The sequence below is a fragment of the Miscanthus floridulus genome, chromosome 2 (assembly GCF_019320115.1).
Source record: "Miscanthus floridulus cultivar M001 chromosome 2, ASM1932011v1, whole genome shotgun sequence".
Classification (NCBI taxonomy): domain Eukaryota; kingdom Viridiplantae; phylum Streptophyta; class Magnoliopsida; order Poales; family Poaceae; genus Miscanthus; species Miscanthus floridulus.
Genome location: NC_089581.1, coordinates 164,935,247 through 165,007,335, shown reverse-complemented (window position 1 = coordinate 165,007,335; position 72,089 = coordinate 164,935,247). Strand labels below are relative to the sequence as shown.

The 72,089-nt window shown below is 45.1% G+C and overlaps 3 protein-coding genes and 2 pseudogenes across 3 annotated transcripts; all 5 read right to left on the bottom strand.

Moving 5' to 3' along the window:
• Nucleotides 1–7,850: 7,850 nt before the first annotated feature.
• Nucleotides 7,851–9,255, bottom strand: LOC136540462 (probable serine acetyltransferase 4). The gene has a single exon (XM_066532470.1). It carries the CDS (start codon nucleotides 9,065–9,067, stop codon nucleotides 8,123–8,125), a length of 945 nt encoding a protein of 314 aa, XP_066388567.1. The 5' UTR covers nucleotides 9,068–9,255; the 3' UTR covers nucleotides 7,851–8,122.
• Nucleotides 9,256–34,366: 25,111 nt separating this feature from the next.
• LOC136535579 (small ribosomal subunit protein uS10c-like) lies at nucleotides 34,367–38,738 on the bottom strand. Its single transcript, XM_066527874.1, has 3 exons — nucleotides 38,470–38,738; nucleotides 38,197–38,253; nucleotides 34,367–34,852 (listed from the first exon to the last, which is right to left on the bottom strand). Exons 1-3 carry the CDS (start codon nucleotides 38,653–38,655, stop codon nucleotides 34,541–34,543), a joined length of 555 nt encoding a protein of 184 aa, XP_066383971.1. The 5' UTR covers nucleotides 38,656–38,738; the 3' UTR covers nucleotides 34,367–34,540.
• On the bottom strand, nucleotides 34,859–38,167 carry LOC136535576 (uncharacterized; annotated as a pseudogene).
• A 331-nt stretch (nucleotides 38,739–39,069) lies between the features above and the next one.
• LOC136535575 (plant-specific TFIIB-related protein 1-like) lies at nucleotides 39,070–41,811 on the bottom strand. The gene is made up of 3 exons (XM_066527872.1): nucleotides 41,027–41,811; nucleotides 40,185–40,343; nucleotides 39,070–40,099 (listed from the first exon to the last, which is right to left on the bottom strand). The coding sequence occupies exons 1-3, from the start codon at nucleotides 41,651–41,653 to the stop codon at nucleotides 39,287–39,289; spliced, it is 1,599 nt and encodes a 532-aa protein (XP_066383969.1). The 5' UTR covers nucleotides 41,654–41,811; the 3' UTR covers nucleotides 39,070–39,286.
• Nucleotides 41,812–41,941: 130 nt separating this feature from the next.
• On the bottom strand, nucleotides 41,942–45,968 carry LOC136535578 (uncharacterized; annotated as a pseudogene).
• Between the last annotated feature and the right edge of the window lie 26,121 nt (nucleotides 45,969–72,089).

Sequence of the window (72,089 nt, the reverse complement as noted above, 5' to 3'; positions counted from 1 at the left end):
GCTCCCCAACCGGTTCTGCAGTTGCACGCCATATGCATGCAAGAACAACAACAGCTACGACACAAACAGATGCAGCGACCCATATAGGGTCTGTTTCTGTTTTTTTAGAAAACAACTCTATGAGCAATTTTATAAGTGAAGCTGAGCTGTTTTGAAAAAATTATTTGACAAAACAGCGTGCATGGATGGGAGAGAGCCGGGATAAGCTACTTTTTTTAGCTTCATCTCAACTCATGTCTTCGTGAGAGATGGAGTGTGAAACTGTTTTAGAAATAAGTGTTTGACAAATAAAACAGCTCACAAATAGCTCATGAAGCTGTGCCAAAGACTCATATTACACACGCTGACAGCACTGATTGACACATGACAGGGAGTACAGTATATATGTACTGTTGGGGCAATAGGAGGTATCAGACTATCAGTACGACAGTAGGAGTATCTCACTCCACCTAACCACTATAGTAATCAGTTGAGTCTTCCGTGCGCGCTAATCCTGTTCGGCTGGTATTAAAGCCGGCTAAAACTAATTTGTTGCGAGAGAAAAATACTATAGATTCTAGTTGACAAACCGACCGATAAATTGAAGCGAACCAGCCCTCAACGGCACGCACGCTGGCAAGCGCGGCAGCATACAGATACGGCAACAGAGATTCCCAGCACAAACGCAAAGACCAAGGGTGATTAATTAGGAGCGCAGACCGCGCAGGACGCAGGGGGATGCATATGCATATATCAGCATAATCCAAGGCAGACCTCACGTGGGAGGTCCCGTAAACGCGGCGCCGCTGCCGGCCGGTGAGAAGCGAAGCGATGAATTTAGTATGGATCGCCCGTCCGGCCGCATGGATGGAGTCGTTTGCATGGCCGGCCAGCAGGGCCAGCCGCTGCTGCCTGGCTGCCGTGCCATGTCAATATGTCATGGACCAGACGGAGTCAAAGAGAGCGGGCCTCGCCGCTAGGCTGCAGGCCTGGCAGCTTTCCAGAGGAATGCATGGCATGCATGCATGGCCTCCTCAGCAGCTCGCGCGCCGGCCAGAGGCAGTTCAGGACGACGCAGAGAGATAGAATTGCACGGTTCTTCCTCGTCACGAGAACACCAACAGGGGGACCGACCCGGGGCTTGTGACCATGCGCTTCCAGCCGAGCGCACACAGCCGCCCCGCATTGATCGTCGTTGTAAGCTTGCGTTTGCTTCCCTAATTAAGGCCCTTGGCACGGCCTGTTTGATGACATGCATGCTTCGTCTGCGATCTGCATATGCATGCATGCGCGCCCGCGGGCGGCAGCCCGCAGCCGGCAGTACGTTTCTTGGATCCCGGATCACGGTGATCTACAGCAGTGATGAGCTAGTGTCTGATCGAGTGACGATACTCCGATGCAGTACACACACCTGTTGCAGACTTTTGAAAAAAAGCGCTGGCACCATTCAATGCGCTAGGATTTTCCTCTTGTCTCAAAGTGCAGTCGAAGAAGCTACACCAGAGGGTTTGCATGCATTATTTTTTTTTAGATTTTTCTTGCGAATTATTTCAACAATTTAAATCTCAGTTTGCAATGCAAGCACCAATGGCCAAACGAATACTGCAAGCAGAGAAATTAAGTGAAAACTACATATGCAATAAGTTCAAAGCGTCGCGTCAATCAAAAAAGGAAAAGGAAAAAAAGAGGGCGCGTAACGTGGAGCTACGCGTACGATGGACCCAAGCCGAAAATGAGCAGGCAACGTAGCTATGAGTACGCTTTACGACCAATCAGCAACCCTTCCCGGCTCACGCAGCTGGTGAGTGCGGGTGGTCGCAAGACAACAAGGCGGCTCGCAACAAGGGGAACCGGCGGGGGTGGCCGAAGACGACGCCGCCAGCACGTCCAGGCAACTGATTATTGATTGGTACTCGACGTGAACTGAAACTGATGGTGGTTCGCGTGGGCGCACGCCGGGATCACTGGATCAGCGTGGTCCCTTGCGTGCTGCATATATATATTTCTCAGGGGACGACGGATCGGAGGACGATCTGTGTCTGAAATAGTTTACGCCGTGCAACTTGCAACGGACGCTCCGGCAATGGAGAACTTTTGGCCAAAGCTTGTTAGGGGATGAAACGACAGGCCAGAGCGACAAGCAGCAGCGGCTAACAGCTCTACTGTTGGCGGTGCGTGCTTAGGTAAGAGCGAGACCGGCCGAGAGGTAAGGGAACGGGGGAAGGAAGAGTCGTCGTCGTCGTCGTCGTCGTCGTGGTTGGGCCGTAGCTCTTGAACCCGAGCCCCTTGGCTCACGCCCCGATGCGGTACCTGTGTGTCCTGGCTCGTGGGCTTTTTGCTTGGTTGCGTGTGTGGCGGGAGGCCGGGATCGATCGAACCGATGGAAGGGCGCGCGGGGTTTGGTGGCGCCCGGCTTGGGAGCGCATGCTTGGCCTCACGCGGCGCGGCGGGCGTGGCACGGGGACATTGCTTGTGCTTTCATTATTCTGGAAGGGAAGCGAACTGGAGTTCTTGCGTGGACGCTCGAGGTTTGATGACGAAACCTCGACGCGACCACGAGCCACGAGTTCGGCGGAGGGATCGGACCTCGTGGACGTGCCCAGGTCTCGGGCGAGTCCGCAGCCCACTAGGCCCAAGGGAAGAGAACGGTCCAGCTCTCCAGCCACCATAGCGTGGTCCATCACTACTACACAAAACTTTTACGAGGCGGCCATTTTAGATTAACCGAGGCAGTTTTTCTAACCACCTCCGACGAAAGGCTATGGTTACTCGTGCCTTAACGGAGACGGTTGGCCAACCGCCCCAGTTAATCAATTAACCGAGACGATCGGAATAATATAACCGCCTCAGTTAATGAATTAAAAAAAGGCCAGAGCCGGTGAGCCCGTTTCGGAGCCCATCGGCGGGCTCTCCTGCTCCGCGCGGCCCAACGCCGCCGCATCCCCGCGCGCTGCCGACGCGAGCCGGATCCGACGTCCCTATGCCGAGTCGCAGCCGGATCTGGCGTTCCCCGCCCATGCCGCCACTGGATCTGGTCGGCGGAGGAGGGAGGTGGCTTCCCCGCACCGCCGCCGAGAGGGAGGAGGGAGGTGGCCCCCCGCGCCACGTGCCACTAGATCCGCGTCGCCGCCGAGAGGGAGGTGGCTCCCCCGTGCCGCGTGACACCAGATCGGCGCCGCCGCCGGGAGGGAGGAGGGAGGTGGCTCCCCCACGCCACGCGCCACCAGATCCGCGCCGCTGCCGGGAGGGAGGAGGGAGGTGGCTCCCCCATGCGGCCCGCCACCAGATCTGGCCGGGGAGGAGGGACGCCGCATGACGGGTCCAGGAACGCTGCCGCACGTCGGGAGCCAGGGCCAGGACGCCGCACGCCAAAGCTGGGAGTGCCGTCGCACGCCTGGGCAGGGCCCGCGAGCCACACGCTGCCCGCCTGGGTCAGCCGATACGCCGGTTGTCCACAGCTCAGAGAGAGAGGTGAGGTTGAGAGAGAGAGGGATAGGAGGAGGTGAGTGAGAGAGAGAGAGAGGAGCCGCCGTCGGATGAGAGAGTGGGAGGAGCCGCCGTCAGATGCGGTGCCGTGAGAGAGAGAGGGAGAGAGAGTTTGGATGGGTGCGAATGAAACCCTAAGTGCGGTATATATACGTTGAGAGCGATATCGGACTAAGATGGGCTGTGGGCTCTTAGCTGGGCAAGTATTTATCGAGGCGGGCCTTATAGTGTGCCTGCATCTGTAAATGGATTTACGGAGACAGATGCCTTATAGAAACCGCCTCGATTAATATCTATTAACCGAGACAGGCATTGTAACATAACCGTCATTAACCGAGGCGGTTATCCTAACACAATATTAACCAAGGCGGTTACATTACAATACCCGCCTCGGTTAATACATTAACCGAGGCAGTTATCCTAACACAACCGCCTCGGTTAATAAATATTAACCGACGTGGTTATGTTATAATGCCTGTCTCAGTTAAGCATTAATCGAGGCAGTCGCTGGTCCGGCTACCCCGCCTCTAATAACCGAGGTGGACAACCGTGTTGCCTGCCTCCGAGACCATTTTGAAAACGTTGCGCAAAAGATTTTGTGTAGTAGTACATTTTACCTCCCTAAACTATCCTTAAAGTTTAGTTTTTCTCCCTGAACTCCAAACCGGGTAAACCACCACCCACAACTATTAAAACCGCTTATTTTACCTCCCTAACCCGGTTATAGGTGGTTTTCAAAGTCAGTTTTGTCTTTTTTTTTATTTATTTCGGCTGAATTCTTGAAAAATCATAGTAAATCACAGAAAAATCATAAAATGAAGAATTCAATTTTCTTGGACTCCACATGAGTAGATCTACACAGTGAATATATAATATGGTATACCTTGATACAAAGTTTTTGCTGTAGCTTTAGATCTATGTTTTTCTGTAACTAATTCAAAGCTGCAGTTTATATGGTCCAATTATGGTAAAATTTTTTTGGTGAGCTAATTATTATATAATTAAACTGTAGTAAAAGTTTTTTGCTCATTGGATCATGTATAACCTATAGATTTATTTAATTTTATGCTTGTCAAATAGTTTTAAAATAGTTAAAAGTGTGTAAAAATAGATACAAGCATGAAATTTTTACTACAGTTAAAGCATATAATAATTAGACCATCATAAAAATTTCACCATAATTGGACCACAGAAACAGCAGCTATGAATTAAGGAAAAATTGGCTGTGGGACACTGGAGAAACACGTAATTGGCCAGTGAACACCGTCAACGTCAAAATTTGCTGGCAGACATTACAAATTCGTGGTTCTTTGCCGGAAGACACCGCACCAATTATTTTATTCATTTTTTAGTTTAGAGGAGAGAGAAGGTGGGGGAAATGTCTAAACTGCCCTTGTCTTCTTCAACCTCTTGTTGTTGGTCCATTTGGTCGTTCACTGGCCGGTCGACGAGATCTAGACGTCGGCCTTCTCCGATCAAGCAGGCCAGCAGGGGGCTAGTTGCCGACGGCGATCTGGGCAGTGCTCAGTGCCAGCAGGGGCTGCCGAGTGGGCTACGGCCAGAGCGGGCGCGGCGGCTCGGCTCCTAGCTAGAAAGCACGACTACGGCGACGGCAAACCTCCCATGGAAGCGCGTGGCAACGACCTTCCCAGCAGGCGCCACTCGCCCCCGGTGAGGTCGCGACTCCATCCCAGCAAGGCCACGCGCCCGTCCTAGCAAGGCCGTGAGCCGCCGCCGAGGCCGCGCCACTCGTTCCCAGCAAGGCCGCGCGCCCGTCCTAACAAGGCCGCGAGCCCTCGGTGAGGCCGCGCCCGCCCCCGGTCATGGCCATCGTCCGCCATGGCCGCGCCCCCGGCAAGGTCACGCTCGCCCCCATCGAGGCCGCACTCGCCCCCGACCAGGCTACGCTCACCCCTTGCTCGGGATGTGGGCGGGCTCGGGATCCAGAGGACGGCGGGACACGGCCTCCCCCACCACCTCGATGGCGCACGGGGGGCGCGTCGACGTGGGAGCGTGGCCTCCATCACCATGGTGGAGGCGCGGCCTCGCCCACCACCGCGGTGGCGCAGGAGCGCAGAAGCTGGGTCTCTCATAGGTCGCCACGTCCTTGAGCTCGCGTAGCGTGGCGAGGAGCTACGACCGCGACGCCGTTGACCCGGTGGTGGCTTCGACGGCGGTGTGGACCCACGAGACCAGCGCGGCGACGGCGACGCAGTCGGCGCTTGGGTGTGTGGACGCGGTTGACGCCGTCGGCGACGTTGAGCGCGCACCGGGACCGGATGAGGCGGCGCAACGGGAGGCTCACTCGAGCAAACCTGCTCGCGACGCCGCACAGGAAAAAAAGAAAGTTAGAGAGGAAGAAGAAAGAGACAAGGGTAAGAATAACATTTCCCTAGCTTCCTCGCTCCTCAGTAGGTGGAAATGAATAAAATATAAGGCGCGGTGTCCAGCAGCATAATTATCAGTAACGAGAGTGTCTTCCAGCAAATGCCTCAATTTTGGGTGTCCGCCAGCCAACGACCTCCACTTTCAGTGTCCGGTTGACAATTGCCCCATGAATTAATTACAAAAAATATAGATCTAAAGCTACAGCAAAAACTTTATACTAAAGCATACCATGTTTTTGTTTACTGTGTAGATCTACTCATGTGGAGTCTAATAAAATTAGATTTTTTATTTTATGGTTTTTCTGTGATTTACTATGATTTTTTAAAATATTTAGTCAAAATAAATAAAAAAAAGAAAAAAGACAAATTCGTCTTTGAAAACCACTCATAACAGGGCCAGAGACGTAAAATGGACGGTTTTAAAAGTTGAGGAAGGTGGTTTACCCAGTTTTTGAGTTTAGGGAGGATAACTAAACTTTGAAGAGGTAAAATAGACTTTTTCTGCGTAAATACAGCTTCTTCTGTTGCGGCGTGGGTCGGGTCCATAGAGCAGACGGGCCGTGCCAAAAGGATGAATTGGTCAACTTCAGGCCCGTGCTGAAGCTATTCGGGCTACGTGGGTCTTGGGGGAGGCAACAGAAAGGGCCGATACAACCACGAGCTTTTGTTTGGGCTAGCCTGTCATGTCATCAAGCGTTCACCACAGAGTGGTCCGAGCCGGGGCAGCCCAACTTGCACTCATCGAATCTGACCATCCTCGCCATTCCTCTTCCCACGACTCTTTCCCCATTCTCCGCAGTAGGCGCGCCCCTTGGTCCTCTGATCTGCCAGCCATCTTGGTTTTGCCATCTCCCTACTAAAGAACGACCTTCATGGACTATCTATGTATATAGGTTCATGCCTCATGGCGGCGATCACTTGGCTAGTGCCGTGTGCATGCCGAGATTCCTTTCTGGCGGCCGTCCAATGTATGCTACCCGTTCCGGCGACCTCGTCAGCGAGGGGAAGCCATTCGATTCCTCTAGAATTCAGAGAATCAGCATTCAATCCAAGGCGGTGCACCCAAGCAACCAAAAACCTACCGTACTACTCTACCGTCATCAGAGCTGACTTCGCAGAAATCTTCGTACAATATCATAACTCAATTCCCCCTTCTCTGGTTTCGATGTTCGGCTGATATTAAAGTTGGCTGAAGCTGTTTTGTTGTGCGAGAAAAATATTGCATATTCTGGCTGACAAGTCAAACGAACAGGCCCGCCACCGGCTGCGACATCGATCCCTCTCGCGTAGCCATCAGCCACGTCCACTTGGGGGGCAGGCTGACCTCTTTCACTAAGATTCTCAGCTAGTAGTACTTATCTCTCTGCTTAGCACCTCACGTCAATTATTCGTTTCTCCGATTCAAATGCGGAAATGCTACTGCTGATTTTGTTTGGGCCAAGACAAGCAGTCCAAGTCTCGATGGAACAGCAGATTTATTGCTGGCCAGTCAATTTTCAGATATGGTTACGGTAGTTTATGCTCTGCTTTGTTTGAAGCCGCCCTTCCAAGACTCGACTATCAATTGATCATGTTCGCTTCTTTTATAATTCGTACTTTTTAGTTTGTTTTTTCAGCCGAAACAGTGTTTTTTCCCTCACAACAAATCAGCCGGAACAGTGTTTCGGCTTGTTTTTTCAGCGAAGCGAACGGGGCCAATGTGCATACAGAATCCGACAACCTACAGAACATATCCATTCTCTACTTGGTCAGAGAGTTTGTACTTGAACAGTACTGTTAAACTATAAAGTCCCCTGCAGGACAGAGGCTTATTTCCTCACATTTTCTAAAAAGTAGGCGTCTTTGGTTCAGACGATAACGTGATCCTTTGATCTTGCTTCAAGATTCGTACATCTGATCCGTTAGATCTTCATCTCATGGCTCACAGCTGTTGCATGAACAAATGCTATCTTTTTGGCACCTGAAAGATAGCAAATCCTCTGCACGGAACTTTATGGTTCAGATGCATATAGTATTGTTATTCCGTCCCCGAAAACAAAGGAAAAAAGAACAGAAAAAATATGGACTTGCTCTAGGGCTCAATGCCTAATTGAGCTCCCTCTCCCTCTTATGCAATGGCATATGACAATGCAGCTCTCTCTGTAGTCCGTAGTGTAGGCAATAGCAGCACTATTGCAGAAATAGCGGTGGCCATCGACCACAAATATCATTTGGAGGGAAACTCTCCTTCGCCTGCGCTAAATATTTGCATCCAGACCCTCTGACAGTTTTCAAATCACGTAGTCCGACCACGCTTGCTCCATGGTCACCCCGGGCTGCTCTTCCGGCCGCCGCCGCTGCGGCGCCGCCTTCTTCCCGACCGCCTTCGCGGGGTTCCCGACGGCCGTGGTTCCCTCCGGCACGTCCCGCAGCACGACCGCCCCAGCTCCGATCTTCGCCCCGGCTCCAATCCGCACATTGCCGAGCACGCTGGCGCCGGCGCCGATCAGCACCCCGTCCCCGACCTTGGGGTGACGGTCGCCGGACTCCTTCCCCGTGCCGCCGAGTGTGACGCCGTGCAGGATGGAGACGTCGTTCCCGACGACGGCCGTCTCGCCGATGACGATCCCCGTGGCGTGGTCGAACAGGATGCCCGAGCCAATGCGCGCGCCCGGGTGGATGTCGACGCCGAACACCTCGGACGCGCGGCTCTGGAGGAGGAGCGCCGCGGCGGACCGGCCCTCGGACCAGAGCCCGTGCGCGGCGCGGTGCGCCTGCAGGGCGAGGAAGCCCTTGTAGTAGAGGAAGCAGTGCACCATCCGTTCGCAGGCCGCGTCGCGGTCGCGCGCCGCACGGAGGTCGGCGCGCGCAGCGCGGCCGGCGTCCGGGTGCGCGGCCAGCGCGGCCGCCAGGAGGTCCCGCAGCGCGTCCTGCGGCAGCACGCCGGGGACGCAGAGCTTGGCCGACAGGTGAGCCGCGAGGGCGGCCTCCAGCGACGGGCGCGACAGCACGAGGTCGCCATAGAACTTGCGGAGCAGAGGCTCGGCGTCCGCGTCGGCCTGCGCCTCCGCGCGCAGCTCGTCCCAGACGTCGTCGCCGCCGCCGCCGCCGCTCGCGGACGCCGGCGCGGTGGTGACCACCGCGCGGTCCGTGGCGCCGTCCGGCAAGAAGCGGTAGATGGCGCCGGAGAGGCGGCCGGCGTGCGTGGGGTGCCACTTGTCGACACAGGCAGCCATGCGTGCGGCGCCGGCGCGCGAGCAGAGGAGGCCAGCGGATGTCTTGGGCTCTTTGGTGAACGGTGACGGAGCGACTAGCGAGAGCGAGGAGATTGTGGTGTGGCCGCGAGTGTTTGCGCTCCTATATATACGTGTCTGCCTGCGGCGCAGGAGGTACCAGGCAGGCAACCGAGAAGGCGAAGTTTCAACGAAGAAGCCTGCGTCTGGTTACAGCCTTGCAGGTGCGTGATTCGTGAAGCGTGACCAAAATGTATCTGGGGACGAAACCCATCTGCTCATATATTTAATTTGCACCTCTGTTTCTTTCGTGGCAGCTACTAGTAGCTGCTTGCTGACTGTACAGTGTGCGTCAGCCCCATGCTTTGGCGCCTGCGCCACCACATAGCGTGCCGCGACTCGGGTAGGCGCGCGCGGCGCACACAAACCTCCCATCCAATCGCGTGGCCACGGTTCTTGTGTTGTACTGTATCATGATCAACAAGCTGTGCCGTTACCGATATAGCCGGAACATATGGCTGGCGAATATCAGCCGATTACATTCGTCTGGGTCAAGGCAACACAACATAGCCTCGTCTGCTCTGTCACGACAAGAAAAGGTTTCCCGGCCGAAAGCAACCAAAAAGGGCAATGCCCGGGGCGTTAGCCAAGCTAAAAGAATGCGGTTTTAGAATGTTACTGTAGATTGCGTGGCAGGCAGCCGAACATATAATAAAAGCTAATTGCATCTAGAAAAAAAAAACCAACCTTTCCTTTATTGTGGACAATTGAGATGTCCAAAATTGCATAGGAAATCTTGCACTACGGGATGGCCAAACATCATCATGTTGTGTGGTTTTAGTATCGATCTGTCCGGACCCCATAATTGCTAGGCTACAACAGATCCTCCCATATATGGTTGCTTCGGACATAACAAGCTACGCCACTGAAACTTTAAAAGCATCGCTTATACCAAACGGGCGCACGCGACGGGGGCCGGGCCCGGCCGCGTCTCGTCTCGTCGACGGAAAGGGCTGCGGCGCCTCGTCAGGTGATCAGGGCGGCGCCGTGGCCGTCCCCCGCCCGCCCGTCACATATTCGATCCGTTTCCGTTCCGATTGTCCCCGCGTGGCCGTGGGCAAGTGGTCGCCCGTTTGTGCCGTTCGCACTTTTCCTCTGTTGCGTTTTTATCTGAGACCACTTCAATGAAATCTAGCAAGAGATGCGATTCGCCTAGCTAGCTAGTAGTCCCCTATACAGAACCAGCCACGTTTTTGCTACTTCTGTCATAGTTATTGCTCATATTGGTACTCTTTTTCTTGTGGTCCGAACTGAACTCCGCGGTGGAAATTCGTTCGTTGTTTACCAAAGGATCATTTTCTTTTCACTGATGGGAAGCAAATGTGAAAGCGAAGATTATCCACGTACAGTACCAGGATTCAGGTGCATGCACAGAGCGCAGTCGCCTTGACCATGAGTGGCGGTTAAGCAGCAGGAGACCTAGGGAGTTGCACGTTTTCGGGTCAGACTAATCATTCGGGATCCGCTGCGCACGGCGCAGGCGGCAGACGGACGCCGCAGAGGATCCGGTCCCGGTGACGTTCGGGGTGACGAGACGAGACGCTGAGAAAGTCGTCGCGCTTCTTCACCGCGGGCCTGCGGCGCCACATGCATGGGTAATGGGACCAACGCTGCATGGATCTTGGACTTTTTGACCGAGGTCGTCGTGCACAAGCACAACCCGCTATCCTACTTGGTAGCCAAGGAAAGAATCATCATCGAGAGGTTTAAGGCCTATTGGCCCACGATTGTGATCATCCATCCAGTGATGATGCAAGGGCGTACGTATACATGCGTGGGTGAGTTAATGATCCGGACATGGATGGCGGTGACAATAAACTTGACGTGCGCATCGAACCGAACCGTACAAATTACTCACGCGCAATATGCATCAGGTTCCTTTACTTCTATAGTTATTATTATGTCTGCATCATGTTAATTTTATCTGGTTATTATGTCTAAACAACGCGGCATATGTCACTCTATTGGTCATGTTAATTTCAGGATCCTCTGTATTCATGATATGCGGAGGCAGAGATTATTTTTCAAATACTCTCTCCATTCTAAATAGCAAGTCGTTCTGTCATTTATAGATGCATAACTTTTGTTATGCACCTAGATATATATTATGTTTAGATATATAATACTCCATTCATCCTAAATTATAAGTCATTCTATTTTTTTTCAAGAGTCAAAGCTTATCAAAATTGAGTAAATTTATATAATAAAATAATAACATTTATGATACCAATAGATTGCTCGTTAATTTTATTTTCATAGTATACCTATTTGATGATATAGATCTTTGTAATTCTATCTATAATTTTGGTCAAACTTGAGATGCTTTGACTTTCTAAAAAAGTTAGAATGACTCATAATATGAAACGGAGGGAGTAAAAACTATGCATCTAGAAAAAAAACCAACTCTTCCATTATGTTGACAATTGAGACCTCCAAAATTGCATAGGAAATCTTGCACTACGGGATGGCTAAACATCATCATGCTGTATGGTTTTAGCATCTGTCCAGACCCCATAATTGCTAGGTTACAACCGATCCTCCCATATATGGTTGCTTCATACGTAACAAATCACACTATTGAAACTTTAAAAGCAACGGTTATACTTGCTCGCGTGAATGCAAAATTGATTGAAAAGTTGCTCTCTTTCGTATAAGGAAATGGAGAAATCTACTTTAAAGGCAACAATTATACTTGCTCGCGTGAGCACAAAATTGATCAAAAAGTTGCTCTCTTTTCGTAAGAGGAAATGGAGAAACGAACGGTTCAATGCAAGTAACAAGTCACACCACTGAAACTCTAAAAGGAACAGTTACACTAGTTCGCGTGAACGCAAAATTGCTCAAAAAGTCGCTCTCTTCTCATAAAAGGAAATGGAGAAATCCGCGTTGAAGGTGCATTGAAATTTGCCGTGCACACCATCCACGGTAAAGCAATGAACAACGAAACTTGCATTGGCTATAGTTCACAACACAAAGGTGAACATTATGCACACACCGACTCTTAGGATCAAATACACATACTACCCCACAATGAGCACATCCGAAATACTAAGCCGTAGATCTTAAGATTCACGAGTCACCATATGCATCCTGTTGTCAACAGACATAGTCATCTACTATTGGAAGAATAACATTGTTCAATCATCAGATATTAAAATAAGTCTAGAAAAATAGAAGCAGCTAGATCGATGACTAACCCTGTCAGGTTGCACCATAAAAACCTAAATAGATAAGTTACGCTCAGTTCACATATCAAATCTCTTTGACCCTCCCTCTCTCTCTATATATAATTTGGCTCTACTCCTGATTGCGTCATGGCTCACATAAGTGTTTTTAGTGGTTTGTTTATAACCTGTGACAGGGTGCCTACTCTGCGCGTGTCATATTGTAGTTGGAATTTGAAAAAAGAAAGTATTTTACCATCGCCACATATAGAAAGCTATTTTGTTTTTTCTTTAATTTTTTCTTTAACACGAGATGGTCTAAGCCGTCGCACTAAAATAATAGAACTATGGTATTGCTTTAAAACTGCATTAGGATGGCCCACACAAAAATGGTACTATAGTGAGATTGGTGAGTTGATAGTAACGTTTGGGTTATTCTGCACTAGAAGACTAGCATATGCAATTTCAATGGCTTAGACTGTCTCCAACTACACTGACTCTATTCAAGAGACACATTTGTCTCACTGAAAGAAAATGGTCATGCACCTAAAAGCTGCCTTCTCTAACAGCAACGCCAAATCTGTCGGAGCTAGGAGCAGCATGCGGCCGGACACGGTTCTAGCCATGCGAGCAGAAGACGCAAAAGTAACGTGAACCATGCATTTTTTGGTTGTGCCCGGACTTCTATCCAAAATAGGTAATGCTTTTGCCTACTCTTTTAGACCCGTTTGTTGTCACAAAAGTAACGTGAATCATGTATTTTTGGATTTGGGTGCTGTAATGGCTAGGCTGTTGGAGACCCTTGTAAAGGTACCTTTAGCATCTGACTACTTTGGTGAGCAAGCAGCCGAGATTATATGGGCCATCCTCAAGCAGAGCTTATGGATTTACTCGCTGACCAACGCTCGTCTCGACTCTCGAGTCTCCGCAATGTGTTGGGTCGTTTTCGGAACGGTAAAAAGAAAGAATGCCTATTTGCCTATTTGGCACTATGAACGTGGACTCTCGAGTGTGGGGACTGGGGCTGCTGTCGTGTGTCGACTAAGGTGGCTGTGGCTGCTTGCTGTAGGCTGCTAAAGACCAACTTTATTCATATCTATCTTTTTCTTCAGGAAAACGATGAGCACTTGATCCGCAAAAAAGCAGCATCACCAGTCAACTAAAATGGACTTAAAAGAAAATTTTGGATAATTGATTGTTGTTTGCTGCCAAGAGAGCTTAGTTTCTTTTTACTATGCGAATACAAGGTTGATATGTGCCCTTGTATGTCGAGTTTGTGATGAATATTGTTAAAAGATGATCGATTTTGGTTGAGTTTGGAGACTAATTATGGCGTGAGTATGCGTGTGCAACATGTCTCTACTATGTTGATGTGCAGGTGTGGAGCTCAGGGATGATTGACGGACATGGAAAAGGTCAAGTATTGACGTACCGTGCCGATGAACTGGAAGCGGTGAAGGACGGATGTGAGGCATGGACCGAGGGACCAAGACTGATTGTGGTGTAAAACACTTGGGGACATCAAACAAGCAAGATTACATGCGGAGGAGTTGACCGTGTTAACCAAGTCAAGCGGAGGCACTGGAGGACTTGGTGATTGAATGGTCGAGGATGACATTGTCACGTGTTGAGATCGTGGAGGAGGCGCTTCTCTAGGTGGTTTGGTAGTTTGGCCTCAAAACCACTGGCTGGATGGTTTTCGTGTTTGGGCCTCCAAACCCGGTTGGAGTTCCAGCGGGAACGAGAGGAGGCAAGTGGCGTTATCGCGAAGCTTTCAACGAGGCAAAGCAAAGTCGTGAAGAGCCTGTGGCCATCGAATTGACATATCTCAAGTTGGACCATTATGTCCCTAGGGTTAAGTGGTTCAGCTAAAATATCTAAGAGCGTGTTGGAATCTGTAAAATCTCTATAAATAAGATAGAGGCTCCCCCAACCAACCATCTCTCTAGTTTTACATAGGTTTTCTATTCTCTAGTTACTGCTTTTACTATCGTTGAGATCCATAGTTCAAGAGATTGATACTTCGTCTATGTTTAATACTGTCCTCTGTAAAGAATCAGATCTGGTTGATCTAGAGAAATAAAGAAATCATTCCTCGGAGACCCAAGTCTTGATTCATAAATGATTTGAGTTCTTAGTTTTTTCCTTCCTAGTCTATGAGGTTTTGGGGTTGTTTTGGTTGGATGAATTTGTGTAAGGACCGGTTGAATGTTCTGGACTCTCAGTTGCCATAGGCTTGGAGTGACTTCAGCAGTTTGTCAATCTTATCCATGTCAAGAGGTTTTATATTTAGAAGAGTATGATATATCAGTAGAATTCTCCAAATATGTTATTCGAATGTAACATATTAACATGCCTCCTTAGAATATTATTGTGAGCACCATTTTTGATACAATAAAGCCAAATCTTTATCTCTCCTAGAACTTCATCCTAAATATATCCTTACCATTATAACAAACTACAACTTGTCTGTTTTACCATCGCCTTTGGCGTATGCTAGGGGTTCAATGCCGCATAGAATTACTTTACCATTATAACAAACTACAACTTGTGTAATACCCCTAGTGTTACGAGCTTGCTTAACACCGAGATTTAGGTCCGAGAGGGATTAGCCAAACAAGTTTTCGAGTTTTAAAAATTTATAATGCACGTGAAATGATAAGCGAATCCTAGGTGACTCATTTTGTGGACTCAAATCAATATCCAAGTTAACTTACTTGGTACGTAAAAGTGTTAATGAAAATCCTAACGAGAAAAATAGGATAAGTCGTTTTAATTGTTTGGCACGAAAAACCATTTATATAAACAAAAAAATATAACTTGTGTGTAGTACTTAAGTAAAGAGGATGAGCAAGTGGTATAGTTGAAGATGCAACTTTAATTTGTGAAAACAAATGTTATTAACTAGTGCTCTTGGGAGCTCAAAAATCAAATTTGAAGTTAAGATGAGCCCTTTTCGTTAAGACGACAAACACTTGAACTTCCGTTTAAAGTACTATTTTTGGCGATTTATTGTGGGAGAAATAATTAATTAATACTTAAATATTTTGTTCCTATGGGTTAATATAAGGTATGGACTATTACATGAAATACTTGTTGGTAGCAGTTAATAGGGTTTAGGCCTTTTAAATTTTGTAGCAAAAGTGTTAATGGCTATTAGTTCGAATTGAACCTTAACTTTTCTAAGTATGGGAAAAGTAGTAAGACAATGGTGTCTTGACATTTAAATTCTAACTAAAATGTTTAAACACTAGATCCATGTTTTTGTACCGTTGGCTGCTTCTAAGTACTTGAACATGGTGTAGGTCGAAGTTGTGTTGGATGTCACGTTGCTCTCGTAAAAATTGTCCAAACCTCCTTAGAACGCGCTGTGAACCATGATTTAGTGCTCGGTTCGCGAACCAATGTTCAGCGTGACGAACTCATGTTGGCACGTCCCTTTCTTCCTCTCTGGTCGCTCTCTGGATGTGAGGTTTGCTTTGCCAGTTGGGTGTTAGTATCGGCTTTAGGTTAGGGGAATTAGTTGAACCTCGATCGTGATTGTTAGCAGCTTTTGCTTCGCTTTAAAATACATGCACGTCACCAGTTGCTACCTCTTGGCTCGAGTTCACGGTCAACGCGCGTGTGGGCACTGCTGGCGCCGGGATCAGGCCGTGGTCGGGCTGCTGCCGCTGGCCAGCTTGCGCGCTCGGGTGATGCCACGCAACGCCTTGGCCTCGCGTTGGCCGTCCTAGCTGGCTATGGCCTAGCCCGCTATCACTGTGTGCATGCACCACTCTCTGGTCGCCGAGCCGCACGGGGGGTCGAGACAAGGCTGCTATCATCGCCTTGCCATCGTGGCGCTCGCCTCACCCCTCGTTTCACCTACTGTGTCGAGGCTCTAGGCAGGTGCCAATGCCACCGTGTCTGGGCCAATGACCTCGATCGCAAGGGCGATGGTGATGTCCCTCTGCCGTGTTTGCCCCCGCTAGCCGACGCTGGTGCGACCTACTCGGGTCTGGCCACTCCAATTCAAGCGCGTCGTGCCAAGCCCTCCCCTATCTTGTCACCTATGCGTGTGTGCTCGTGTTGCAGCTATCGATCGGAGCCGCCCATCTTAATCTGCTCGTGCTCACTCATGTGCCTCTCCATGGTATGACCACGGCTTGAGCTCTGCCTTTCCGCTCTCCAATTCGCCTAGCTTAGGGCTTCATAGTTCGATTCCTTGCACCAGTAGGTGGCATAAGAAGTCAACTAGGCGCCCCACATTTCCCATGCCCTACCAAGCATTACTGGCCGTCAATTCGGTGTTTTTTCTTGCTACTGGCCAGGTGTGCCGTCGTGCTAGTGAAATTGGAGCAAGGTCAGAATGGGTTCAACTGTTTATATCCACGAGCTCGCTTTAACCTTCTCTATCTGGTGCTCGCGCCATTTTTCCAAGGCGCTTGCCGAAGATGTGGTGACGCATGGGTGTCCATCCCGGAGCACCGTCGCCCCGGTGGCTTGCGCGTTTGAAAGGGTCAAGATGGCGACTAGAGGGGGGTGAATAGTCCTTTTTAAAACTTAATCACGTTGGCTAACCGAAACAAGTGCGGAATTAAAACTATCGGACTAGCCAAGACACCACCCCTCTATCTATGTTCACTAGCACCTTGCAAAGATACTAATCAAGCAATAAAGGTGCCGGGCTAGCTAGAGCTCTCCTAACCAATTCTAGAAGCAAGGTCACACAAACCTATGCCACTAGTACTTTAAGCAACAAGGGAGCTCCTACATATGCTAGTAAGCAAAAGCACAAAGCCAATTAAGCTCATTAGCAATGCTCAATAACAAGGCAACCAATGCCAAATTAGAGAGCATAATTACTTAGCTACACAAACTAAGCAATGTGACTAACAAGATTACACAAACCATATTAGCCATGCAAGGGAGCTACTTCTATGCTACACAAGTAAGAAGGTAACTAGCAAGCTACACAAGCTAACTAATTACAAAAGCAACAACACAAGCTCAATGTATATGAAAGTAATCATAAGCTTGTGTAACGGGGATGCAAACCAATGGGAAGAACAAGGTTGACACGATGATTTTTCTCCTGAGGTTCACGTGTTTACCAACACGCTAGTCCCCGTTGTGTCGACCACTCACTTGGTGGTTCGGCGGCTAATTGGCATCACCCACTAAGCCCGCACGTCGGGCGCCGCAAGAACCTACCCCGGAAGTAAGGGTAGCTCAATGACACGCTTTACTAAAGTTGCTCTTTGTGGCTCCCGCGGGGCGAGCATAATGCCCTTCACAAAGCACTTCTCCGGAGCATCGCACAAGCTTCTTGCGAGCTTCTACGGAGACCACCACCAAGCCATCTAGCAGGTAGCAACCTCCAAGAGTAACAAGCACCACCGGCTTGCAACTCGATCACCTAGTGCCACTTGATGCAACCTCACAATGCAACTGCACTAAAATCTCTCACTTACACAATCGGATGATCACTATCAAGTATGTGCGAGATGGAGGGCTCCCAAGCACTCTCAAGCATGGACACAAAGTCCCCCAAGGTGCTCAGCACCAACCATGGCCGAAGGCCACTTCTATTTATAGCCCTAAGGGCTAAACTAGCCGTTACCTCTTCACTGGGCAACTGTCGGGTCGACCGGACGCTTCGATCATGTTGACCGGATGCTGGACCTCAGCGTTCGGTCGCTCGCAGACGGCCATGAGTCCCAATTCCAATGGTCACTTGACCTAACCGGACACAGCAGCTTCAACTGACCAGACGCTGGACCCTCAATGTCCGGTCGTTTACAGTAAGGTACCGACCTTGACCGGATGTGTCCGGTCACACTCTAGCTCCTGCATCACCATGTGTCATCCAGACTAGACGTGCCCTGCCAGCGTCCGGTCACTACCAGTGCCAGCGTCTGGTGCAACCAGTGAGACTCTGTCTTTTCTATGTAGGGTGCCGGTGGCACCATCGGTGGAGTTTTTTCACCAAGTTGATCCACATCAACTCCAACTCCATCTCCTTTGTAAATGTGCCAACACCACCAAGTAAACACCACCATGTGTATGTGTGTTAGGTTTTTACAATCATTTCCCAAAGGATGTTAGCCACTCAACTTGCCACGCCACTCGATCCTAGCGACGATGCAAAGTTAGATCACTCGAGTGGCACTAGATGACCGATATGCAAATAAGTTTTCCCCTCTTGATAGTACGGACATCTATTCTAAACCCGGTTATAAACTTCTCTACACACCTATAACCGGTGAAATGAAATGCCCTAGGTTATACCTTTGCCTTGCGTATTCCATTCCATCTCCTCCAATGTTGATGCAACACATGCACCAACACGATCAACAATGATATATGATCCACTTCATATAATCACATGATCATATTGGTTCATCGATCTTGACTTTACTTGCTCTTCACCGTTGCCATCGTCCATTGGCGCCAAGTCTTACTCAAGCTTCACCGCCATGCGGTCCATCACTCCAAAGCCTTCGACTTGCCCTTCACGCTTGCAACTGGTCCATCAAGCCAAGTCTTGTCTTGATCTTCTCCACCTTGATTACATGACTCAATGTCATGTCTCATGTGCATTTAAGCTCCTTCATCATCACATGTGTGATCTTTGCAACATCTCCAAGCCATTTTCACCTTCATGGCATATGTTGCTCACACACATGTACCTATGGACTAATCACCTATGTATCTCATATAAACACAATTAGTCCACCTAGGTTGTCACTCAATTACCAAAACCAAACAAGGACCTTTCAATCTCCCTCTTTTTGGTAATTGATGACAACTCTACAAAGATATGGAAATTAAGCCCTTTTGGATTCATGTTGCTTGCCCAAGCAATTTTACCATGTGAAAATGATTTTGGACAAGTACCACAAACCCAAAATGGTAGTATTAGCTCCCCCTACATATGTGCTAGAGTGTTTGACTTTAAGTTTGCACATATGTAAAGATTTAAATTATAGGAGAGTAATTACTACCAAATGATACTAAGGTGTATAGAATAAACCTTTGAAGCGTGTACCAATCAGAGTTGCACCTTTAAGTTTATCCTTAGCACCATGGTTAGCTAGATATCACTTGGAAATAAAAACACTAGATACCTTGTGAGATCAACATTAAAAGCAAGGTACTAGCATTACTTAAAAAGCATACCAAGTGTCTAGCTATCATTCTATGCATGCTAGTTATCAAATCATCATTCAAGTTCTACAACTAACATACACCACACAAGCATGCATATTGAATTTAAAAGCTTATGCAATGCAAGCAAGCACACGAATATGCACATATCAAATGCAAATCAATCAAAGTTCATGAGCTTGCTTCCCCTACTTATGTGCTTCTCTTGTCCAAGAATTTTGATCCATCTCTTTTCTTCAATGTTGCTCCCTCTTTGTCCATGTCCATGTCCAACCTCCTAAGCTTTCATAACTTATCTCTCCCCTTACACAATTTATCTCTCCCCCTATATAGGCTTTTATATCTTTGTACAATCTCTCTCCCTTTGTCATCAATTTCCATAAAGGTGTGCTTCACATTAATGCAAAGGTATGTATTTGGGGTAGATGGTTGAGGCTTGGATCTTATATTTTTGATGGACGTCACTTGATTGTTGGAATGACACCATTTGTAAATACCACTTGTAGCTTGTGTAGGGCTTCTTGAGATACCACACGTAAGATTTTTTATCTTGTGATCAATTTGTGGGACACCTCCCCCTATGTGATAGCATGGGTCATCCATTTGATACACTTGAGCTCTTATAGGTGAGGGATGCATTCTTCATTTGATGATCACTTAAAGTTGAGGATCACTTGTGGAACCATTATCTTGCATGATTGATACTATGTATAGATACCACTTGTAGGAAGTGAATACCATTTAAAAGAATCTTCTAGTATAGAACCACTTGTTTGATTTATCAATAAAGACCATTTCTTGAACATTTGTTATCTTCATGAGTACCACTTATAGGATATCACTTGTGAGTTGATCTAGACATTATTTGTAGATTCTTGATAAAATACTTGAGTCTAGATACCATTTGAAACAAACTAGATATCCATTTGCATTGTTGTCTTGTGCTTATACTCTTATCACTATCATGAGTTTCTATGATTGACTTGAACTAAAATGATTTGCCTAAGTTTTCAAGTTCAGTTTGAACCAATGACAAGCTTCTTTACACCTCTTGCAAGGGTTATCTTGTCAATGTTGTACTTGTCACTTGTTAGCAATCCAAATTAAGTCAAGTACTTAGGTTTGCTAGCTCATGAACAAATTCATATACTAACCACTAGATTAAGTAATCATTCAAACAATAGTGGTAGGCTATGAAATTAAACATTTCATTTGTTATGCATGATCCTATAAAGCATGTACTATATGCACTAACCGCATACTAGTAAGGGATGAGATGATCATGCATATTACAATGATACCTTTGCTATGTTGGAGTAGAGGATAGTCACATAGATTCCAATTCATTACTCCAATAGCAATGTGAAGTCCAATTATGAGCTTGGTGAAGACCAATAGAAACAATATTGAATTTCATTCTTCACCCATATGAAATGAATACCATTTATGACCAAGTGCACTTTCTTGTTGTGGTTGGCTTGCTTCATCTTTTGATTAATGCTTGCATGAGAGTATCAATTTGAGAATACTACTTGAAATATCTTGATTAGCTCTCTTTTGGGTATTGCTTGCTTTTCTTGATGAACCCTTTTAATTGCTTCAACTAAGCATCTCAAATGTTTCTTGGATCACCACTTCTATGTTAGCCTTCCAAGTAGCACATTTGGTTCACCTACACATAGGCGATAAGCCCCTACACTAGGGAGAAGTGACCTCTCTCTAAGAATCATTCTTGATACTCACTTGAAATAACTTGATTGATTGATCCAAGTGATGGACTTAACTTGATGAGTAACCTTGATTCCTTCTTTAAGTCATTTTCTTTCTTCTTGTTTAAGTTCTTTTCTTTCTGCTAAATGATATCCAATAGTCACTAGAACTTAAATTTCAACTTCATCTTGAGTTTGGTCTTGATCTTCCAATTTGAGTATTAAATGTGTGCAAAGTACACTCCACAATCAAATAGCCTTGTACTCTTTGCTTGTTATGCCTTTAGATCATATCAAAACCAAACTTAGGTACCTCAAACATTTGTAAACATGTTTCTAACTTGAGGACCTTTCAATCAAAGTGACTCTAGATTAATTCAATATTTGTCACTTTTCTGACAGATTTTGTATCCTTTAAAGGAATAAGCATATTTCCCAAAATACAAATCCAAATACCACGAAATTTGGTGGAGATGTTATTTACTAAGTTATCTAGTAGCTGTAAAAATTTGAGATTCATTTGACTTCTAGACTGCTATCAGATTTTAATTCTTCCACCACTGCTACATGTTGAAAACTGCTGCACTATAGCTGACAAGATCCACTCCAAAACCAAAGCATTTCTTATCCAATTTTCATAAAATTTCTACAGCATCTTATACCATAAGTCTAGAGCATGTATACCAATTTTCATGCCAATTCAGTAAGTTTTGATCACTCAAACATGGCTAAGATCACAGCTAGCTCAGATTTTGCAATATAGGATAGATTTCAACACTTGAGCTATACTTCATCAAATATGAATCAAACTTGAAGGCAACTTGTTTGAATACTTCCATAAGATATATATCCATTCAAACCACTTACTAAAAGTCATCTTATGAACTTATCCAACACAAATCAATCCAAACTTGATTACTAAGCAATTATCCATTCAATCAACTTATAGCAAGCAACATTGCATATTTATCCAATTCAATCAACTCATATGCACCCAAATGAAATAATCAACAAGAGATATACCTTGGTTGGCTTATGATCATCCAATTAGCAAGCTTCAACTCAAATATTTGCAAGCCATCAAATAATATCCAATGAATTACCAACGACTTGAATTATAGCACTTGTATGTTGATAGCGCTTGGACTTCACTCAATTTTCTCTTGGCATTGGGTCCGGATGTGCACTAAGCTTCATAACTTGATTCAACATATGATGATTAATATGAAAATAGTTTGAATTAAGCCTCCAATGCCATGGTACCTACACACATTCATCCACTCTCTGATGGTACCCAAATAATTTTAGGTCCTCTCAAATTAGGAGCAACATACTTAGACGATGCCTTAGTATGAGTAGCGGGATATTTTGCAATAGCAACCATAGAGGTACCATCACCATCCTTTCTAAGTATATCATGATCATCAATTGAAATAGGCTTAGAAATTTTACCTAGGGGACATGAATGTGCCATGTGTCCCCTTTCCCAGCATGAGTAGCACTTTCTCTTTGCTTGATCCTTCTCTTCTTTGCTCATGTGGTGCTTCTCATTGCCTTGCCTCTCATAGATTGCTTGAGCCTTCTTCTCAAGCTTGGTATGGCACTTAGAGGCAAAGTATCCTATACTTCCATACTTGAAGCACTTGATGTGAGCATAGACTTTCTTTTCATCTTCATTCTTGCTCATCATCTTAGCATCTTGAGTTTACATTGGATGCCTTGCCTTTCCACCTCTTCTAGTTTTCTTCTTCTTTATTATCAAATCACCTCCATCTTCATGGTTGATCTTGATTTGAACTTGGGGTGTTTTCTCTTGCTCAACTTGTGGCTTTGGTTAAGGCTTCACTTGTTGCTTCACCAATTGCTTGGTTGGGCATATTGAGGTAAGATGACCCCAAGTGCGGTACTTGAAGCACTTGACATGCTTTAGCCTCTCTTCTTCTTTTATATTCTTAAACTTCTCAATGTTAGGGCAATCATTTGTAAGGTGTCCCGCTTCATGACACCTGTAGCATATGGTATGGGAGAGCTTTCTTTGTTGTAGCTTCTTCATCTTTCTCTCTCTCTCTTTCTTTCACCATTTGTCATCTTCTTCTTGAAGCCAAGGCCATACTTGTCACCATAGTTTCTTTGAGTCTTCAACATATGCTCAAAGGTGACTTTTGAGTTATAGCACCTCTCTAACTTGTTGCTCAATTTCTTCACTTCATTTTGAGCTCATTGTTCTTCTTCAAAAGGTTAGTCTCACAAGACATAGAAGTAGAACAAGCATCTATTTATGAAGAGCATGGCATATCTAATAAATCATCACAAGAGGTGGATACATGCTTCTTGCCTACATCACAAGGGTTAGCAACAATATGTGATTGATCAATTGACCCATGTGATGAACTCTCATTATTTTTAAGTTTCTTGGTAAACATTTTAATGAGAGAAGCATGTTGTTCTAATAATTCATCATGAGATGCAAGTAGTGTCTCATGATTCAATTTTAGCTCATCAAGTGAAGATTTATAAGCATCAAGTAATTTCTTATGTTCTTCACAAGAGTTCTTTAGAAATGAGTTTTCATTTTCTAATTTCAATGTTTTTGCTTTCTCATTTTCTAAAGACATGGTCATGCTAGCAAGTCTACTAACAAGCTCATCATATGAATCAATATAATCAACCACATTATCATTTGATACCTTGGTGTCACCTTGTGACATGAAGCAATGTGGTGATGTAGTCGGAGAGCTTGTAGTAGCATCTTCATCATGGCTTGAGCATGAACCATCATCACCATCAAGTGTGCATGGGGTAGCATCATCACTTGCAACACTTGTGGCATCATCATCAACCTTGTCAAGTGAACTTGTAGTAGATCGATCATTATCATCATCACTTGACCATGAGGTGGAGCAATCTTCCACAATCACCAAATTGTGGTTATGCTCAACATACTCATGCATCTCCTTCTTGGGCTCACCCTCCTTCTTGAATTTGCCATCATCTCATGTGGAGGAATCACCGAAGGTTTCCTTGATGGACTCCCATATCTCATGAGCGGTTCCCTTGATGTTTACTTGTTTCAACAAATCAAAGCTTAAAGCATCCATTAGAAAACAACAAGCATATGCATCAAATTCATAGAGAACTCTTTGAGCTTTGATGAGATTTCTATGGTCCAAGACATGGGTGAGACCACTTGTGACAATCCACCAAAATTTAGATCCCTTTACACGAAAATGATCAAGTATGTGATTTTTCCAAAGTACAAAGTTTGTGCCATAAAAAATATGTGCCTCACAAACATCTAGCCCATTAGACGTCATCCTCTCGGGTCGATGAAGACCACAAATGAGAGACCAGGCTCTGATACCAATTGAAAGGATCGAGATAGCGACTAGAGGGAGGGGTGAATAGTCCTTTTTAAAACTTAATCACGTTGGCTAACCGAAACAAGTACGGAATTAAAATTATCGGACTAGCCAAGACACCACCCCTCTATCTATGTTCACTAGCACCTTGCAAAGATACTAATCAAGCAACAAAGGTGCCGGGCTAGCTAGAGCTCTCCTAGCCAATTCTAGAAGCAAGGTCACACAAACCTATACCACTAGTACTCTAAGCAACAAGGGAGCTCCTACACATGCTAGTAAGCAAAAGCACAAAGCCAGCTAAGCTCACTAGCAATGCTCAATAACAAGGCAACCAATGTCAAATTAGAGAGCGTAATTACTTAGCTACACAAACTAAGTAATGTGACTAACAAGGTTACACAAACCAAATTAGCCACACAAAGGAGCTACTTCTATACTACACAAGCAAGAAGGTAACTAGCAAGCTACACAAGCTAACTAATTATAAAAGCAACAACACAAGCTCAATGTATATGAAAGTAATCGCAAGCTTATGTAACGGGGATGCAAACCAACGGGAAGAATAAGGATGACACGATGATTTTTCTCCCGAGGTTCACGTGTTTGCCAATACGCTAGTTCCCGTTGTGTCGACCGCTCACTTGGTGGTTCGGCGGCTAATTGGCATCACCCGCCAAGCCCGCACGTCAGGCGCCGCAAGAACCTACCCCAGAAGTGAGGGTAGCTCAATGGCATGCTTTACTAAAGTTGTTCTTCGTGGCTCCCGCGGGGCGAGCACAATGCCCCTCACAAAGCACTTCTCCAGAGCGCCGCATAAGCTTCTTGCGGGCTTCCACGGAGACCACCACCAAGCCATCTAGGAGGTGGCAACCTCCAAGAGTAACAAGCACCATCGGCTTGCAACTCGATCACCTAGTGCCACTCGATGCAACCTCACGATGCAACCGCACTAGAATCTCTCACTCACACAATCGGATAATCACTATCAAGTATGTGTGAGATGGAGGGCTCCCAAGCACTCTCAAGCATGGACACAAAGTCCTCCAAGGTGCTCAGCACCAACCATGGCCGAAGGCCACTTCTATTTATAGCCCCAAGGGCTAAACTAGCCGTTACCCCTTTACTAGGCAACTGTCGGGTCGACCGGATGCTCCGATCGTGTTGACCGGACGCTGGACCTCAGCGTCCGGTCACCCACAGACGGCCACGAGTCCCGATTCTAATGGTCACTTGACCTGACCAGACGTAGCAGCTTCAACTGACCGGACGCTGGACCCTCAGCGTCTGGTCGTTTACAGTAAGGTACCGACCTTGACCGGACGCGTCCGGTAGCACGTGATCGGACGCATCCCAGCGTCCGGTCACACTCTAGCTCCTGCATCACCATGCGTCATCCTGACCGGATGTGCCCTGCCAGCGTCCGGTCACTACTAGTGCCAGCGTCTGGTGCACCCAGTGAGACTTTGTCTTTTCTGTGTAGGGTGCCGGTGGCACCGTCGGACTGTCCGCACTCTACGGGCGGACACTCCGCCGGTGGAGTTTCTTCACCAAGTTGATCCACATCAACTCCAACTCAATCTCCTTTGTAAATGTGCCAACACCACCAAGTAAACACCACCATGTGTATGTGTGTTAGGTTTTCACAATCATTTCTCAAAGGATGTTAGCCACTCAACTTGCCATGCCATTCGATCCTAGCGACGATGCAAAGTTAGATCACTCGAGTGAGTTTGCCCCTCTTGATAGTACGGACATCTATTCTAAACTCGGTCATAAACTTCTCTACACACATATGACCGGTGAAATGAAATGCCCTAGGTTATACCTTTGCCTTGCGCATTCCATTCCATCTCCTCCAATGTTGATGCAACACATGCACCAACATGATCAACAATGATATATGATCCACTTTATATCATCACGTGGTCATATTGGTTCATCGATCTTGACTTTACTTGCTCTTCACCATTTCCATCGTCCATCGACGCCAAGTCTTGCTCAAGCTTCACCGCCACACGGTTCATCACTCCAAAGCCTTCGACTTGCCCTTCACGCTTGCAACTGGTCCATCAAGCCAAGTCTTGTCTTGATCTTTTCCACCTTGATCATATGACTCAATGTCATGTCTCATGTGCATTTAAGCTCCTTCATCATCACATGTGTGAGCTTTGCAACATCTCCAAGCCATTTTCACCTTTATGGCATATGTTGCTCACACACATGTACCTGTGAACTAATCACATGTGTATCTCACATAAACACAATTAGTTCACCTAGGTTGTCACTCAATTACCAAAATCAAACAAGGACATTTCAGCGTTGCCAGGCCACCTCAACACGCCTCCGCCTCAACCGTCACCGCAGCACGATTTTTGGTGAGCTACTGGTGCTTACCTGCTATCTCTACCACACCAATAAAACTTAGGCCACCGGAACAGTCGCGCCACCACCATGGATAGCCGCTCGCCACTGTAGCCCACGATAGTGCACCTCCAAGTCCCTAACCGTCATCCATCCTTACGCGTTTAGCCGTAGATGGTGATCGACCTGCTAAATGGGTCCACGTAGGTCTCTGGTGGCCGACGTGGACGCCCAGTGCCATCGCTCGCCACGTGCGCCATGCATGGGATTGTCGTAGGTGCACGTGAGGAAATTTGGAAATATCCAGGGGTTAAGTGAATTCGTCAGAGAAAGGAAGAAATAGTATTAGAAATAAGTCGTGGTTCGAAAAAAGTCTGAGGGCTTAATTGCTAAAGTGCCAGCGTGGGCACCCCACCGTGGGCCATCTCACGCGTGGGTTGTGCCCCGCTCTGGGCCACCGGGTCTGCTGGGCCGAATGCTTGCCACCGACCCTTTTTGTTTTCTAAAGCATTTTCTAATTTAGTTTCTAAAATAAACTTGAAAATTCAATATAAAATTGTGTAGTTAACCGAAAATTATGAAACTAATTTTGTTAGGTTCCTAAAATCATGATCTATCTGCTAGTATATTTTATTCATATAGTTTTATAATATTTTTAGGAGTTATCTAATTAATTTGATATGCTTAATATTATAAGATATAAACTTATAGGAATTTTGGTGATAAATTGGTGAAAGTGTTGGCTCTGAAACTTTCATAGTATATTCTTAATATTATTAGTTGCTCACTGTAATTTTTGTAGCTCCATAATAATTAGTTTGCTAAGGTAGCTAAATGAGCCATAGTTCAAAAATATATATTTAATCAATAAAATGCTGAAACGCCTTGGGATTTTACAACTAAAATATTTTTTCGGAGGCGAAGCCTTACTTGACGACGTGGATATGTAGACTAGTACGTTAGTCATTAAAGCTATCTTGTTAGCTTGTGGAGCGTAATCGTATTTTTAAGAGTTACGGTTACCGTTGATTAATTGTGTCTCTGCGTTGTATCCACATATATTATAATAGGAACAAAGAATGGATCATGGAGTCGACTGAAGTAGCAGAAAAGATGGTGCCTTAATGATCGTGTCACCATGATGGAATGCTAATCCTTGGTTATATCTTGCTCAGGCAAGCCTCGGTGCATAATCCCTATTATTCTACACTTTATTTTATGCTTGTGCATTAAGTTTTAAGGAGTTGAATGAAAACTCACTTGCATATATATATATATATATATATATATATATATATATATATATATATATCCTTATCATATGAGTCGTACTAGTTTGTCAGAATCATGTAGATGGCTATGCTATAGGATTCGGTAGAAGTCGACTGATTTCGCAGACGTAATAACCCACAAGCAAATAAGCCTTGCATAGCCTTGGAGTCTTTTTATTTTTCTCATGTCGGGTAAGTCTTGCTGAGTACAATCGAGTACTCAGGGTTTTATTTCCCCTATTGTAGGTGATCGGATGATACTTAGAGCTGACTCTTGTGTGTGGAAACCTCCTAGTGGACTTAGAGGGGATTCCTTCATGCTATGACCGTAGTGTTTATTTATAATTCTTACTAAAGATTTTTATAAGAAAAGATGTAAAATCTGCTAGCATCTCTTATATATAAATGTCCACTATATTAATCTCCACCATGTCGTTAAATTAATATTTGTTTCCTCTGTAACTCTGATAACATTGTTATATTCTGCTGTTATAATCAATTGAGATAATATTATGTTACTGTAATAAAGTGATGTAAGAAGTGGCTTAAGAATGTTGTAAGCTTTATTCTCTCATTTATAATCCTGATGAAAAAATGTGGATTTTTGAGTTCTCTCTTGGGATGTGCTCAACGGAACAGCACGATTTAGTACACTCTCTTGGGTACTTAGAGCGTGTTCGGCTGACTTGTTTTTCCTCTCACAGAATCACTGTTCACGTCCTGCCAGAACAGTATTTTTCTCTCACAACAATCAGCCGGAACAGTATTTTTCAGTCCTGCCGAACAGGCCCTTAATGTCTAATGTAACACAAGTACTCTTGGAAGGGCATTAGATTAGGCGGTTCTACCATAACTTGTTTGCTTTACCTTCGCCTTTGGCGTATGCTAGGGGTTCAATGCCACGCAGAATTACTTTCTTAGTTTGGAGGGAAATAATAAAATTACTGGAGGTTAATAATCCTTAGTATTTTGGCTTTACAGTGAAAATCCAGGACTAGTCCATAAGAATTGAGAAGAATCAATTTGATTATTTATTTTTCCATTTTCCTCTTATTCTGCATTAGTAATATGTTTGTGCTGACGCTACGGTAAAAGCCAAAAGACAATATTTTTCTACGCACATAATTATTTTTATGATTGGTGCATTCACGTTATTGCACACCATTATCATCTATATCGTTATAAAAAAACACGAGTCGATAACAACCAATTCCTGCAAAGTATTTCAGTACTTGTATTCACAGGCAATGCTCCTACACATATTCTATACATGTATAATCTGCAACCAAATAAATATTTCTTGCATAACACAATTCATTTATGAAAATGTATTAGCAAAGTTTGTTATTACACTAAAAGTGAATACGGTTTTGCTTTTTCTAGGAATTAGTTTTCGACTCAGTGACCAATATTAAACCTGTACCAAGAAATAGTCCATTATATATTTGTCATCACAATACAGTTTGCTATTGATCTTGCACTATGTATGTAAGGTCAATTGTTCATATCTAAGAAACTGATGTTGTGTCCTTTGTATTTATGTTAAAGTCAAATCATAAATTAGTTCACCAAACAAGTTACATGCCAATAGAAATAGTCTTAATTTTGCCAGAGGTGTCCATTTATCCATAGCTACAATCTTTATTAGAAAACAACGGCAGGTGAATCAAAGAATTTAGAAGATATTCATAAAAAACAAAACTTTCCCAGACACATGAAAAGGGGATGTGATAGCTTCGGGTCACTAGCTACTCCAAGCAGCCAAATGAAAAGAGGAGGTCATTTCCAGTTCCAAGAGGCACAGTAGCAACAGGAGGGGGATGTGATAGCTTCATGTCCCTAACTACTCTAAGCAGCCAACTTGACGTGCCATCACCACCAGCAACTATATTTCAAAGATCCCTAGTTAACAAAAGGACAAATCCAACCAGAAATTCTTTTTGGACAGATAAATTCAAAAGTAGGTTTCTCACAATTAGCCTTGAGCTATTCTGAACTTGAGTAGAAACAGTGACTTGTCAGAGTTTGGCTTCAATATGTAATTGGGGATGTAAGCAGCTGTTGTTTTCGTCGTTTCTTGCGTCTCGTTGCTTCGTTTCGCGTGCCGTCAGTTGCGTTGGCTTGCTGCTATAAAAGGAACTTTTCAACTCTTTAGTCACCGGTAGGCTCGAGGGTTTTGAGTTGGTCTCTTGCCTCTCTGTGATAGAGGTGAAGAGCACGTTTTTGGATTTTTAGTGTTGTGTCTGTTTTCCATCGTTGTGGTGTTCCGTTATGTTTCTAATGAACATCCAGCCACCAATTAGCTCGAGGGCAACACATTTTCTGTTTTTGGAGGGTGATGTTGGGACAACGGCCATTTCGAGAGAAATTTTGAATTGGCTCCCATTCACCCCTGATTGCCTTGCTCGGTTCTTCATACTACAGTTTTGAAAAGTTCACAAGCTAGCGTAATACTGTTTTTTTATAATCTTCTCTAAACCTCGGTGCTCCTTCCAACTTGCACCAGGAAATTTAAGGTTGTGCCCACCCAAATAGTTTATCATACTGATTTTTTTCTGTTGTCTTCATGTATTCTTGTATTTCTTAGTCAATAACTAAGTTCATTTAAGAACTATAGTACTTACTGATTTTGGTAGTTATCTACAAAATTGACTCAACAAGGAGATTGATCAGTTGTAGCTCACTCGAAAAGACACTCCAAAAGAAAAGAAGAAAGAAGTCTCCTTCCTACACATTAGAAAACTTCATCGGTCTTTTGAATCTCCAGATCAGTGCGACCACCAGGAATAAAGTACTTAGAGCATCTTCAATAGTCTTTCTACGAGCGACTCTCTAAATCATCATTTAGAGAGTCATTTGAGTAAAAATCGTTTTCTATTCAACAACCTTTCTATATCTTGTGCGCAGTCTACAGAGTCATTCTCGCTCTCTATCTTTGGCTAGCGAGAAATTCAGAATAGAGGATATATATATTTAGATATCCAATTGAAGAGGCTTTTGGAGGGTATTTTTTCATCAAAATCTCTATTCATGTAAACTAGGAAAGATATAAAGAGTCTCTTGGATGCTCTTACTATATCAAAGTTTGTTTTTCTATATGAGGCGGTTGTAAAATACTTTGTTTTTTAATTTCTTGATATTTACTATATCAAATCTTTTTTTATTTATTTACTATATCCAGAAAAAAACAGCTATTTTTTCCTTTAACATGAGAAGGTCAAGTCATCCAACAGAAATAATATAACTATGTTATGGGTTTCAAAATGTACTGAAACGACCCAGAAGATGGTGCTATAATGAAATGAGTAAGTCGATGGTGACGTTGGGTTACTCTAACTGAAGACTAGCATATGCCACTTCAGTGCTCTAACCAGATTTACTTTTAGCATCTGACTCTTCTAGTGACCAAGCAGCCGAAAGATTAAGAAAAGGATGGCCAAAGCACTGAAACGTGAAGACAAGATCATATGGGCCATTCCCAACCCAAGCATAATTTATGGATTTTTATTACTCGCGAAGCAACGCTTGTCTCGATCGTTTCGGACAGGGAAAGAGGATGTAGAAACATGGACTATGAAGGCTGGGGCTGCTAAAGACCAACTTTATGCCTTCCTTTTCTTCAGAAAAAACGAATATCACTTGATCTATTAAAAACAAAACAGCATCCCTAGTCAACTGAAAATGTACTCAACTTTGAAAAGAATTTTTTTTGAATAAGTTTGATTGTGCCTCATGACAAGGAGAGCTTTTTCTACTGAGTTTTGGAAAGTTCAAGATAGAACGAAACGGTTTTTTTTTTTTTGTGTGTGTGATTATCTAGGAAGCCTTACTGCTCACTCCAACTTGCAACAGGAAGTTTAAGCTTGTTCCCACCCAGATAATAGTGTATTGTATTGAATTTGAGGCTAGTTATTAGCTAGGGCTAAAAAATAACCCAAATTAGTTGGGTTTGACTAACTAGTTGGTTAACAACTAGTTGAAGGTTTGGCTAAAAATTTAGCTTACCTATTAGGCCCATGTTTAGATGGGGCTAGGACTAAAAATTAGAAGGCTAACAATTATCCATATGCCCCTATGCAACCAAACAGGACTTGCTAGCGCCCGGACGTCCGATCCGGGACGCTAGCGTCAGACAGTGCTTCCACACACACACGTAGATCCCTCGCCCCGCACCAATCCCACTCCGGAGGCCACGTCTATCCGTACGAAACTCCCGCGCCTGGACCCAACGCACACAACTCGCTCGTCCATGCCCACGCATGGGCGGGGACCACTCCAAACCCGCTCTGTTTCCCGCGCCCGCATGCACGTAGCAGCAACACAAGCAGGCGGCACGGTGACCCACGGCGGCACACTAGCAGCAACAGCGGGCAGCTGCGGCTAGCCGCTCCGCCAGCTACCACCGCCAATGCAACATGTGCTCTTCCGAGATCTACTTTCAAAACATCCAAATGAAAACACTTGCAACATATGTCTAGAACAGATGAAACACTTGAAACGCGCATTTGAAACATACGTGTATAGCCATAGCAACATGTGCAACACCAGATCTACTTTTTCAACATCCAGATGAAACATTTGCAACATACGTTTGAAACAGATGAAATACTTGAAACATGTGTGTATAGCCATTGGAACATGTGAAACACCTGGAACACTTGAAACATAGCCTTCAACATGTGTATTTTGTCATTGTAACATATACAATATTCTAGATCTACTTTTTTCAATATCTAGATAAAACACTTGAAACAAAGGTCCGAAAACACTTGAAACACAACGTTCGTCGTGCGGCCACGGCCTACCTGGTGGTGAACTATGGTAGATCGGCGAGGAGGACAAGGAGTGGATGGAGGCTGCCCTGACGGAGGCGTTGGAGTGGCAACGGCGAGGTCCAGCCGAGCAGGGGGGGGGCGAGAAGGGTCGCGGCCCAGAGGGGCCCCGCGAGGAGCGTCGTCTCCCAAGCCACCCCCGAGGCTGTGGGCTACTCTAACACCCTCGCCACCGCCTACATCATGTACCCCATCAGAGTCGGTCGGTCGGGCTGCGGTGGGGTAGGGGGGACAGACGCGGTAGTGTGTGTGGATGGGGGAGGAGATGAGGCGCGCGGCGCGGCGCAAGATGGAGTATGACTCGGGAATGGGGAGCCAAGCGTCGCGGGCGGGCGTGCGCGTCGTGGGAGGGGGTGAGCGGCGGGGAAAGGCGGCAGCAACGAGGCGGAGTGCGGGCGTGGCGGCGATTCGAGAGGAAAGTGAGCGGATATATATATATATATATATATATATATATATATATATATATATATATATATATATATATATATATATATATATATATGGTGCATTTTATATACTCCCGGGAGTAGTTACTCCCATAATCAATAAATCATGTTGCGTATGCGTACATACTCATTTATCAGTTTGAGTACGTTGACATACTAATATTAAGATACTCCAAATCTTTACTATGTGAAAAAAATTTCAAAAGAGCACATATTTTTAATATATTATATAATACTATGACAGTAGCATATAAAATAAGTATAACCATATACTCTAAGTATACATATATACTTGTCATACATGGTACCTTAGATGGTCTAGTATGATGATATACTCTATCTACATATACTTCGTCGGGCCATATACGCCATAAATCTAGAGAGATATATATTAGCAATGCGAGCGACCGTGCGATTGATTTTTTTTTTTTTAGTAACGCGAGCGACCGTGCGATTGATAGTGTTGGGCGTTCGGGCAGGCGATACCCACCAACATGGGCGTCTGGACGATTGGATGTCTTACCCACAGCATTACTGGTCCAAACAGGCCTTTAATAAAAAAAAATAGTTGTTTTAGAACTACTCAACAAAAAAAAAAACTAATTGATCTACAACTGCTACTTGTTTACCTATAAAATTGACTAAATAATAGTTTAGAATGAGAAATTGAGCTCAAAAAGACCTCTGATAAAAGAAAAAAAGAAAGTCACCTTTACAAGTTAGAAAGCTTCGTCGGTCTGTTGAGTCCCAGAATCAGTGCAACCAGCACGAAAGAGTATTTTGCTTATCCAGACGAATCAACCAATCCTACTGGGACAAGAAGCTTTTATCAGAAGCTTACGAATTTGGCCAATCATTCGCTCGATTCAGTTCTGATGTCTTCAAGTTCTACTTGCTTGAAGACATTAGTGGTGTCAGTACAGTAATCCAGGTATACAACTAATATGGACCATATCATTCAATATACTTCAAATGCAAGACAATTCAAATCTGAATATCTTCTTTCCTAGTACAGGCTCTACATTTCTCAGTCCCAGACAACAAAAGGATCAAAGAGAAAAGCTGCAGAAAATGAGTACCACGTTACATAAAACTTTGAAAAGTTCAGCTCCAACAGAATCATAGCTTAACCTCAACATCCACACCGGCAGGGAGCTGGAGTTGCATCAGTGAATCAATTGTTTGGGCAGTTGGATACATGATATCAATCAGCCGCTGATGCGTCCGGATCTCGAAATGGAACCGTGAGTCCTTGTGCACGTGAGGAGAGTTAAGCACACAATAGATTCTCCGCTTAGTGGGCAGAGGAACGGGACCCATGGTCTTTGCGTTGGTTGTTTTGGCAGCTTCAATTATCTTCTTGCAGGAGTCCTCTATCAACGGCACCCAGTAGGACCGCAGCTTGATTCTGATCTTCTGCTTGGGTGCGAGCTGAGAACAGATAACATTCAGAAAAAGAGTTGTTAGTCGTAGAGAGATGAGCAACTTCTGCAGGCAAACTGGACAGTGAAGATATAAAAACATGCGGTTGATTTAGAGCAAGGTCATATAATATTTAAATATGTTTCCTATAGAAAAAACTTATAAAACTTCATTTTCCTGTGCAACAGACATGCTTATGTTTTCCCACAAAATGCAGTCAACTAATAGCTGGCAGGAGTCAACACACATTAATGCCATCAAGTTAGTTAAGCTCAATTTGTGAAGGCAAGTGTATGCATTTGCCCTGTATATTATAAAAACCGGGCCAAATATAGTAATATTCTGAAAATATAAATGTTCAATAAAACAGTTCACTAAAATTAATCTACAAAGAATATTGGCAGAAAAAGAATATTGGGGCAAAATAGGGTATGCCATGGCTGCGTTTTTTCCACCTACCCTCATGTAGATTTAATAAATTTCAGTACAACTGCAGCTAATTCAAGATGATGAGATGCATATCTATGATCAGCTCTTTCAATAATATGCAATTCATGGTTGCCTATATACTTATCAAACTCTAGAGCATCCTCTGATGGCACAACATCATCATTAGCACCATGTACTGTCAACACCCTGCAGTTTGAGTCAATAGACAAGCATGCAGAGTGCATATCTGTCTTAAGACGATCCATCAGACTTTCTTTGGTCACGCGGTAGATGATACGTCCTGTTTTGTCTTCCACGTCAATGAAACCATGCTGATTAATCCTTTCCATGTAATCATTTCCAAAACGATCTCCAATTCCACGTTCCAGATTAAACCTTCCAGACAGGTTAATAACTTTATATATATCGTGATACATGGATGCATAGAGGATAACCACATTTCCTCCCTTACTGTGGCCAGCAACAGCATGGGTGTCAAGCTTGTGTTTTTTGAAATGTAGGATCACATCACATAAATCGTCCACTTCTTTATAGTAGTTGCCATATTCAAAAGTACCTTCACTTTCTCCATTGCAGAAAAATCAAAACGAAATATGCCGATATTTTCTGATGTCAATGCATCAGCAAGACTTAACAGAGCTCTACTTTCCTTTGATGACCTAAATCCGTGGCACAACACTACAAGGTCCTTAGATCCAGCTTCATGCAAAACACCAACAAGTTTCTCTCCGTATCTGTTTATTATCACTATTTTCTCTTGTGATACATCTAAAGAATCACTATGAGAGGAGCCCAACTGTGCACAAGGCCTTGTAACAATTTCTTTTCTAGCAGTTCCACACAAATATTCATGATGGACATGCTTAACAAGCAGAAACATGAAGCAGCAAAGTAAACATACAATTGCAAGGAGTAACCTCAATGGCAGATTATACAGTGTTAGCTCTGTTCTATTTTGCTACACCCTCCATTCCAAATTGTAAGTCGTTTTGGCTTTTCTAGGTGCGTAGATTTTGCTATGCATCTAGGTATATACTATGTCTTTTTTTTTTTTTGCGATTCGGCATATACTATGTCTAGATACATAGTTTTTATTGTGTATCTAGAAAAGCCAGAACAAATTACAATTTGGAACAAAGGGAGTACTTAATAGTCATTTTGGACATGATCTTCAAAACACACCTTTGTCCTTTTTTCTGAATTGACCATTTCCATGTGAGAAAAGTAAATAAGTTTATACAGGTATAAAAGGTTGAGCACATACATTGACAACATCTATTTTAGAATGGAGGAAGCCACTCCAACTCCAACAGTTTAAGGACAGTACCAAGGAGGTTCCAAGTTATGCAAGCAAGAGGAATGGCATAACATGTCGAATTTTAAACACAACCACTAGATATTGCTAACTGTTCAGGGGAACACTTTGGTTACAGCAGTGGGCGCAATTACAGCGAGGTGGCATGTGGCAACAACAAGGAATGCATCCTCCATGTTTGCCGAGCACATGAGATGGCCACTATGTATTTCTTTGCGTCCTTTGTATGACCAAACAATACCAGGCTTGAGTCATGAGTCAGCCACGTTTTATTAATTAAGTTTGGTGTAATAATTGGTCTGATTCTCTTGGTCACAAGAGATGAAGCTGGATTTTTTCCTTTATCTGAGAAAAAAGTGAGATATTGCTATACATATGTTTGTCTGTAAAAATATTTTACACAATTGTACGTATATTACACAAAACTCGCATGCTTATGACAGCTTGCACAACTAGGATAGAATATCTATACTTGTATTTAGTACAACTGTAGCAATGGTAGTACATGCATAGACCTTTAATCAACACCTTATAATCAGGTCCCATCAAAACGAATAGTGTATATCCTCCTCCCTTTATCTTGATTCAATGCGAGAGTTCCTATTTTCCCTATTACAAATTAATTAGGGGACTTCAAGGCTTCAAGCACTTAGAGGCTTAGAGCAAAGGAGGTGCCCTGTGTCGTAAGTTGCTCTATTGTTTATATTGAATGAAAGAACAACCATACAGTAGCAGGAAACTGAACCAAAAAACACACGAAAAATGACAGGAATAAAACCTACTACTAGTGGACATCTCTTACTGATAAGACATTGTTTTTTCCACTGCTCTGGATCCCTACTTGTTTAGAGCATTGGCCATTGGACATGTGGATATCTCTTACTGATTAACACTTGGTGCCACCATTTTGCAAGTACACAAAATAATTCCAAGGAGGAACAGAGCATTAATAGGCAGAAAACTTTGAAAGTTTCATCCAGCAAGCTTTCAAGCGCTAAGTTGAATCTGGAAAGGTACACCACCATAGACCCTCAGATATCCTCATTCCAGTTCAATAGGAATGACTTGAAGGACAGACTAAACGATATTTCATGTATAGTTTCTTTAATAGTGTGGGCTGGTAACTATGCATAAGCATTAAGGGTGCTAAACTGTCAACATGACATGGACTTTTACAAAACATCATTTCCGAAGTCCAAATCACACTCACATGAACAATAGTTTACAGTAAGATTAATGGCTTAAACAAATGCGCTAACTGTGATATAGTATGTCATTTTTCTAACACTCCGAACAAAGTTTGAGTCATGGGATTAATTTACTCCACTAATGTAACCATGCCAAGTAGCACCGTTGCATCCTGACCCATCTCTAAATGCCACTTACACAAACACCCAGAGCACATCGTGCTCTCCATTTATTTTGATTATACAATTACAAATGAAATGTGCAATACTATACAGCAACAAAAGAGAAACAAGTTATATGGTAATAAGTTTTCACAGTTCATTCGATCATGGAAGCAACAATATTAGAAGAAAATATTCAGTAACATAATCTGGGACCTTTTAGCTATTAGGGAAGGTACCTGCTCCCCATCATCCCCAATCGACGATGGCAACGGAATTCCCGTTCCCTCCCCTTCCTGGAAGCACGAGAGTAACAATTTTAGTCACCGAATGAACAAGCTCTAACGGGTGCGAAACCAATGCGCCATGTAATTGTAGCCACCAGAGCCCACGCAGAATTCCTGGAACCGCGAATACCTACACCGCTACACGCCGGTCCGCCACCATGAAACTCACAGGTTTTGGACTCCACGTGCTCGAAATCACACGGCAATATCAGTATAGTCACGTACCGGTGGCGCGTCGGGGATACCGTCGTCAGAAAGGGTCTCTGCAGGCGGTGCGGCGGCGGCCCGGGAGCGGAGGGACACGCCACGGAGGGAGGACGGGAAGGAGAGAACCGCGGGGCTAGGGTTTGCGGTGCCGCGATGGAGGAAGAGGAGTGGGAGCGAAGAGGAGGTGGAGGTGGGGACGGCCATGGCGAGGGGAGGGAGAGGGGAAGAGGATGAGGAAGGAGCAGTAGCCGTTTGCCGCGTTGGGTTTTGGAAGACCTCTGCTTCGCTATCGCGGCGTATTATCCGATTCGGGGAGCATTTGCGCTTGAGCCCCTCCAGCTTTGCTACTTTCAAAGTGAGGTGTCTTCGTTTCTCCAGGGCAAACTTGGACGAGTTTCATCTCCTCTAGCATTAGTTTCAAAGAAGATCATGAATGATTTGTTCAGAAAAGAAGATCATGGAATTGGATATTACTGTGACTTCAGATAAAACTATGCAAGTTACGGTGTCGATCTGCCTGGCATAAACTTCATCGTTTGAAGGAAAGGAACAATCAGTAGTTACCTTCTTGCCTGGATAGACTATCCATACGGCCATACCAGTGCTCAAATAATAGGATTACAGGAACTACATTTCATTGCATGAAACATAGTGATAATAACTTAGTCAGGTAAATAATTCGGAAACACTAGTGAAATTTTACTACAGAAGCTAAAGCGTCTGGAGTGACATTTCACAGCCTCGGCACGAGGCAAAAGAACTACAGAATGACAAGAGCCATATAGGTGGCCAAACTAACTCTACTACAGACATACATCTGCAAAGCACCAACTATTCACTTCCCTTCTCTATCCCGGCCATCACCACCATCCCCAGCACTCCTTTTCCCAGTCCCCTTCAGAGCAGCTACAAGATCCAGGCCCGACTGCTGCTCGCGAAGCCTTGAATATGATGGACCAGTTGAAGGTGCCCCCTGCTTAAACTGCCACGGTAAAGGCTGCCTGTTGGGAGATGGAATCGCATTCGATTCATTCGACGATCGATCACCGAAAACTGGCTCCATTGTGATGTCTGTTCTATCAGAATCCATCGCACATGATACCTCATTAAGGTTGAACCCATGAACGCTAGTTTCCGTCTTGTCACGATCAGATTTAGGAGACGTCGAGAAAGGGGCATTTGGTGGCCGGAACGCCTTGCCTAACTCATGAGCCTCAGGTTTTGTAGGTGGACGACCAAGAGCAATCGTTTTCTTGTCTTCCTCTTCTTTCACGATGACCATGTGGTCAGGCTCTGCAGGCTCAGGGCATTTTTGCTTAATACTCTCGAATATCTTATCCTGATACAGATCCTTGCCACTTGCTGAGCGCCCTGAGTAAATGTTGGTCATGGGGAAAGCTTTCTCTGGTGGTGTGGCAGGTGTATAGTCAGGGGGGAGCAAATCATCCCAATTCTCCAACAGTTCTTTGTACACTTTGCGTAGTGTGACCTCTGTGAGGCCCGTAACCTTACATATCTCTGCCTGAGTTTTGCGTTTGTCTTCAAGCTGACATGCAAGGTAGATAGCAGCAGCAGATATACTTATGGGATTCCGCCGTGTGCAGAAGCACTTATTAACAACCACCTCACCAATATGAGCTGCAAGTTCCTGAAGTGTCGACATACAACATATTAAAAATGGGTATTTATTTTCGGCGTAATGCTTCAGTAACTTTTTTCAGATCATCTGATACCTGAGCAGATTTATTCAGCTGGAGCAAGCTGCAAAATCGGGGCATGTGAACAGCTATTGAGTTGCTGTTAAGTGGTTGACTCAGTTTCAGAGATTCGCCGAGTATTTTGATGTATTTTCCTATCTCTTTTTGAGGAAGATTGCTAGCAGTAGAGATTTCCTGTTCACATATAAGACAGAAGGTGAATTGGTAGTGATTGGTAAAATTAGTGTGACATGAATAGTATACCAAGTGTCAGATATTTGCCAGGTATTTTTAAAGTTTTTCCTGCTATCTATTTCTGAGGTAGATTGTTAGCATAGAGATCTCTTGGGTTTTGCCTAAGTAGCAGACAATGTCTAATCAACCAATATAGCATTAATTAAACGGAAATGCATGCTACATCAAGTGTTTGTGTAAAAAAAATCAAACATAACTGAGCCGACAAGCATTTGGTTCATTGGCTGTCAATGAAGCAATATTAAAATGGTTTGGGATGAATTCAGGTATTCGCAACAGGGTTAAAGATACCCCGATAAGTATTAGCTACAACATCAGTCTGCATACAGTGACGTAACTAACTTTTTTTGCCATCAATGTTAATGGCAAGCACAGCATATCTTTTGGAATTGAAACCATTAGCATATTTGAGTTTACTCACACAATCCCCAATTCCAAGAAATCAAATCTTGTGAAATAGCAAAATTTTATGTTTCCAAAATATAATTTTCCTATAACCAGTACTAAATACGAATTGTTTGAATAAACGCATGCTTATGCTTTCGCAGCTTGGCATACCCATCTCTGCTGCACTAGAGCAATAGAACAAACACATGGCGTGCGTGTGCGAATCACAAACCAACCTGCAGCGTCCGGGGCTGCTGCGCCTCGCGGATGGCCTGTACGAGCGCGGCGGTCGCGAGCGCCTCGACGCTCCGATTCCTGAGGCAGGTCGCGGACGAGCAATCCTTGAAGAGCTCGAAAGCGTGGTCAGCTATGCCCCTGTCGAGCCTGAGTATGGAGGCGACGTCGACGATCTGGAGGTAGGCGCGGAGGCTGTCGACGGAGACCATGGGCCCGGCGGGGTCCGGGTTGGAGGCCGCGGCGGCGGAGTCGACGGCGAGCGCGCGCTCGAGCTCGGCGAGGAGGCCGGAGAAGGTGGAGGCGGAGCGGGCGAGGACGGGGTGGCGCTCGAGGGAGAAAGCCGAGAAGGCGGAGACGAAGCCCGCGGGGAGGAAGGGGTCCTCGTCATCTTCGTCGCCGGGGGAGGGGGAGGGGGCGGGATCGACGGCGGTGGCGAGGTCGGGGGTGACTAGGGGAAGCGGATGGAGTGAGGGGAGGAGGGGGAAGAAGGGGTGCGTGTGGAGGTGGCGCTCGACGACGATGCGGGCGCAGGCGGAGCACTCGGACACGGCGCGCGAGAGCGGCGGCTGCGTCGTCGCGCACCGCGCCGGACCCGACGCGCGGCAGTAGGGGCACTGCGACGACATGGGGAGCGGCCGGGTGCGGATGGAGAGGCCTGGGCTTTGGGTTTGGTGGGCTCTCCAGGTTGGAGATGAGCAGAGCCGCACAGGCCAGAGAGCCGGAGACGATGCCGGTCACCGGTCAGTCCACTACTCCACTCAGTCCCATGCTCTCCCAGCAGAAAGCAAACAGAACACGGCTAAATGTTACCGTGTTAATTCATTTCCAACATCGTTCCTCTTTAAAGATTGAGATGTACAGTGCCTTAGTAGTAATCCAACAAAAGCAGATAAATCATTAGGAATCATAGCATAGGCAATAACAGATGAGATGGTAGGTTTCTTGTGGTTCTTTCATTGCTCATTGCTATGAGTGGAACTTTTACAGTAGGATATCGTCCCGTACGTATGTTCTATCGACAACACAGTTTTGATCTTGTTACAAGCAAACACGAAGTAGGTGTCGATGGTTCCAGTAAGCAGCAGCAGAAGCGAACGGGTGCATACTGTAGAGTAACTGTCCAGTAGTTCCAAGGTGTCATTTCTCCATGATCAAATGGTTTCTTTAAACCAGTATCAGCTATCATTTCCCTGAGATGGAAAAGATTTGGCGTCAGCCAAAACGAGCAAATATTTATTCCTGATCACTAATCAGGCATAGCACATTCAGGGACATGAATATCTATCTATCCCACAAGATATTAAAGTGTGGGAACATACGCAAGAATAACTAGCACATTCAGGGACACATCAACGCCGAAGATATTTAGATCTCACCAGATACACATTAGTGCCTAAGATATTTAGAGCTCACAAGATATTAAAGTGTGGGAACCACAGAAAAAGTGAGAGCAGAGCACTTCAAGGCATGTGCAACCCTAGTTAGTGTAGCCTATCTGCAAAACTGATAACAAAGGACACTTCAAGGCAGAGCTAGAACTCCTATAAGAAGAAAAAATTATGACGCAGGCGAAAATGTTGAAGTCGAATCATACATAAGGCTATAAAGGTTATTTCAGTGTAGTACATTGCAAATATGGAAAAGCAAGCTTACCATAATTTTGGTGTTTCTTTGAGAAGTTATATAAGGCTTTCACAATGGCACCATATTTCATTGATTTCAGTGGCCCCATATACCTGGAACAAGAAATATTAGTGCCCTGTTCGCTTGGGTGATAAGTCATCGGCTGAAAGTACTGTTGGCTGATTTGCTGTGAGAGAAAAATATTGTTCGTTGGCTGAAAAAGTACGGCTTATAAGCAAGCGAACAGGGCGTAGAGATTTGTCAATTGTGGTGATATAAGACGGAATTATAATGATGATTATTTTTGCAGTTTGGAATATTGATGTTTTGATAAAGAACTTACATAATTTCAGTATACCGTAGTCTCCAGGCAGGAAATCCTAAATGGCATCTAGCAGGGCCATACATGAAAAGAAGATCAGGTTCTGGTCCACCACAACCTAATGGATGAAGTCAGGACTTAAGTGATAAAGTCATTATAGCATGATAAATAACTAAATATGAAACAAAGCATGCAGAAAAGGGTGACTTTTCCAAGCATACCTACAGCTTTCAGTGCACTAGCCATGTTCAGCTTCTGTAAATGCTGGTTTCCTTTTGCCATCTCCATGAGTATCACCATTGAAGTAAGTTGAGCAAAGTAAACTGGCTGCTTTAGCAATACCCTGCTTGCCATCAGAACCAGAAAGACAGTCTATCACCATCTCTCTTTGGCTACAGTGTATATCTCTGATGTTTGCTCCGATGCCCTATATGTCGCCATGAATCATAATACAGATTTACAAACACCACCAACAAAAAAATGGACAAGCATGCCAGTAGAGAATATACACAAAAGTAAGACCCTAATATAAAATGTAGCAGCAGAAAGCTCAGTAGTGCAGCTTACAAAATGTTCTCCTACAGTCCTATCTCTTGAAACATCCACAGCAGGTTCAAATGATTTCTTCAGAACTCCTATGATGCAACATAGAATAGTGTAAGATAATCTTGTATGTGCTAGATTCAGTCTACAGGTATCAAAAAAAAAAAAGTGCATCTGTCAACTAAAAACATCACAATATGACGTGTAAAGGATAACAGGAAAGTCAGTTTTGCTCTGCCCAGGTTATGGCAGCCCTGTAATGCCTCTTGAAGTCATTTGATTTCTAATGAACCATATGTATTTACAGAAAAGGAATGATCATACAGGTTGATAAGTAGTCAACAACAAACTTCAGACTGAAAACAGCCATACCCTGCAAATTCAAATGTTCAACTCATTGTCTTACCCTCGATGTCGTAGAGACATACATACTTCACACCCATAGATGAGAGCCAGCATAACAGTTGCTTGACCTTCGCCGCACTTTTAGCTTCTGTGCTATCTACCACAATAGCTAAGTACTTCAGTCTACCCAGATGAAGCTTCTGATACTTCCGCAACAATCCAGATGAAATAAGATAGCATTCTAGACTATAAATCAGATGAGACCAAAAATTTAAAAAGCTGATTGCTAAGTGGGTGATGGTCCACAGCAACCCCAAAATGAGCTTGACAATAATTGATGGTCTAGACATCTGCACATACAGAGAGAAAATACAATTGTCATGCTCTCTCACAGAATGCATTAAGGATTATAGAAATATATCCATGAGATACAAAAACGTTAGAAATATTTAGATCCTAAAACTTAATGCAATCAAGTAATTGTAATACTATGTCAATATGCAACAGTGCCGTTCTGGGGTTGCATAACAGCAACTGATAATTCTGCGGTTGCCTCATCGCATCATTCATATTGCTAATGTATCTTTCACAGGCAGAATGCGCAGAGTTGTGCTAAGGAGGAACATCAACTGGTTCCGTATGCTGGATGAAGCAGATTGTCTGAAGGCAGGCAGTGCATGGGCGCTGCGATCTTTTTGGAAAAAGCCTTGGCGTAGTTATGATGTTTTGTCTTGAATTGTGTCTTTCTAGGATATCGTTGGGTAGTTTCTTCTATCTTAGTCATGGTGGTTTGTTATTCTTGCGTATGTTCCCTTTGCGATCGTGTGCAGGAATAGGTTACGTCTATCAAACGTGAAACTTTGTAATGGCTTAAACCTGATGCTCTCTGTAATTTCGTTGCTTCGGTAATGAAATTTGGTTTTTACCGTTGTGGAAAAAATAAATTTCAACTCTCAATTGTTAAGCAAACACATGAAAACTGAGGATATGACTGAGCCTAAAACCTCTGTTATAAACTAACTTAGTGCAGATTCCATTATATCTCAGACTCAGGAAACAATTTCAGGGTTTTGCATTAATTAAAACAGGGTTGCTATTGTTGCCATACTTTGAAGCTTGACAGAGTTGGAAACTTCTGGATTTTCAGCTAAGGTGGTCACAAATGTCAAATAAACTTTCAGCAAAGGTTATAAGAATAGAAACCTTATCAAGAAAGTGCGTACCCAGTGCAGAGAGCTCCTGGGACGCTCTGCGGTCTTTGGAACTTCTTTCAGCTATGCTCTGTGACAAGCTTGCCATGTACTCTCCCCAAATTGCAAGACCTCTTTTTCTCTGGGCTGGTTACAACTTGCTCCCTGCTGGCCCTTTTGGAAGAGGTTCCACCACTGGACGGGCCTATGTGTTCAGGTGTCCTAGGGGGAGTGCGTGTGCCATCGCCAACACCTCAGGCCCACATGAATGTGCCCCTGTCTGGGTTGCGCGAACCGTAGAGTGTCCACAGTAGGTCAAGATGCTCAGGTGGGGCGCCAGCAGGTTCAGAGGATTCCTGCAGTGAAGAATGTTGATCATTTGATCATTAGCAGTGGAAACGTGCGTAAAGAGTGAACAAACTGAAAATGCATTGGTATCGTGAGAGGAATTACCTCGTCCTGACTGCCTGGCTGGGTACCGTCCTGGGACGTCCACCATTCAGGATCCAAATGTGATGGATTCGGCTGTGGAGACGGTGGACACCACGGCGCGGGAGTGGAAACGGCCGGATCCGGAAGACGACGTGGGGGAGGAGCTCGTTGGCGACCGGATCTGAAGGGGGACCGGCGTTGCAGGCTTCGCTTCGAACAGATGAGGCGCGGAAGGTGTGACCCGGTGCGCCCTTCACCACACAACGTCGGCGAGCCGCGCCATCCCGACGGTGGATATCGCGGGTGCCGGAAGTGGGAGTCGGCCGGACGGCGGTCGTCGTGGAGGCGGCCTGCGAGGGGGTGGGAGGGAGGACGGCGGCGGAGCCGGGCGCACCGGACGGGAGAGACCTAACCCTAGATGGCGCGAGCGAACGAGTGAGGGGAGGGCGAACAGCGGAAGCTATCTTACTGTGACAGAAAAATACTGGATGATAAGCCGTCCGATAAATTAGAGCGAACAGGGTGATTCTACATTCAAAGACGATTAGCGGATTAGACGACACATCGTCGCCACAGAAATAAAGATGGCAAAGTAGTGCAGGAGAGGTGGCCGACTCACTGTAGCCTAAGAGGACCGAGAGAAAATTCAAATGCCACATGCACATTCCGCAAACACTTAGACAGAGGAAATTCAAATGCTACAAGCACATTTGCACAAATACTTGGCATGCGACCTGCGTTCACGCGGAGAGTACAGGCACGGCCAAGCCTGCTGGTAAAGCAACTTTTTACGGAGAAAAAAGGGGAGGAATGCGTGAGCGTGAGTGAGCGAGTTAAACCTGCAGGCAAGCGCTTCCCCCGAGCCCGGCGGCAGCGGGGCGTGGAGGCGGATGCTACGGCCTTTCCCCTTATGGATGGAAGGCAGAATTTGGGGGAGGAGTTGCTACTGGAGAGAGTAGCCGCTATCTGAACTCCCCGACTCGAAGTCGAAAGCCAATGCCCGTGAGCCTTGAGTCAATGAGTCGGTCGTCGACAGACCGGGAGGCGCCGTGGTGAAATCGCAAACCAAGATGCGAGATCGTGCCTGTGCTCGTGCCCAACTGCCAACAGCCCCGCACGTCAATGTCTCCGGTTCACCACGGCCTTAGCTACGATAGCGAGGAGCGCCACGTGCGGCGGATGACGACCTCACGAGATCTGGGGTCTGGGCGAGAGGGGGGGCGTCGCGCCACCGCCTGCGTGGGTTCTGGGCTGCGCACAAGTGGGACTGGGCGTGTTGGTGTCAAGGCCTCGAGGGTTAGCACTTGGCAATCGTTGGGTTTCGGATGCTTCTGTTGGGCCAGATGTTGTTAGGACGCTGATTCCCTGGCTCGCGAGCTAAATTAACTTGACATTCATTATAATGTTTTGGGATGTTTTTCAGAAATTTTATAAATATTTTTTATACTTTCCTAGGCTAAATCTGTTTTCTTGAAAGTGTTAAATGTATTTTCAGGAGCTCTAAATATTTTTATTTTGATTTATAGTGTCCCGACCTATTTCTAGGATTTTTTTTTCTTATTACAAACCTTAAAAGCTTATAGATTTTTTTGCAGTTTAAAAGACTTACCTGGTTTTTAGCAAGAATTTAGTTAAAAGTAACAAAACTACCTTGAAAACTAGATCTAACCAGAGATAGAGCAATAAGGTAATTTAAACAATTTTACGAGTTGAGAGAGATAGGTCTAAAGTTCGAGAAGCAAACCTGAACAACGACGATACTTCCTTTCTTCCAAAATTGGTGAGCGTATTTAACAAGAGATAGTTTCCCTTATAATATGTTAGTGAATTGCTAAAAGGTTAATATCATCTCATGGACATTTTGGACACATATTTATTTATATGTTTTATGCTCTAAAGTTGTAATATAATTTGACTAATGTTGGTCAGATTTTATAAAATTTAAATTTTTATCTAGTCATACACAATTATTATTGGACGACAAAGAGGCAAACGTACGTTTTTCTTTTATTGTTAGAGAGCTTGTACCTGGTGGGCCGAAGAAGAAACCGCAACATGGGCTTGGGCTAGTGTGGGCTAAATTATGTGTCCAACGCCCCCAACCTGTCAGCTACAGGACTACAGCTGCTACAGGTCTAATATTCGGGTGCAGGTCCGTGGACAGCATTATTCGTGTACTGGTCGCCGACGATTTGGCGGCAGTTTTTGAATAATGGAGAATCCTTCCATGTTAAAAAAAAAAAAACCAAAAGAACCTAAAAAAAAAAAGACGCTTCAAACTTCAGAGCCATGGCGCCACCTTGCCGCAATATGTTATATGAGAGAGGTAGAATCTGATCTGAAATTCGGCATTCTGCTAGCACACTTTCCGGGTGTAAGTGGTGTCAAATAGAGGCACTGTTGTTGTCAATTGTTAAGGCGTCAGGGGCTTTGATTTCTTCAGCCCAGTAGCTGTAGTGCTCCAGCTAGCACACGAGCGTATATGCTCGTCGTGGTCACGATTTCTTTCGTGTTTGCCTCCGTATCGTTAGTTTCGCATTTTTTTAGTGGGCCTGGAATTTATCCCAATAATGGTATGGAGATATTGCTGGATTAGATATTCCTGCCTCAGATTACTGCATCACGTGCCCCCACCATAAGAGTCTGTACCCTGTTGATTTTCCCCCCCTCGAAATAGGTGTATGCTAGTTTTGATGATGTGGTTCTGCACTTTAGGATACCAAGTTGTATAAAACCGCAGTTTGAGTTTTACAGAATATATACTGCGTTTTGCGTTGCGCCTCTTCGGCTGTAGAATGGTCAGAATACATGTTTATCGCCCTTTTCGTTTGGACTCGTTTGGCTGATAAACCATGGCTGAAAGTATGGTTGGCTGGTTTGGTGTGAGAGAAAAATATTGTTCGTTGGAGCCAAATACGACCAAACGAACAGACTGTATATCGGGCGTGCTTGTCTCAGTCATGGCCCTACTAAAAAAAACAGTATGTGTTCTAAAGAGTTTGTTTGGAAATGTTACAATCCACTTAATTCCATACGTATTGAAAGACATTAAGACAGAAAATCAGTTCATTTTTCACTCTAATCTGCATGGATTGAGCGTGATTGAATTTATCCAGACAATGCTTAAGTGGACAAAGTAGTAGAATGGTTACAACATGAACACATATGCAATGTGCAGGAAGTGGTGAGCACGTCAGTTTTCATGACAAACACATATCTAAAGTTAAGGTTTCAACTAATCCTATATGTCAAACATATATACACATGGAGTCTCTTAATTTTTTTTTTTGACAACAAACCATTTTATTTCAGCAGCAAGAAGCTGATAAGATTGTTACAGAATCAATGGCTACTGATCTGAGAGCAGCCAACAGAGGACATGGAGATACATGAGTATTATTTGAACAGGAGGAAGAGAAATTCAGAGTTGAGGACTCTGATTCTACAACAGCCTGTCTAGCTAATGTGTCTGCAGTTTGGTTTTGGTTTCTCGGAATCTTGTAAATCCTTGTACTTGTTTGCTTCGTGTGGTTGATGAAGGATTGAATGAGATGCTTTATTCTCCAGTCCGGGGGGCTTTGAACCGTCTGATCCATTGAAGAATTGGACCAGTTGTTGATTATCTGATAAGAAGTTGGTTTGGTGTAGATTGAGTGTTTCACAGACTGTAGCAGCCATCGCTAGAGCAGCAGCCTCAGCCATGATAACTGAGGATGAGTCTGAAATTGTGGCCTTGATGTAGATCTGCTCCGGCGGATGAACCTGCATATTCAAAATAAAATTCCAATCCCAGCTCTCGTGCAGGAGTCTCTTAAAATTACCCGCTCTCGAGCAGGAGACTAGTCAGCCTCGCAGGTTTTAGCAAGAGATATTTTTCTCAGCCTGTTAACTCGTCGAGCGTGACAGACAGCTTCAACGCAAGACGTACCGTTCCACTGGAGACCACAACACTATCACGCCGTCCACCAGATCTGAGGAACAGCACCGAGTTGGAATGCGGCCATTCTGCGCACGGTTCCAAAGTCCTCACACCGACGACGACACATCTCGGCCTGTCGCCTGCACCAGCGGGGGACACAGGACGGACACCCCTGTATATCTTTTACATATGAATCCGGTCACTAAAACTGGCCAGCCAGCGTGCCACATTACGTGTTTTTCACGGCCATTCGATTGGACGCGCGGACGTTCCAAATCAGGCGAGCCACGGTCATTTTTTAAAAAAATCCCTTATATTTTTTTTTGGAAATTAACCCACGCTCCAGAGGCTCTCTGAGTATATTTTACAAAAAAACATCTTAGATTATTTTGAAATCAACCCACAGTCCAGAACGGATGGGCTCCGGTTTTTTGCAAACAAGATCTTCTCTTTATCGAAAATCAACCCGCGCCCCAGAGACCCTCTCAACAATTTTTACGAAAACCTCCTCAAATTTTTTTCAAATCAACATACAGGCCACCTTTGATTATCTCTCTTTTTTCAACAAATAAATTAGCTGAAACTTTAAAATTGCATAGTAAATCACAGAAAAATTGTAAATTAGAAAATCAAGTTGATCTGAAATCCTAACGAGTAGAACTATGCAGTGCATCCATAATATCGTATGTTTTAGTAAGAATTTTTTCATATAAACTTTTACCTATGCTTTTTAGGGGCAAATAAAATTATACCTTCATGATGATAAAGTTTCGAAAATACATAAAAATCATAAAATGAACAAAAAATTGCTGAGTTTTTCATCACTACACCTATATTTTTATTGCCACTGGCCTAAATGAAAGGGAAGGCGCGGCAAAGCGCGTTTCTAGTGATATATGAAAGCGGCGCTGAAAGAGAACAAAAGGCTCAGATGGCTGCGTTTCCTAGCAGCCGTGTACAGGACGAATAATGAACGGGGTGACGATACGCGTAATGGCACATCCAGAGGACAGATCTTAACCTGTTCATCTGCAGTATTAACTTCACATGAGACTTTTAGAGACCTCACCTGCCACTAAATTCAGTACCCTGATATGATGAGAATGCATTTCACCTGCCACTAAATTCAGTACCCTGATATGATGAGAATGCATTTCACCTGCCACTGACCTCCTCCCTGTCCCTTCCCTTCCCTACCGGCAGCACAGGAACACGAATACGACAAGCTGATCTGACGGCATTCCAGGCACGGGGAGAGCAAAGGCATTGTGCGCACGCAGTACGGCGGGGTTAGGCGCAATGATATGATATGAGGATGAGAGTGAGATGATGGGGAAGCTCAGTTAGTGCAGGAGCCACTCTCGGTTTGGCGGTCCCTCTCGCCGCGGACTTTCTTGCCGGCCGCCCTCCACGGCTCCAACCAGAGCGGAATCCCAGGTCCCAGCCCAAGACAGCAGCATTACAATACACGAGCGATGCATTTGCACTGCAGCCGGATGATGATGGATGCATCCACGCAATTGGATTGGATGGGCGGTTCAGTCGCTTTTGTATTCTGTTGAATCCACACGCACGCGGTGTGGCCTCTGCTTATCCCTAATCAGCATCAGGCCTCTTCTTTTCTGTCTTTGTGCCGGCTTTAGGCTCGTTGGCTTTCCACGGCTGCATAATAAGAAGCCCGCGTGATCTGATTCCGATAGCTCTTAAACGATCCGATCAGGCATTTGCTGGTGCGTGCCGCATAATTAATATAATCTTCCTGAATCGATGGATAGATACTACTAAAGGTGCCGGCCCATACCGTTAGATCTCTAACCTAACTGGACCCAACAGCCCAGTTGGGCCTTTGATTTGCACTTTGATCGGGGGCGCCTAGCCCATCATGACTGGAGGGCCCCTGTCACCCTGCGCTATATAAAGAGGTGGGGCGGCGGCTCTAATCACGAGGTTGACCTGAGCCGACATTCCCACCGACAAAACCCTAAACCCGATCTAAGTGAGGGGCGCAACCAGTGACGGGAAGTCCCTCCACCGCTGCACTGCGCCGCCGTCGATCTTCACCGACCGTCATTGCCCGTGCGCAGACATCATCAACGAACCCGATGGCGTCCGCTGAACCTTCTCCTTCCGCGGTGTCAGGTTCACCACCATCTCCCTACCCTCTCTGTCTCTCGCTAGTTCGTTCTATACATGCTTAGGATGTACTGTGTCTCCCTTTTATATCGTATATAATAAACTATGGCTAGATCTATGATCCTACGGTTACACCAGTGGTATCAGAGCAAGATTTAGGAACAGATCTAGCTTATCAAAAAGGAAATCCAGTGCGGATCTAAAAAGAAGAAGGGGGCTTCGGCCGACAAGGGGTTCGGTTGAACCCTAACTTCGATCCCTTCGAATCTGAGAAAAGAAGTGGGTTTGGATGAACCCTAACCCTAACTAGGTTAAGCAAATCAGAAAAGAAAAGGGTTCAGATAAACCCTAACCCTAACTGGGTTAAAGAAACAGGGCTCATTTTCATGTCAAAATCAAACCCTAAAACCCGGAATAAATTCGGGAAAAAGAAAACAGTGAAACCCTATCCCCAAACCCTAACCCTAATCCCCAAATCGGATGAAATCCGAGCACAAGAACCAAAGAAACCGAAAGGGGAAGAGGGGGAAGGGCGTGGCTTACCTCGCTGCTGTGCAGCGTTGCTGTCACGCCGACGCGCGGGGAAAAGAAAGGGCCGGCCGGGGGCACTGCTCGCAGGACTCAGGCCACAGAAGCGTCGCGGCCAGGCCGCTCGATGGCGGTGCACTCGCCCGCTGGGGAGCGCGCACGCCGGCGAGGGGGCCGACGACGGCGTCGGGGCTCTCTGCTCGCTCTCGCCGTTGTTGCTCGTCGCTCAGTGTTGCTGCGCTGAGGAAAGAGAGAGAAGTGTGAGCGGCGAAGAGAGAGAGAAGAGTGGCAAATGCGTTATGGTTTCAGCTCGGAGGCGCGTGGCGTCGGGTTTTATTCCGAGCGAAACGCGCGCGCGATCGTCCGATGCTGGAAGAACGGCTGAGATAGAGCGGGCCAGTTTCGGCCCAGGCGGGGGGTGCGCGCCAAGCGGCTTTGCCGGCCCAGGCCTAGGTTGCGGCCTGGGTGCGGGCAGCGCGCGGTAAAAGGAAGTGGGCCGGGCCGTTTTCACTGGTTGGGCTGAAGAACAGTACGCATTTTGAGTCAATTTTGTTTTTTCTTTTTCCGGTAAAAGTTTTATTCCCTAGAAAATAGAAAATGGCTCAAAAGAAAATAGAAAAGAGGATTTTCCTGTGGGTAAAATTCATCAAATTGAATTATTTTTCGCTGCGTATGTAAAGATGTTATTTTCATTATTAAATTTGAACCAACGGGAGAATTTAATTTTGAAAAAATAGATATGTTTTAATTGATTATAATATTGTTATTATTCTTACCAACGTTGATTAATGGCAATATTATGATGTTTTGTCTTGCATCAATTCTATTTTCTGCCCAACGGTGATATAGAATTAATGTAGAGAACAATTGTATGTTTTAATTTTGACCAACGTTGAACTAAGGCATGCAATTGTTATTGTTATTATTTATGTTCTCATACTATTTGAATTGTGTTTTCAGGCGGGTACAACTTGATGAGTTGTATCAAAGAGATCTCCACTCTAAAAGGTGATAACTACATTGAGTGGAAGAAAAATATCGATCTGGCTTTCATCCTCACTGAGGTGGACTGGGTAGTCATCACACCGTGTCCCACAAAGCTTGTGGCACTGGTGCAGGAGACAAACGGGGCTGATGCCGCCTAAGCAACTAGAGAGAGGGATTTTGCATCCCAAAGAATGTCCTATAATCTTGGGCATAGGAAATGGGTCACTGCCAACAAGAAGTGTTTTGCTGTGATAAAGAACACGATTGAGCCTGTAATTGTGGGCTCAATCCCAGAGTGTGACACCGTCACTAAGTATCTAGAAAGAATAAAGAGTTAGTTTACTAGCTCTTCAAAGACATATGATACCCAGCTGATAAAGCAGCTGGTGACAGAGAGATACTCAGGCAATGGTGGCAATAGAGAGCCCATACTGAGAATGAGCCATTTGGCATCTAAGCTAAAACCAATGGATCTGGCTCTCAAGGATGAGTTCCTTATCTATCTGGTTTTTGCTTCCTTATCAAAAGAGTTTGACACTTTTGTTGTCAACTATAACATACAACCCGAGAAATGGGACATGGAGAGGCTCATGGCTATGTGTGTGCAAGAGAAGGAGAGAATAAAAGCTGCTAATGGTGGCACTATTAATTATCTCAAAGATAATAAAAAAAAGAATAATAATGCTAACCCCTCTTCAAAGTCAAAGGGAAAAGGTCACATGCTGCATCAGCCTCAGCAAAATAAGTTCACAGTGGATAAAGATCAATGTCTCCACTACAAGAAGACGGGACATTATAAGAAAGATTGTCTCGATTACCTAAAGATGATTATGGCAAAGAAAGGTGAGAACACTATTACGTTCATAAATGAATCCATGTATATACAGTATTCGAAATTTACTTATTGATTGACTCAGGTGCAACTGTTCATGTTGTTAATTCTTTACAGGGATTCCGTTCGACGAGGACTACGCAAAGAAGCGAAAGACATGTTAAAGTCGTAAATAGAGTCCAAGCAGAAGTTGAAGTTGTTGACGATCTTTCTCTAGAGCTTACTGAGGGTTTCGAACTTATACTTAGAGATGTTCTTTATGTTCCCTCTCTATAGAGGAATTTGATTAGTGTTTCATGTTTGGACAACGATGGTTATGATTGCCATTTTGGAAATGGCAAATGTAAGATAACATATAATGATGCATGTGTTGGTCTTGCTATCTTACAGAATGAGCTTTATTTGTTATCACTACGTGATGATATGAATGTTGTATGCGATAATGGGAATGTTGCGTGCGATAATGTGAATGTATCCTCGTCTGCGGATGTAAACAGAAAACGAAAGAGAGCCCACGATGCGTTGTCGAAATTATGGCACTATCGTTTAGGCCATATTTCGAGGGGGAGAATAGAAAGACTAGTTAAGAATAATATTCTTACTCTATTAGAGCTCTTAGATTTAGAACAATACAGAGATTGCATAAAAGGAAAGTATGTAAAGAAAATTAAGAAAGATGCCAAACGAAGCACGTGAATTCTATAGATTATTCAAATAGACATCTGTGGTCCTTTCCCCGTAAAGAGTGTGGATGATTATGATTCATTCATAACATTCACAGATGATTACTTCCGTTATGGCTATATTTATCTAATCAAAGAAAGAACAGAAGCATTGGATAAATTTAAGATATTTAAGGCAGAAGTTAAAAACTAACACAACTTAAAGATTAAGATAGCTAAGTCTGACCGCGGAGGAGAGTACTACGGCCGGCATACCCCATATGACTAAGTTCCTGGACCTTTTACAAGGTTTTTACAGGAGAATGGCATAGTTGCCCAGTATTCAACACCGGGCGAACCTCAACAGAATGGAGTAGCTGAAAGACACAATCGTACCCTGATGGATATGGTGCGTAGTATAATAAGTTACTCCACCTTACCATTGAGCCTATGGATGGAGGCATTAAAAACCACCATTCATATTCTCAATTAAGTACTAAGTAAATCGGTGCCCAAAACACCGTATGAGTTGTGGATAGAAAGAGTACCCTCACTTAACCACTTGCGTGTGGGGGGGAGCTCTGCTGAGGCTAAAGTATTTAACCCGAACATTGGAAAGCTAGATTCCAAAACAGTGAGTTATTATTTCATTGGCTACCCAAAAAAGTCAAAAGGTTTTTGTTTCTACTGTCTAGATAGACATAAAAAGTTTGTGGAAATGAGACATACTGTCTTCCTAGAGGATAAAATGATGAGGGGGAGCATGGTAGCTCGAGAAATTAACCTTGAAGAGAAGTGTGTGTATGCGCCCACTCCAATGATTCATGAGCCATTTTTCTTACTACCTGCTGTTACTGCACCGATAGTGCAAGACACTATAGTGCCAGCACCTGTTGTTATCTCGCCTGTGACAACAATAAATAATGATGAGGGACCTGTTCTTCAGGATCCTATAAAACCTATTGTCACAAATGAGGGGAAGCAACAACAACCTCAAACAGAAGATGTGCTAAATATGGAGGCCCCTAGAAGGTCTCAGAGAGTTAGAAAATCAATTATTCCTGCTGATTATAAAGTGTACAACACTGAGGAATTTCAGATAGAGGATGATCCCACCTCATTTAAAGAAGCCATGAGAAGTGATCATTCATCAAAGTGGCTTGAGGCTATGGAAGATGAAATAAAATCAATGAATGCCAATAAAATTTGGGATTTAGAGATAATTCCTAAAGGAGCTAAATCAGTAGGTTGTAAATGGGTCTACAAGACAAAGCTTGACTCTCATGGGAATATAGAGTGATATAAAGCCTGACTTGTGACAAAAGACTTTATGCAAAGAGAAGGGATTGATTACAATGAGACCTTTTCTTCAGTCTCATGTAAGGATTCCTTTAGAATCATAATGGCATTAGTGGCACATTACGATCTAGAATTACATCAGATGGTTGTAAAAACGACATTTCTCAACGGAGACTTGGAGGAAAATGTTTACATGGCACAACCGAAAGGTTTTATCGTGGAAGGAAAAGAACGAATGGGATGCCGCCTAAAGAAATCCATTTATGGATTGAAACAAGCTTCAAGACAGTGGTACTTGAAGTTTGATCAGACAATAAAGAATATTGGGTTTAAAGAGAATGTTGAGGACAATTGTGTCTATACAAAGTTTAAGAATGGAAAGTTCATCTTCCTTGTCCTGTATGTGGATGATATCTTATTTGCTAGTAGTGATGTCAGTCTACTACTGGAGACAAAGAAGTTTTTGTCCTCAAAGTTTAATATGAAAGATCTTGGTGAAGCTTCGTCCGTTCTAGGGATCGAGATTCATCGAGATAGAAGTAAAGGGTATTAGGACTGTCACAAAAGGCATACATAGAAAAGATCTTAAAGAAATTTAGTATGTACAAATATAGTCCCTCATCTGCTCATATAGTCCAGGGCAACAGATATGGGAATTTTCAATGCCCCAGGAACTAATATAAGATCGATCAAATGAAAGTGGTTCCATATGCTTCAGCTGGAGGAAGCTTGCAATATGCTCAAGTATGCAAGCGCTTTGACTTGGCATTTGTTACCGGGTTCCTTGACAGATTCCAGAGCAATCCTGGAATAGAACACTGAAAATTAGTAAAGAAAGTCTTGCGTTATTTATAAGGAATGAAAGGCCTCATGATGACGTATAGAAGATCTGATTCACTCCACATAGTGGGGTATTCCGATTCTGATTATGCGGAAGATGATAGAAAATTCACGTCTGAATATGTATTCACTCTCGCAGGGGGAGCTATTTTATGGAAAAGCTCAAAACAAATCGTCACTACATCGTCCACAATATATGCCGAGTTTGTAGTGTGTTATGAGGCAACGGGGCAGGTGAACTGGCTAAAGAAGTTCATACCCGGTTTGAAGGTGGTTGACGACATCTATAGACCACTAAAGTTATACTGCGATAATAATCCGGCAGTACAGTATGCTCACAATAATAAGTCAAGTGGTGCTGCCAAACACATTGACATAAAGTATTATGTTGTGAAAGATAAAGTCCGGGATCAAATCATAAGTCTTGAGCATATAAGTACAGTAAAGATGCTCGCGGATCCACTTACAAAAGGCTTACCACCCAACGTGTTCAGAGAATATGTAGCCGGCATGGGTTTAAGAGAAAGCCTATAATTCCTGGACAAAAGAAGGCCCAAAGATAAGTACCTATTTCAGAACAGAGTAGTGTGTTGTAGCTGTTAAATCTATCGGCAATGGACCGTGACGATGAGACATGCTTTATGCGCTAATCTGTAATGGAATAAACAAAAGTAAAGAATATGAAAGTGAAAAATAGAAAGAGATCAAGGGGGAGATTGTTAGATTGATCTCTAACCTAACTGGACCCAACGGCCCAGTTAGGCCTTTGATTTGCGCCCTGATCGAGGGCGCCCAGCCCACCATGGCTAGAGGGCCCCTGTCACCCTGCGCTATATAAAGAGGTGTGGGCCGGCGGCTCTAATCACGAGGTTGACCTGAGCCGACCTCCCCACCGACAAAACCCTAAACCCGATCTAAGTGAGGGGCGCAACCAGTGACGGGAAGTCACTCCACCGCTGCACTGCGCCGCCGTCGATCTTTACCGACCGTCGCTGTGCGTGCGCAGACATCATCAACGAACCCGATGGCGTCCGCTGAACCTTCCCCCTCCGCGGTGTCAGGTTCACCACCATCTCCCTACCCTCTCTGTCTCTCGCTAGTTCGTTCTATACATGCTTAGGATGTACTGTGTCTCCCTTTTATATCGTATAGAATAAGCTATGGCTAGATCTATGATCCTACGGTTACAACACATACGTGTCGAGTTCGACCTCGCCGGTCGCCATGGCCTCCAAGCTCCAGCATTGCCAGCGGGCTCCACCTCTTCTTCTCCTCAAACTTTTGGTCTCATCATGCGTGAATCATGGCCCGCATCTCTCCTACCAGCCACTATCCGCTTTCTGCCTTTCTGCATTGCCTATCGTCCAATCACTGTGCGATAGGGTTCAGAGTGACGGCAATCGTCACAGGATTTTTCATGGATTGCAGGCATCACACGAAGGCATCCTTGAGATTTGCTGCCTGCATATATCCTGTTCCTTTACCTCTTCCAATCCTTTTCTGGGATAATTGCAGCTGGTCTAAAAGCATGGACTCATGCTTTCTTGGTTTCTTGTTTTGGCCCCAACACAAGAAGCATGTACGTACCTGTAGAGGAAGCGTGGATCAGCATCGAAGAGACACGGGTGCATACATAACATTATCACCAGAGGATCAGAGGGGTGAAAAAGGCATGATCAATCAAAAGGGCAAAAGCGTAGAGCAAATCAGAACTGTCCTTTTGGTGCTCTCACAAGGCATGTATGCCACGTCTCCTAAGCTCCGGACTGCTCAACGCCAGTGATCTTTCTCAGTATATATCCAGGGGCCCCAGATCATGGACAAGGAATTGAGCATTGCTAATTGCCGAATCGGTCGTTGCTCCAATCGGTACAGCATGCGTGTAGTTGAGCTCAAGCATCTCTTTTGCAGCATGCCAAGAATGGCCTGGCCAATGGCCATGCATCCGATAGTGCAGAAACGACAACTGCTGAGTGAATCTTATCCTTCCCCTCGATCGCAGAAGCCACTGTTAAAATTACAGGATCATTAGACATAGATCTAGAGGTGCTGACTTAACTAGAATAGGATAAACATGCCTAGAACATAGACTACGAGATCCAAGAGGGAGAGGGAAGCAGAGATACCGACCATCAGAGGTTTTGGTGGAGCTGGAACCGTCCATCGCGTCGGTAGAGAGGGTGGTGAAGAGGTGGCGTTCCAGTGGCGGTGTAGCGGTGAAGTGGTCCAATGGCGACGACGTCCTGGTGATGGTGCTTCTCGTCGCTGGCTGCACCCCTCACTGAATCGGGTTAGGTTTTGTCGGTGGATGTGGTGGCTCACGGTAAACCTCGTACTGAGAGCCGCCGGCCCCACCTCTCTTTATAGCGCAATGCGACGGGGTCCACCAACCATGTAGGGTTGAGTGTCTCCGATCAGAGCACGAGGTTAAGGCCCAACTCGGCCGTTGGGCCGAGCTAGAGAGATCAACGCTAACAACCACATCTATATTCTCTTTCTCTGTGTCTAACTCGTCTATTGTTACACAATCATCAATCAGACATCATGATGAAGGCAGCAGGATAAATAAAGTCGGATACAGTTGATCCATAAAAAATCAAACTATTCTGCCTGCCCCCACTGAAAAGAAGCTTACAATTGCATATATATCTTGGCGTCCTGCCAATCTTTTCATCGTCACCAAACGATATGATGTTCACAGTGCAGTGCTGCTCAAATAACTGAAACAAAGAAAAGGGTGAGCCTTGTATGAGTCCAAGATATTTTGGGTCCTGCTTCCTCTGGTAGTGGAAAAGATCAGCATATTCCTGCCTGATCGTCGTCCTCGTCATGATTCTACTTACAAGTTGGGAAGAGCTCATGTACGATAATGATCCAAGTAATCCGGACAAAGTGCCTTTAGAGTTTTCTTGAGAAGCAGGGGTAACCATACAAAATGGTTGCTTATTGAGAGCTGCGTGCTCTGATTGATGATTAAAAGAAGAGTACTATAATGTGGGTGGAGAAACACGCGCTGTTAAAAGCTGAACCACAGTATGTGGATCCATGATTCCAATCTTCTACTAGCTTGGAAAGCTGGCTCTGACAGTGAATTGGGAGACAACGTGTACGGGAGCAACTGGTTGGAGCCGACTGAATTTAACGTCGTGGTCCTACAGTGTCGTGGGACTCTTTGAACCCCCGATGCACCGGGAAATATGTAGGAAGTAGTCATATTGGTGGTTCTGAACCTCTGAAGAAAATGGCACGGTACGGTGCAAGATTCCGAATCCCTGCTCCGGTGTGCGAGGAAGAAGTCAATAACCCGGCGCAGCTACCTCACTGGTGTAGTGCAGCCGTCCGAACGCGATCCCCGGCGAGAGACGGATCGCCGTGAAAAGAACCGGGAGTAAAGGCGGTGGAGTAAGCCCCAAGCGTCAGTGATGGCAAATGGACAGGAGGGACGAGGTAGGCGAACCGCGCGCGCCAAGCCGCCAAGGATAGCTAAGCTAAGCTTCTTTCTCCGCGTCCTTTGGCTGGCCGGCGTCGCTGTCGCCCGGCACGGCGAGCCCACCAGTGTCTGCATGGATGCGGAGACGCCGGGCCGCCTCTGCGCCACACACGCACCCGGGGGACGGGGACTCGGGTGCTGCGTTTTCGACCTTTCGTGGACCACCACCCCCGCTCTGCTCCGTTGTGGTGCCGGTGCGGCCCGGCCTAGCTGTTTCACCGGTTTTCTCGCGCGGCTCGGGCACGGACGCACGGTCCGTCGTCCCCGGCCACACCCACACACCATACGGGTGCCTGTCTGTCACAGAATAATACCTGACGAAACTGAATTGACAACTCGGTCAGGTTCGCGGAAACAAGCTAAATGTCTTATTATTGCTGACGAGCAGGGAAGAGGAAATAAATATACTTGTCGGTTGCAGTGTCTTTGATTAACTTGCACTCAACAAAGTAAACTACTCCTACTAATGTGATGGCAGTACTTTCTCAGGGAAGGAAACACCGCGAGTGTGTGCAAACATAGTTCACGCACATGACGCATAAAAGTGCAAATGGAAAGCGTTAGATTGATCTCTTAGCCAATAAGCCCAACGGTCTATTGGGTCTTAGTCACGCGTCCTGATCGGGGACGCCCAACCCTACATGGTTGGTGGGTCCCCGTCGCACTGCGCTATATAAAGTGGTGGGGGCCGGCGGCTCGAGGTACGAGGTTCACCGTGAGCCGCAAACCCCACCGACAAACCCTAGACCGATCTGAGAGGGCGCGCAGCCAGCGACGGGAAGCTCCACTGACTTCGCCGTCGTCACTGCCACACCGTCCGTCTGCACTGCATCGACGTCTGTGCCACCTCTACTCCACCCGTCGCTGCCCGTGCGCAGACCTTCATCACCGAACCTGAGATGGCCGGCTCCAGTTCATCCGCGACTCCCTCCGAGGGCTCAGGTTCAACACCAACACCTCTCTCCTATCTCCCCCTCTGTTCATCCCGTATTCAAAAGAAACAAACCCTAAGATCTACTGCTGGACGATCTAGAGAGTATAACATTGGTACCAGAGCCACGGTTTAGGTATAGATCTGGCTTAACAAATAGAAATCCAGTGCGGATCTAGAATGTAGAAAGGGGCTTCGGCCGACAAAGGGTTTGGTTGAACCCTAACCTCGGATCGAGGTTAGATGAAGGTTCGGATGAAAGAAAATCTAACCCTAACTCTAGATCGGGTTCGGGAAAAGAAAAGAAAAGATACATCCAAACCCTAGATCGGGTTTTGGGACAGAGATGATTACATGGTTTCATCCGGAAACCGAACATCAAACCCGTGAAGAAATCAAATCGGGGAAAAAGAAAAACAGTGGCCATCCCAAACCCTAACCCTAATCGGGAAATCGGATGAAATCCGAACAAACGAATCAAAAGAAAAGGGGGTGGCCTACCTCGCCGTTGCGCGAGACTGCAGTCACACCGGCGCGCGGGGAAAAGAAAGGCCGGTCGGGGGCACTGCTCGCCGGGATTCGGCCACAGGGGCGCCGCGGCTAGGCCGCTCGACGGCGGCGCGCTCACCCGCTGGGGAGCGCGCACGCCGGCGAGGGGGCCGGCGACGACGCCGGGGCTCGCTGCTTGCTCTCGCCGTGGTGGATTGCTCGCTCGCTCGGTGCTACGGTAGGAGAGAAGAGAGAGCAGTGAGGCGAAGAGAAAGAGAAAGAAATGAGGGTTAGGGTTCAGGGAGCGACGGCGTATGCTGGTTTTGATCCAGCGAAAATGAAGGCCGATCGTCCGATCGTGTTGGACGATCAAGATTCGCCGCGCCGCGGCTCGGGCCTCTTTTGGCCCAGGCGGGCGATGCTGCTCGACCGGATTCTCGGCCCAGGCCCAGGTTGCGGCCTGGGCGCGGGGGAGGCGCCGTGCGCGTCTTCGCGAACGGGCTTTTGGCGCTGGGCCGCAAGCAATGCTGCTGGACCAGGCCAAATGCACAGTATAATTTTTTTTTCCAGAAACTGATTTGATTCATATTTGATAAATTTGAATTGAATTTTGATGTTGAAATCCGTACAATTTTGATCCAACGTCAATTTTGTTCAGAGAATAGTAAAGTGTTGTAACAGTTTCTGGAAAATAGAATTAAAAGATTTATTAAAGTTTCCGCTGCGTACTTAAAAATTGTTGCTTTCATTATTAAATTCGAACCAACGGGAGAATTTCATTTTGAAACATAGATAATTTTTACAGTTATTATAATGTTGTTATTATTCTGACCAACGTTGATTAATAGCAATATTATAATATTGATGTTATTATAGTTTTTTGTTATGCATTATTTCTATTTCTGCCCAACGGTGATGTAGATTTAATGTATAAAACAATTGTATGTTTTAATTTTGACCAACGTTGAACTAAGGCATGCAATTGTTGTCGTTATTATTTGTGTTCTCACACTATTTGAATTGTGTTTTCACGCGAATACAACTTGATGAGTTGTATCAAAGAAATCCCTACTCTAAAAGGGGATAACTACATTGAATGGAAGAAAAAGATCGACTTGGCCTTCATATTGGCTGAGGTGGACTGGGTAGTCACCACACCGTGTCCTAAAGAACCTGTGGCACCGGTGAGGGAGATAGATGAGACTGATGCTGCATGGCAGAACAGAGAGCATGACTTTGCTCCTGTAAAAATGTCTTTTGACCTTGAATATAGAAAGTGGGTCACAGCCAATAAGAAATGTTTGGTTATGATAAAGAATACAATTGAGCCTGTAATAGTGGGTTCAATTCCAGACTGTGACACGGTCACAGAGTATCTAGAAAGAATAAAGAGTCAGTTCACTGGCTCTTCAAAGACATATGCAACCCAGCTGATCAAGCAGCTGGTCACAGAAAGGTACTCTGGTGGCGGCAGTGGCATTAGAGAGCACATACTGAGAATGAGCAATTTGACATATAAGCTCAAACCAATGAATTTGGCACTCAAGGTTGAGTTTCTTATTCATTTGATTTTTGCTTCTTTGCCCAAAGAATTTGACACCTTTGTTGTTAATTACAACATACAGCCTGAAAAATAGGATTTAGAAAAGCTCATAGCCATGTGTGTGCAGGAGGAGGAAAGAATAAAAGTTTCACAGAGTGAAACTGTCAACTACCTAAAAGATAAGAAAAAGAACTATAATAACAGCTCTTCCTCCAAGTCATCTGGAAAGGGTTCCATGCAACAGTCTCAGAATAAGCAATTTCCAGTGAATAAAGACCAGTGTCTCTACTATAAGAAGACGGGACATTATAAGAAGAATTGTCCCGATTTCTTAAAGATGATTATGAAAAATAAACGTGAGAACATTATTACGTTCGTAAATGAATCCTTGTATGTAAAGTTTTCAAAATCTACTTAGTGGATTGATTCAGGTGCAACTATTCATATTGTTAATTTATTACAGGGATTCCGTTCGATGAGAACTTTGCAAAGAAGCGAAAGTTTCATTAAAGTCGCAAATAGAGTACAAGTAGATGTTGAGGCCATTGGCGATCTTCCACTAGAGCTTGCTAATGGCTTCATACTTTTTCTTAGAGATGTTCTTTATGTACCTTCTTTGCAAAGAAACTTGATTAGTGTATCAAAGTTGGACCATGATGGTTATGATTGCCATTTTGGAAATGACAAATGTTAGATATTGTTTAATAATAGATGTATTGGTGTTGCCTTCCGACAAGATGAGCTTTATTTGTTATCACTTCGTGAAAATGTGAATTCCGTATGTGATGTGAATGAGAATGTATCCTCATCGAACAATGCAAACAGAAAACGAAAGAGAGCTCACGATGCGTTGTCGAAATTATGGCACTGTCGTTTAGGACATATTTCGAGGGGAAGAATAGAAAGACTAGTTAAGAATAATATTCTTCCTCCATTAGAGCTTTCAGATTTAGAACAATGTAGAGATTGCATAAAAAGAAAGTATGTAAAGAAAATTTAGAAAGATGCCAAATGAAGCGTAGGAATTCTACAGATTATTCACACAGATATCTGTGGTCCTTTTCCTGTAAAGAGTGTGGATGGTTTTGATCCATTCATCACATTCACAGATGATTACTCCCGTTATGGCTACATTTATCCAATTAAAGAAAGAACAGAAGCGTTGGATAAATTTAAAATATTTAAAACATAAGTTGAAAATCAGCATGATTTAAAGATTAAGATAGTCAGGTCTGACCGTGGGGGGGAGTACTACGGTCAGCAAACCCCATATGGATAAGTTCCTGGACCTTTTGCAAGGTTCTTACAGGAGAATGGTATAGTCGCCCAGTATTCAACACCGGGTGAAACTCAGCAGAATGGAGTAGCTAAAAGGCGTAATCGTACCCTGATGGATATGGTGCATAGTATGATAAGTTACTCTACTTTACCGATGAGTCTGTGGATGGAGGCGTTAAAAAACACCATTCATATTCTCAATAGAGTACCAAGTAAGTCGATGCCCAAAACACCGTATGAGTTGTGGATAGGAAGAGTACCCTCACTTAACCACTTGCGTGTGTGGGGAAGCCCTGCTGAGGCTAAAGTTTTTAACTCAAATATTAGGAAGCTAGATCCCAAAACAGTGAGTTGCCATTTCATTGGCTACCCAGAAAAGTCAAAAGGTTTTCGTTTCTACTGTCCAGATAGACATATAAAGTTTGTGGAAACGAGACACACTGTCTTCCTAGAGGATGAAATGATGACGGGGAGCATGGTAGCTCAAGAAATTGACCTTGAAGAGAAGCAGGTGTATGCACCCACTCCGATAATTCATGAGCCATTTTTCTCACTACCTGTTGTTGCTGCACCGACAGTACAAGACACTATGGTGCCAGCACCTGTTGTTATCCCACCTATGGCAACAATGAATGATAATGAGGAACCTGTTCCTCAGGATCTTATAGAAACTATTGCCACACATGAGGGGGAGGAACAACAGCCTCAAACAGAAAATGTGTCAAATGAGGAGGCCCCTAGAAGGTCTCAAAGAGTTAGAAAATCAGCTATTTCTACTGATTATGAAGTGTACTATGGCAGAACCGCCTAATTTAATGCCTCATAGGAGCGCTTGTCTTCCACTAGACACTAAGCACTCGAGGGAGAACACTAAATTACTTGATTCCATCGGGCACACCCCAGGGGAGAACCCGAAAATCCATATTTTTGCCATCAGGATCACAAATGAGAGAATAAAGCTTACATCATTCGTAACCATTTCTTACATCACTTTTAATACAACATCAGAGTATAATATTTATTAATATGACAACAGAATGAAATCATATTATCAGAGTTATAAACAATTTACTTGAACAGCGGAATAGAAACATGTGAATAGAGTTACAGCGCAAATAGATATCTAAACATGACATGAGAAAGTATTGACATATAGACTACGACAACAGATTATTAAACTTCCATTAATAAAAGCATTTGGTGAGAGTTATAAATAAAAACTACGATCGCAGCGTAAAGGAAATCCTCTCTGAGCCCACCAGGAGGAATCCACACACAAGAGTCAGCTTTAGCATCCACCTGTCACCTGCAACAGGGGGAATAAAACCCTGAGTACTTAATTATACTCAGCAAGACTTACCCGATAGGAGAAAAGAAAAGACTCCAAGGATATGCAAAGCTATTTGGCTTGTGGGTTCATTGCATTTGCAGGAAGCATTACTAAATGTGCGTCCTTATATTCGGTTTTTATTAATAGCCGCATTGGTTCATTAACTAACCATTCTATGTAAGCACTTGTGCTACTTTCAAGCAGGTGGTAAGCAATCAGATTTCCTTTGTCCATCTTCCATCCTTCATCTTTTAGTTCTTACTATGATGCTAAACCATAGACAAGCCGTACCGGATAGCCCGGCGATTCGCGAATCAATGCCTCCAGCTGGGTACCCCAAAAACATATGCCCCGCTTGTACCCCAGGCACAAGTAGGACCAACCCATCACTCTCCTGTCTCGGGTGTCCAGGTCTCTGTCCAAACTAGGACTCCAAGCCCCCGCCCCTGAGTCCCAGACTCAGTGCGATGCAAGGACCTCCTCCACCAAAATAAAACCCTAACAGTCGGTCCGGAAAGAGCCGGATGCACGACAAGAGAGCAATAAGTCTTCCAAGCGCCCATACACAAGTATGTGCTCGGGATAATAAGTCTGTGACCTGCCTAGAGTCATATGCAACGATCGGTCCTTAACCGACCAGACAGGGGAAAACGGTGTAACCAAGCTATGACCCGCCTCCGCGGTGACACAACTTCTTACACCCACCAATACCCAAACCACATCCCTACCTGGTCATCATTTTTCTTTCCACCATTTTCATATTTTCCAAGTGATAGTAATCCAATAATATATTCCCTATCTCTCGCGAGTGACAGGCAATCACTCGACTTCTACCGGAGTCCTGTAGCATAGCATTCTACATGATCCTGTCATACTAGTAAGACTCATAGGAATAAAGATGTATGTGCAAGTGGGTTTCATTCAACTCCTTAAAACTTAATGCACAAATATAATTTAAACTGCAGAAAAGTAGGGGTTATGCACCGGGGCTTGCCTGGGAAAAATATAATCAGAAGTTAGCTTTCCATCATGGCGACATGATCTCCAAAAGCACCATTCCTCCAGCAACTCCCGATGTCTCCGTGATCCACCGATGTCCCTATTATGATATGCAATGTAATGCCATGCAAAGATATAATTAATTGACTGCAATCGTGACTCGTATAATACAACATACGCCTCTCGAGTTAATGGGCTAGTTCTAACGATGACCGTACTTAGGCTACATATACACGTTGTTGGATAAGACGCTATTTCTCACAATTCTTTTAGTTATATAAACCAACGGTGTTTCTTTATCCCATTGTATCGGTTTAATCGTTATTCAAAATAGAGCATCATTATCTATTTAGTAAACTAATTATGCTTGAGCTACAAAAAATACAGAGAGTAGATACTGATATTAGTAGTTTACTGTCAAATTTTAGAGTCAACACTATTACCGATTTATCCCAGAAATTCCTACAAGTTCATCTTTTAGCAATATTAAGCATTTTAAAATACTTATATAGCTCCCAAAAATATTGCCAAACTTTGTGAACAAAATATACTAACATGAAGAGCATGATTTTGGGGGACTAACAAAACTGATTTCGCTATTTTTAGACTCCTATGCTATTTTATTTTTATTTTACAAGTTTACTTCCCCACTAAATTACCAATTGCTTTAGAAAAACAAAAGGCATCAGCTGTCACCAAAACGGCCCACAGCAGGCGCCTCAGCGTGGCCCGCATTCCGGCACACGCGGTAGGGGCCCACGGCGCGCACGGCAGGCCAGCCCACAGGCGCGGCGGTGGCGTGGCTCAAGCAAACCGGCCCACGCGGCCAGGAGGCCCGCGCGCACCATCGTTTCGCAGAAACAACCCTAGCTTTCAACGAAATCAACCTATAGTCCTATGTATTATTCCTATAGACCGCGGCTTCGCAAGAACACCCTTCTAAACCTTCGTCCTTGCAACGGGGAGGTCCCCAATGCCTCTCCGTCCACCGGCGCGGCAGCCAGCGGCACCAGGTGACTACTGCTTATCTAGGGAGTCGACTCTCACCTGCAGGTCCTCGCGCACGGATGGGTGGCGGTTGGGAAGTCAAAGGTGCACTGGAATGGCTCCCCCGCGATGACAGCAATCTACAACGGTGGCGGCGGTGTTCCGGTGAGCCGAGGCATCAAAGGAGTGGTAGGGGTGGCGGGTAAGCTCTAGTGACTCACCACGAACAAGGCTAGGGTGATGGCTCAGTCGGAGACTCTCCGAATGACGCTGACCACGTGTGCCCGGATGGCGCGGCGGCGCACTGCGACAGCACGACCACGTCAGTAGAAGCTAGGAGGTGGTAGAGGTTCAAGTGAGGTATGTAGGGTGGAGCGGAGGTAGAGGCGAGGCTAGCGGTGCAACGAACTTGACTCGAGGTGAACACTTGAGCTATTGCAGTGGTCGCAGCCGAGCCCGGCCTTAATGGCGCGGTGGGGCGAAAACCTCCAAATTGGGGTACGGTGGTGGTCGGTTGCGAGGATGGAGGGGTCGGCCAGTCGACCAACATTAAGACGAAGTCAGAGCCGCTGTGAATTTGGCACTGGTGGTCCCGAGCAGCCAGCCTACGGTGGCGGCCCCGTCGGCCGTGGCAAGCAGAGGAGGGGAAATGAAAATGCTAAGTCCGAGCTCCGGTCACGTCCGCAACAGGATGGGGCGACGTGATTGGCACAGTAGGAGCGGCTCGCGTGCTGGGCCAGACCACGGCGTGCGCCCGTAGATGGCCGAGTTGTGAGGCGTGAGCGGCCAACCGACCAGCCAACAGTGCAGGCGAGCAGGGCCTAGATGCGACGTGCGCACTGACCCCGGGCAGCACAGCTTCACCGCGCGCAACGTGGAGGGGACAGCAGGACAGCGCGGGCAGGTGCACACGCAAACCTCCGAGAGGAGGTAGCAGCAGCCGCTGTGGCGGGACAATGTGCAGGGCGGTTGTGGGCTCGACGCGGCCAGCGCTCAGCCGGGCATGGCCCAAGCATGCAGAGACGCACGGTGACCGCTACCCAAGGGCCAAAAGGGCGAAATCATTGCCGTGCACGCTTTTTAAAGCGATGCCAAGGCCACCAAACAGCGAGGTTAAGGTTCGGCCAACTTCGCTAATCGAAGGTCCATGCTACCAGCTAGCTAAGAAAACACCCGGCGCGACCAAAGAGCGACTAGGGTAAAAGATACGAGAAGGCCAACATGAGTTCGTCGTATAGCGCGCCGGTTCGCGAACAGAGCACCGAACGTAGCTCTTCATGCATTCTGAGAGTTTCGAGCCATTCTTGGGATAACCCTGCTACGTCCAACAATTCTACAAACCACTCCACACCAAAACACTTACGATGATACAACCAACGATACAATACTATAAAGTTAACGTTCAAGAAAATTAGCTAGAATTTAAATACTAATACGCCATCACCTATCATTTCTGATTTAGGAAGTTATAACTTTTAGTTTTGACTGCATCCTAGAACTATTCAACTAGCTAGTGCGATATAACTTGCCATGAGTGATACTTTAAAACCTAAGTTAAGATTTTTAAAGACCCGAAAACTTGTTTCGGTAAAACCTGTTAGGTCGAAATTATGGCGCTAAATAGGATCATAACATCGAGGTGTTACAATCAACCCCCCTTAAAAAGAATCTCGTCCCGAGATTCGAAACTAGAAGCAAAAAAGGGGAAATGCGATTACATTCCGTATATCAGGGACTACACGAAAGATTACACTACTTTGAATACTAAACCCCACGGGGATCTAGGGATACATGGTTAAGAGCAACTTAGTACAACCGAGACTTAATCTAGAAGTCGAGATAGACGAGGACAATGGAGAAACAACAAGATAATGATTATCCAAAACATGGCATAGCACTAATAAATCCAGAAACAGTCGACTGAGAAGTAAAACATCGTGAATCCTAAAGCCCACTAACCAAGGGAACTTGAACTTCTTCGACGAACCGGATCCTCTCTTCTTCTTAGATCACATCATCACCATAGACAGACGAACCTAGTTTCACAACGTCGACTGGATCTCATAACTATGCTCCGAATATGGGGAAATGGGGATGAAGAAGAAGAGCAAGGACCAAGGGTATTTATAGAGGCGAACGAAGAGGGAAAAGCAACACACCGGAGGTGGATGCGGCGGGGATGGGATACACAGACGGTGCTTGTTGTGGAGATAAGGTCAGAAACATGGCGTGCTTCCTGCGTGAGCGGCGGAGGGGAAAATAAAGGAGAGTAGGGGAGGTCCGCTCAATGAGGCAGGCATGCGGGCAGTCGTGTCACCAAAAGATGAAGGAAAAGAGAGGGAAGGGGGGGTCCGGTACGAGGGATGAGGCGTGAGAGTCGAGAGCCAACCGGATGTTGGGGAAAAGGAGCAACGTACAGTGCACAAAGACGGCGAGCACTGTACAATGCTGTGGCCATGTGAACATGGGGAGTTAAAGACCCGATACAGACAACGTTCGTAGGACACGCAGCGAAATGACCCAACATGCGAAGCACGGTCAACTAAGCATAGGGCTTTGGACAAGACGTCCACTCAGACTTTTACAACTATCCACGGCTAACCTTCCATTACTACTCTTCTTTTTCTTTCCTTTACTCGACCACATCCGTCTTTTCTGTAAACCTAGATCATGTCATACTTTCTTTCTCCAAACCATCTCCTGTTTACCTTGAAAGACACTTTTGCATCAACCCGTGGTGGATTTCTCGTTTGAACACCTGAACATTTTCAAGGAGAAAATTTTAAAACAAAATGGTACAGCGGTGTAGCTTGGTAAAGGTACTTGGTTAACAACCTCGATACCAGCGCGTGCTGAGCAACGTCACAGGTGGTAGCTGTTCCATAGGGGGCCCTCGGTTTCATCGCGGCACCATAAGCTTTTAACCAGGCATCTACTACCAACTTACACGCCATGAAGGCAGTGGGGTCATAGACCACAGAGTAAGGGGGTATCGCAAGGGAAAATTTCAACAACAAAGGTTTCCCTTCACAACAAGGGACAAGGAATTCAAATCCAACGATGGATTTGTTTTAAAAAGATTCAAGTGTTCTATTGGGACATCCACAATTAGTCAATACAGTGTCCAATAACACCCAATCACGGCTGATCTGCTAGCATCAGAATGGCAACTTCTCTTGTAACTCACTTAACATTGCCCTTGAAAACTTGGAGCACATCTAACGAGGCTTTAAAGTAAATGAACGCAACAAACACAGCGAAATAATTAAAATGCACGTTCCAACGATCTTATACGGGTATAATGTATAGACACTCATGCTCCCTTTCATGACATAGCATTTACCTATGGTCGGGCGATCTCAACACTACGGATGACAACAACAGCAAGAGTACAATACAGGGGGACAGCAATGAAAAACACTACTACTACGGGTACAACGTCCCAAGGCAACTAGTCTACATCCTCACGAGACAACGGCTGAGTGAGAGGAATCAAGGGTTCTTCTTCTAACACTTCTGAGGGTGGAGGTGCGGGTGGTGCTATAACACCAGTTCTTCTTTCTGGCGGGTGGATAGGGATCCCTTCCAAGATCGGGGCATCCTGCCTTCCAGCAGCCAACGTCCTCCGTTCGGCCCTGGTGACAAGATAGGCCACCCGCAGCTGATGGACATGCCAATCTTTGGCCTCCTTTAGAGTTTCCTCCATGGCAGTCTCTTGGCTCTCAGTAGCTGCAGCGCTGGCATGCGCTTTGGCGAGCTGCACCTAGAGCATCCGGTTGAAGATCTCGGCTTCCTCGGCATGCTGAAGGCATGCCCTCAGCTCCAAGGCTTGACGGTCATACTGCTCATCCAGAGCGAGTAGGTACGTGGTCAAGTGCACCACGGTGGGACTGTCCTCTTGCACTTCCCTTCCTTGCAAAGCCTCCATGCGGGCCCTCTATGCCCGCTGATTCTTGTCCAAAGGAGGAAAGAACCGCATGGGAGTACGAGCAATGGGCTCCTCATAGATCTGGCAGAGGTATCGCAAGGCTTTGCGGGCCACAACCTGGTAGGTGTCGATGAAGCAAAACCTGGTTGCGGTCACACTCAAGGCTTTAGTGAGGTCGGGGAACTCTTCACTCTTCTCGATGTAGATGGTAACCTCACACCGCTCGGTGCCATGCTCCTCATACTCACGGCCCTCATACTCAGGGCGATCATTGACTCCGAGCTTTTGTAAGGTGGCATGCAGGATTCTGGGAAAACCCTCAACGTTCAGGCAGTAGGTACTAACTCAGACTCCTGCCATCTTTGGTGGTGGTTGCAAGGAAGGCTGAGCGAAAAGCTGGCTCAAAGGAAAAGCTAAATGAGCTAAAGTGCA

Coding starts and splice junctions, on each gene's coding strand:
- LOC136540462 (XM_066532470.1), bottom strand. CDS start 9,067: ATGGCTGCCTGTGTCGACAAGTGGCACCCCACGCACGCCGGCCGCCTC.
- LOC136535579 (XM_066527874.1), bottom strand. CDS start 38,655: ATGGCCGTCCCCACCTCCACCTCCTCTTCGCTCCCACTCCTCTTCCTC. Junction 38,254..38,469: donor GTATCCCCGACGCGCCACCG/GTACGTGACTAT, acceptor TCGTGCTTCCAG/GAAGGGGAGGGAACGGGAAT. Junction 34,853..38,196: donor TTGGGGATGATGGGGAGCAG/GTACCTTCCCTA, acceptor ATCTGTTCTCAG/CTCGCACCCAAGCAGAAGAT.
- LOC136535575 (XM_066527872.1), bottom strand. CDS start 41,653: ATGTCGTCGCAGTGCCCCTACTGCCGCGCGTCGGGTCCGGCGCGGTGC. Junction 40,344..41,026: donor AGCAGCCCCGGACGCTGCAG/GTTGGTTTGTGA, acceptor ATATGTGAACAG/GAAATCTCTACTGCTAGCAA. Junction 40,100..40,184: donor AGCTGAATAAATCTGCTCAG/GTATCAGATGAT, acceptor TCGACACTTCAG/GAACTTGCAGCTCATATTGG.